General features: G+C 46.7%; 3 protein-coding genes across 15 annotated transcripts in view; 1 reads left to right on the top strand and 2 right to left on the bottom strand.

Moving 5' to 3' along the window:
* Positions 1-7050, top strand: part of SEMA4D (semaphorin 4D) — a 74485-nt gene extending 67435 nt beyond the window's left edge. For both annotated transcript variants that reach the window (XM_024731944.1, XM_024731945.1), the window contains exons 14-16: positions 3539-3711; positions 3800-3843; positions 4713-7050. In XM_024731944.1, coding sequence (XP_024587712.1) covers positions 3539-3711; positions 3800-3843; positions 4713-5641 — 1146 coding nt within the window. In that variant the 3' untranslated portion in view covers positions 5642-7050. The remainder of the gene's footprint in view (positions 1-3538; positions 3712-3799; positions 3844-4712) is intronic.
* A 14672-nt stretch (positions 7051-21722) lies between these two features.
* SECISBP2 (SECIS binding protein 2) lies at positions 21723-61623 on the bottom strand. 12 transcript variants are annotated; one of them, XM_024731917.1, is made up of 17 exons: positions 61490-61623; positions 60337-60485; positions 54727-54976; positions 54372-54495; positions 52915-53144; positions 49507-49588; positions 47488-47693; positions 45836-45958; positions 44394-44483; positions 42947-43079; positions 35404-35570; positions 34556-34694; positions 32797-32920; positions 31944-32164; positions 23629-23783; positions 23120-23312; positions 21723-22670 (listed from the first exon to the last, which is right to left on the bottom strand). In XM_024731917.1, the coding sequence occupies exons 1-17, from the start codon at positions 61523-61525 to the stop codon at positions 22567-22569; spliced, it is 2526 nt and encodes an 841-aa protein (XP_024587685.1). In that variant the 5' UTR covers positions 61526-61623; the 3' UTR covers positions 21723-22566. The 12 variants fall into 12 exon arrangements, with proteins under 12 accessions (XP_024587685.1, XP_024587687.1, XP_024587688.1 ...); XM_024731919.1 differs by having other exon boundaries at positions 47488-47579; XM_024731920.1 differs by having other exon boundaries at positions 47488-47576.
* Positions 61624-63605: 1982 nt separating this feature from the next.
* Positions 63606-68964, bottom strand: CKS2 (CDC28 protein kinase regulatory subunit 2). The gene is made up of 3 exons (XM_024731948.1): positions 68800-68964; positions 65178-65305; positions 63606-63931 (listed from the first exon to the last, which is right to left on the bottom strand). Exons 1-3 carry the CDS (start codon positions 68856-68858, stop codon positions 63879-63881), a joined length of 240 nt encoding a protein of 79 aa, XP_024587716.1. The 5' UTR covers positions 68859-68964; the 3' UTR covers positions 63606-63878.
* Between the last annotated feature and the right edge of the window lie 1796 nt (positions 68965-70760).

Genomic DNA, 70760 nt, shown 5'->3' with positions numbered 1-70760 from the left:
AGCCCTTCTGGCCGCTGCCATGTTGCTCAGGTGCTTCAGCCCGGCTGGGGCAAGCACCCTCAAAGCCTCCAGATGGCCTAGTACTCATCAGAACCAAGGCCAGGCCCCCAGTGCAGACAGGGCTCGGCTCTGCTCCACGACATCATTCACAGACCCAGCTGGCCCTGCCATCCTGAACCCAAGTCTTCCAGGGCATGTGGGTGCTGATCCCATGGCAGGGATGGGGGAGGGAGAAGGGAGGGAGGGGGCAGTACCACCTGTGGGAAGTCTGACAGGTGAGTCCTGTGCTCACCTGCCTGAGGTCAGGATTGGTCATGTGGCCGGGGGCTAGCCATGCAGGGAGTGAGTTGCGTGTTCCCACAGGAGCCTCCACTGTGCTGGGATGTGGTTCAGGTGCCCATGGGGTCCCACACCTTCTCCTGGGCTAGTGGGCTCAGGGTGGCTTCAGAATGCTGTCCGTGGTGCCGTGGCAGCAGGAAGCGGCTGTTCGGGGTAAAAAGACACCTGCTCCCCGCTCCCCATTCCCCACCAGCAGCCTCTTCTGGGTCGATCATGCCTGGCTCTCAATGCAGAAAACTGATGAGCAGCTGCCACAGGGCTGGGGGAGCACAGGAAGTGCTACCAGGGAGGGGGGTCCCTGGTCACTACCTGCTCTCCCCTGACAAGTGCATTTGTTTTTTGTTTTTATTGTGGTAAGTGTACATCATATAGATTGTACCACGTTAATTATTTTTGAGTGTACACTTTAGCACCATTAAGTACATTCACATAGCGCAACCCTCATCCTCACCCAACTCCAGCACTTCATCTTACAAAACTGAAACCCCAAACCCATTAAACACTGACTCCCCGCTTCCTCCCATTCCCCAGCCCCTGGCACCCACCATTCCCCTTCCCGTCTGTGTGTGTTTGACTACTCTAAGAACCTCATGTTGATATAAGTGGAATCCTACAACATTTGTCCTTTTGTGAGTAGCTTATTTCACTCAGCATAATGTCTTAAAGATTCATCCATGTCTGTCCTTCCTTTTCAGGGCTGAATAGTATTCCATCCCACGCATCCACCACGTCTGGTTTATTCACCCACTGGTGGACACTTGGGTTGCCTCTCCCCCTGCTGCACGAACAGCCATGTTCTCCAGTCTCTTGTGCGTACATGGCAGGCATGCTCTGGGCCCATGGAGCAGGCTGAGTGTGGTTTTCCCGGGGACGCTCTTTGATGGTCAGGTGCCACCTGTACAGCAAAGGTGGGAGCTCCTCCAGCTCTGGCCATGTCCACCCACAATCACCCACCTGTGTGCACAGAGACCCAGATGTGGCTGAGAGAGCCTGGTGCTGCAGCTGAGGGCACAGTCACCCAGAGGGTGGGGACCCGCAAGGGGCCAGCAGGAGGGCACCTGGGCACGTGCGCGCTCAGCAGATCTCACAGGTGCCGGATGGTAGCCGGCCGGCTTGTTTTCTCTCACGGAAGAGCTGGGGTGAATAGTACAGGGGTCCTGTGGCCCTTCCCCAGCGCGCCTGCCTAACCGAGGAGGCCCGCTGGCACAGCGCCTGCACTCACCTCCACACGCCCAATCCCCGCGTTCCCACGACCTGCTTTTTGACTCCAGGGCCCCCCGTGGCCTCCCTCGGTGTCTGTCTGATGGCTCCCGTCTGCCCTCATCTTGGTGACCTTCACACATCTGGAGAGAACTGATCGGCGTTTTGTGGGACGCCCCTCGGTTTGGGCATATCTGATGTTTTCTCACGTTGAAATTGGGGTTGAGCATTTGGGGAGATGACCACTGTCTCGGGGACACGGATTCAATGACTTCTCAGAGTTACTCGGTTTCTCCTTCCACGTTGTCCCCACACCCTGTGGTCAGTGGATCCAGTCCACCTGGTGGGGGGGGTCGGCGGGGAGCTAAGCCCCAGCTCCTGGAAGGAGGAGTTGAAGAGTTTGGGGGCCGTGTTCAGCCCCCACGGCGGCTGACACTTACTTGTGGGTGACCTTGAGGCTACTCAGACACCCGGCTGCCTCTCGCCCACTGACTTGCATGTCCACCATGGGCCTTGCCTGCAGTGCTTGCTGCTGTGGGATATCAAGCCACTTTTCTGTTCCCTTCCTGTCCACATTCGTTGGAATTGGGGAGGCCCTGCCCTGTTGGGGAGCGAGGGCTGGAGGCTGAGCAGGCTGTGGTGTGAGGAGGGTGCATGAGTGTCTGAGCCCTCTCCAGGGCCCCTCCGTAGGACCCCACTGAAGTTGCCCACTTGGCCGGTCTCCCCAGGAAATTTTTCCTCACCTCTGAGCCACATGATCCCAACTGTGATACAGGGTGTCGTCCTGATTCCTTCTTACGAATATGGGCTCACCTGACCTCGTCTGCCCGGGTCTCTGCCGACATGGACAGGCCGGCACTGGGCTTGACTCTCTCTGCCACCTGCCATCACAGTTGGACTCTTTTGCACAGGGGACTGCCCCCTCTTGGCTGTGCTCACACACGGTGGCTTTGTGACCCCTGGGCCTTCAAGGCATCACAGGCCAGGAGATCTGATGTAACGCCAGGGCCTTTGCACTCCAGCCAGACTCTGAAATTAATTCAGAACATGTCCTCAGAGGATAGAGGCTGTGTTTTAAATACTAAGCTCTGTGGAAACTTGGGAATCTTTTGACATTAACCAACGGTTTTTCTAGAGCGTCAGGGTGAGACAGAGGCTTATCAGCAAAGGAGAGAGAAAATGCCGTATGTGAATTGCCAGCCCTGGGTCTGCTTCTGGGCTTCAGGTGGACTCCTTGGGGGAGCCCTCGTTCTAGCTGAGTCCCGTGAGAAAATCAGCCTGCCCCAACTGCCCGTGCGCCAGGCTCCCTACCAGTGCTGCGGGCGCCGGCGGCATCAGCCTGAGGGTGGAGACGTCCCAGGCCCAGCATTCCAGAACACGGAGGAGCCTGCTTTGCTCTCTGCTTCTGAGCGTGGCTGTCCATTTCCCCAGCCGCGTTCATTTCTCGTAAACGTAGATGCGTGAGAAATGAATGCCTCCTCACTCATTTACTAGAGCTCTGTTCACTCTCCACCTGTGTTCACTGCAGCCCCGCTGGATTCACACACTGACACGGGCCGTCTGTGTGCTGGTGCTCACGTGTTGCACGAGATGGGCTTTGGAGGCTGTGCCCTTTGGCCTCTGGTCTAGTGAGGCTGGGAGGGCAGTCGGGAGTGTCAGGCTAGTGGGTCGTCTTGCACACAGAGGAGGCAGAGGAGGTGCAGAGATGCACTGCTGGTGGGTAGGATGAAGGTGGGTGCTCAGATGGGGGAGGGGAGGGATTTGGACCAAGGCCCAGCACACTCTGAGTTAGCCCGTGGATTCCGTCCGAAATCCACCCGTCTGTCACGATGCTGCAGTGCAGATTTGTCTTGGATCTAATCTGGCCTCGTTCCTCTTCCTCCTCCAGAAGCTCGGGATGAAGCTTTGTCATCACTCCCCATGAACTAGAGAAGCACCTGGCGCGTTGAGGGCTGCCCCCACCCAGTGCCCACCGTTCTCATCTGTTTCACACCCACAGGGCGGAAGGTTTGTCTATGCCGGTTCCAACTCGGGCGTGGTGCAGGCCCCCGTGGCCTTCTGCGGAAAACATGGCACCTGCGAGGACTGCGTGCTGGCCCGGGATCCCTACTGCGCCTGGAGCCCGGCCGCGGCCGCCTGCGTCGCCCTGTACCAGACCGATGGCCCCAGCAGGTACCAGCCCCACTCCATGCAGGCGCTCCACCCAGCCCCATGGCGTCAAGCGCATGCACTGTGTAACCTGTGCCCGGTTGTCTTGCAGGAGTTTGATTCAAGAAATGAGTGGGGATGCGTCCGCTTGCCCCGGTAAGTTGCTCGTCCTCGCTGCCTTCTCTTCAGGGACGGCCAGGTCACGTAACCATTTCATGATGCTTTGCTGGTGTGGCATTTCGTACATTTTGTTTTTCTTTCTCTACTCGGAACAGAGGTCAAGTAATCTTGTGGCAGACCCCGTGATGTTTCTCTGTCCCTTTTATCACAGAACAGGATGTTGAAGCCACGCAGAGTGTATTTGTTTACTGGAAGGCACTCTCCATCCCAAACTGTGACGTCTGCTCTTGGGATGCATCCTCTCTCTTCTGCTTAGCTTGGGGCGCGTTAAACAAAACCTACACCTCTTGTGAACAGGAGGGAGGAACTCATGAGAGATTAGTCCCCGTTCCCCTCGGGGGATCCCACCCCTGCCAGGAGGTCAGGCATGTCCCAGCTGAAGGCAGGCGTGCCCTGGGCCCCTGCCCTCCCATCCCTAACCCGCTCGCTAGCTGTCATCAGTTAAGACAAGTTTAGGAGGAGGGCGCCAAGGCCCACCGATCGGCTAGCACACCCGGCAGCCGTTAGCAGAAGCCCGTTGTTTGATTCAGCACCGCCACCAGAAGGCACAGCTGACCGCTGCCCAGCCTCCCCGGCCTGGGGAGTTTTCTCCTGGGAAATCAGGGTGCAAAACAGGATTTCTTCTGCTCAGAGTTGGCTTCAATTTCTTTGTCCCCAAGGGCTGCCATTGGGGTCTTAATCTTTGCTTTTCCGTCACGCATGTCTTTATCTCCTTGCTGTTCTGGAAGATTCCATGTTGCTCCACAGGGTGAAACTCTTGTGTCCTCTTGTGCGTGTTAACCTAGTTTTGAAAGAAGTATCGAGCAGGGTTGTTGATGCTGTGCACGTTTATTTTGATGTTCCAGATAAAATTAAAGAAAGTTACCTGCAGCATTTTTTCAAGCATGGTGGCACAGCAGAACTCAAATGCTCCCAAAAGTCCAACCTGGCCCGGGTGGTGTGGAAGTTCCAGAATGGCGTGCTCAAGGCTGAAAGCCCCAAGTACAGCCTGGTGGGCAGGAAGAACTTGCTCATCTTCAACCTGTCAGAAGGAGACAGTGGGGTGTACCAGTGCCTGTCTGAGGAGAGGGTCAAGAACAAGACAGTCCTGCAGGTGGTGGCCAAGCACGTTCTGGAGGTCAAGGTGGTCCCTCGAACTCCGGTGGCCTCCACCTCGCCGGTCACACGGACAGAAGGTAGTAGGATCACCTCCAAAGTGTCAGCGGGGCCCACCCAAGGCTCCTTTCCCCAGACCCCAGCCTTGCAGGTCACCACTCCCAGTGCCATCGCCCTGCCCTCCAGCCCTGAGGGGCCCACCAGCATGTCCTGTGAACCAAAGATTGTCATCAACACGGTCCCCCAGGTCCACTCGGAGAAGACAATGTATCTCAAGTCCAGTGACAACCGTCTCCTCATGTTTCTCTTCCTCTTCTTCTTCGTCCTCTTCCTCTGCCTCTTCACCTACAACTGCTATAAGGGCTACTTGCCCGGACAGTGTTTGAAGTTCCGCTCGGCCATGCTCCTCGGGAAGAAGCAGCCCACATCGGACTTCTCGGATTGCGAGCAGAGTGTGAAGGAGACGCTGGTGGAGCAGGGCAGCTTCTCCCAGCAGAACGGGGGGCAGCCCAAGCCAGCCCTGGACACTGGCTATGAGACAGAGCAGGACACCATGGCCAGCAGGCTGCCCACTGACCGAGAGGACTCGCAGAAGATCGACGAGCTCCCAGTCAGAGACCGGCCATTCGACGTCAAGTGCGAGCTGAAGTTCGCCGACTCGGACGCGGACGGGGACTGAGGCGCCCGCTGCTCCCCGGGAGGTCTTTGTGTTGCCAGTTCAGTCCCCCGTCCAGTGCTGCGTAGGTAGCCGTTGTCAGCAAACCTCAGTCTTCTGTGTCTTTTCTCTTGGGTCGCGCTTGTGACTTGGTTTCTCTTTGTCCTTTCGGAAAACGGCGAGCATCGCGGCCGGCCTGCTGGTCGGTGGGGCCCTTGGAGTCATGCCTGCAAGCTTGCCCGAGGGCACTCTGCGGCGGGAAGACGGCCGGGCTGCCACTGGCCCGGGAAGAGTTGGGCCGTGAGCGTCCCCTCCTTGTAGCAGCCACTGAAAGAGAATTTAATTCCAGATTGGAAATGACGTTTTAGTTTATCAGATTGGTAACTTATCGCTTGTTGTCCAGGTTGGCACGAACCTTTTCTTCCACATAATTACTTTTTGGAGTTTTGCTTTAATTATGTTGGCGTGTTGGGTTGTTTATGTTTTAAATTACTAAAGCAGGTGTTTTAATATTTGGAAGATGTACATCTTCTGAATTTTGTTGTATATTAGGGTAAAGGTATGGCTTATGTTGCTTAAGATTCTCAGGGATAATCTTACTTTTGCTAAATGCATTCTTTTCTGCTTTTAGAAATGTAGACAAAACCATGTCTTGAGCACATGTCCTTTTTTTTTTTTTTTTTTTTTAATTTTGTTCCTTAAGGGAAGCATTGTTTTCAGAGAGACTTTTTTTCTGTACCTTTTTTTTTAACTCTAGTTTTAACTCTTTTGAGGAGAAGGCTGTGGAGGACTGTCCCAAAACACCGGGCAGGGTTTGGACGGAGGGATGTGGCCCCCAGCGTGCTCTGGGTGGAGCCGGGCCGGCTCAGAGTTGAGGGGACGAGTGAGTTACAATCCAGTGCCCACGGCCACTGGTCAAAACCTCCTGCCCAGACAGAACGTTCAACCGGGACGTCTTGGTCATCTGAACATCTCCTTTTTCTTTTTGCTTCCATCTCATGCCCTCTGCCCGCCCAGACTCTCCACTTGGCCTAACCGGGCTGTCCACAACTGGAAGAGAGCAGGGCGGCCAGGGACAGCCAGGCTGGTGAGCACAGCACCCCTCCCACAGATGCCGCCGCCACGGACCTGCCAGGCCTGGCGCCCTCTTTCAAGGTGCAAGTGGGCGGCACAGTCTAACCATCACCGACGTCACGCTCCATTTCCTGCTTTCCAGACACCCACATAGAGGAGCCTTTCTTTCCGTGGCAAAGAGCAATAAACTCTGGGTGTGTGTGTGGCCTGTGTGGACAGTGTCATCTTCCAGCATGATAGGATTCGACCGTTTTGGTGTAAACATTTGTGTTTTATAAGATTTACTTTGTTTTTATTTTTCTACTTTGAATTGTATACGTTCGGAAAGTAACCGAATAAACAGAAGCTTATATCCTTGACGCGGGCGCGTGGTTCCCTGTGGCTCTCCCGCCGCCTCCCCGCGCAGCCTGGGCCCCTGTCTTTCTTGCACTTTGTTCCCCTTCTCTGGCATGCGGTGTGTTCCTGATGACTTCTGCCTCAGAGCCCTCTCTCTTTTCTGTCCTCTGTCTCGCAGCCTCATCTCCTCTGCCCTTTCCTCCTCCGGGGTCCTCTTCCCTGTCCTGTCTGGTCCCTGACTCATCTTCCTCTCCCCGAAGCCCCTGGCCGGCCTCGGGCCCGGGGCCTGACAGCCGCCTGCAGGTCACCTTGCTGCCGCCCTTCCTCAGCGACCAGGCCCAGCACGTGCATGCCCTGGGGACCTTCCACCTCTTCTGCCATGCCACAGGTGAGCGGGGCACCTGTCCAGGTGGGGGGCGGGCAGTGGGGGCCTCCTCCACGAGCACGGCCTTCCTGGCTGCACCTCTCCGGTGGTCCCCAGCAACGCTAAACTGTTACCCCGAGGCTGTTCCTGTGGACAGCAGGGCCCGACCAGTGTTTTCCTCAAAGGGCCAAACTCTTCGACTTCTCCAGCTATGGTTTCTGTTGCAGCTACTCAGCTGTTGCCTTGTAGCTTGAAAGCTGCCACTGCGCGGGCACCAAAGTTCATTTACAAACGGCAGCTTGCCAATTGCTGGTATATAGGGTTACTTCTTTGTCGGCTAACAATTTGGGTTTGATGTATGTGGCATTTGGAGATTTAAAACATTAACCGTAGAGCCTCCAGAATGGGAATTGTTTTAACAACTTGCTTCAAGATGTTTAAACGCAGAAAAGATTGGGAGTCTAGCATGCCGCCTCGGATGTAGGAGGTGTTGGCACTGTGTTGGATGGTATTGGGATGGGGCGTCAGCCAAACCCACGTTCCAAGTGCGTCCTGGGCTTTGGGCAGCGCCCGGGGGCCCGGTCTCCCCAGGGTGCCGTCTTCTAACTCATCAGTAGCCGTGGAAGGAAAGCACGTGGCACGTTCCGGGCCTGGCGGCTTGTTCTGTTTGCTCAGAGCGAGGAATGAAGTTAGTGAGGAGGACAAGCAAATCTCATTGTTTTCCTTTTTCTGAGAATTTAAGCAAGCTGTGAGAAGCTGCTGGGTGTTACGCTGCTGCCTGATCCCTGTGGAGTTAGCTCACAGGCCTTTGAGTGGCTCTGTCCACTTGTGACCCCGCATGTGTGGCCACTGGTGACTCCTGCCTGGGCCTCGGGCAGTGGGCAGGGAAGTTGCCAGTGAAGGGGACTTTTGCAGACAGACCTGCAAGGGGTGGGTCCGTGTGGCCCCGGGTCACCTGGGTGCTGCTCTCAGCCACTTGACTCCCTTGGGACAGGGGCCCGGGAACTGCTTCAGGCCCCCAGGCCCGTCCCACAGTGGCAGGGTCCTCCACAGTCACACTGGGGAACCTCCTTGGTGGTGGGAAGGCGGAGAGGCTCAGTGCTGGGGACACCAGGGTCCCTTGCTGGCAGACACAGGCCCTCAGGGACCCCATAGCTGGGCCTGCGGGGACCCGCCCCTCAACAGAGCGGTTTCATGTCTGCACTCGGGGGACCTACTCTTCCCGAGGGCAGCCTGCTGTTGAGGGGCAGAGTGGACGACAGCATGTCCCTTCTGTCTGAGGCCCCACGCAGGCCTTGTCCCCAGGCTCATCCTGCCGCATGTCACCGGGTTGGGTGTCCCCAGTGACACGTCCAGATCTAGGCAGGCGCTGCCCTCTTCCTCTAAACCTAGCCCAATAGCCAAAGCCGGTTCCCTGTGCAATGTGGGTGTTCAAGTGCACAGTTTAAAAAGGCAGTGTCTCTGGCAATCCCCTCCCCTGAGTCCCAGAAGGCACCAGAACTAAAGACCACGTTTCTTGTCAGGCTGCGGCTCTGCAGAAATGTTGGCTCCTGCCTCTGCCTGCAGGCACCTCCCTGTCCAGGTTGCTCCCACGTGGCCTCGGGCTGTCACTGCAGAGCTGGGCTTAGGGAACCATCTCACAGTGGCTCAAGCTCTGGTCCAGCTAAGGCCAGGTCGGCTTCTCACGGTGGGCATGGCCTCGCAGCTGGGTGACTCGGAGGGGCTTCTCAGCTTACCGTCTTCTCTGCATCTCCAGATCATGCTGGTGGAGTGTGTGTGTGCACCTGTGTGTCTGTATGTTGATGTGTGTATGTGTGCATGGGTATGTGTGTGTGCTTTGCTGACATATCTGTACACACGTGTGTGCATGTATGTCTGTTCTTGTGTGGACACGTATGCACACATCCGTGTGTGTGTGTGTGTGTGTTTCTTTTTGGTCCAAGGCACCCTGCATGATGTGCCTTGTGGCCATGCTTCCATTCACAGGCCCTGAGTCTTGAGTGTAAGGAGGACAAATTCCAGGTTCTGGGGGCGGGTCTCCTAACTGCTGGCTGTCTTCCGTTTGAAAGCGATGTATGTGCACAGTGGGGAGTTAGGAAAATACTGACAAATACAGAAAAGGGGTTCTGAGCTGGAGAAATTACGAAGGCATGTAGTCATGTTTCACTTTTCTGAAGTAATCCATGCTCCTTGTGGGAAAATTAGAATAGTACAGATAAGCAAAGAAATCTCCCACTACGTGCACATGAGCACATTTACCTTTATTTTGGCTGAAAATACAGATAAAACATACAGGCACATCTCAGAGATGTTGTGAGTTCAGTTTCAGACCCCGCAATAAAGTGACTATTGCAATAAAGCGAGTTGCACAATTTTTTTGATTTCCCAATGCCTCTAGAAGTTACGTTTACACTATACTGTAGTCTATTAAGTATGCAATGACATTATGTAACCTAATTTAGAAGGACTTTATTGCTAAAAAATGCTAATCATCAAGCAAGCCTTCAGCAAGCTGAAATAGTAACATCAAAGTTCACCAACCACAGTCACCATAAAATTATAATAATAATGAAAAAGTTTAAAATGTTGTGAGAATTACCAAAATGTGACACAGAGACACTGAGCAAATGCTGTTGGAGAAATGGCGCCGATAGACTTGCCCGATGCAGGGTTGCCACACACCTTCAATTTGTAAAACACATAGTGTCTGCAAAGTGCAGTAAAGCAAGGCACAGTAAAACAAGGCAGGCCTGTACGTGTACCAGCGATTGATAATGCGTCCATGTGCACGTCTGTGCAAAGCATGTGTCTGCACATGCACCTTGCGCATATATACAGACAGAAATAGATCTGTATAATTTTTTAACAAACGTAGAACTTCTCTATACCCTAACGGCCCTGCCCTCATTCCTGATACAACTATTTTTCTATGTCAGAGTTAGACCTGTTTTGTTTTTAAAGCTAAGAATGGATCCTCTCTACTCTGGGTGACATTTGCATATTCAGGTTTCAGATGGCCTTTCATGTTTTAACTACAATGTTAGAAATCAGAGCCCTTTAAGCCACCGGGGTCAGAGGGGCAGAAGCGGCCTGGGCCTCGGAGCTCCTGCAGCGAACCCGTGAAGCTGGCAGCCGTGCAGCCATCTCCCTCTCCTTCCGACATGGCCCACAATATTGTCTGTAAAGCGCCTTTTGCCACATGCGGTCCCAGGGTTTAGGATCTGGATATTTTGGGGGTCACTCTTCAGCTGACCACAGGGCCCCAGCACCTGTGTGATGGGCTTGAGACGCTTTGAGGAGGAAAGCTGATGACCTTGGGGTGGTGGAGACCTGGGAGAGCCCCTTTCCTCTCCCGGGCAGGTTCTCTTGGTTTCTGTACAGATGTGAACTCTGGGCCACGCCGGGGAATCTGGAGTGAGTGTCCTTGGTGTGTGCAGCCTCTGGGTGCTCGGAGAAGAGGCCCCCTGCCCCCCACAGGGGTGCACCCGGCGCCCAGTAGCTGGCAGGACCCAGGGCGTGAGTATGGGCTGTGGGTTGGCCCCAGGGCAACGGGCCTGGGGGTCAGAGTTGACCACACGGAGGATGCCTGGAGGAAGGTTTGGCTGCCTGGAGCTGCACCGAAGGCAGTGGGGCAGCTGTCAGGACGTGGCCTGAGGACTTAGGGTGGATCCCATCAAAACCCCCTCCAGCTGGGGACTCTCAGGCCCTCCGCCTCTAGGATGGGCTGGCTTCCCTTGGAGAGAGGCCATTTCTCGGAGGGATGCTAGTTTTGTCACACAGTAGAGTCAACTCTACACCAGTGGGTTTCCTTAGACGGTGTGGGTCGAGGTGCGGGCAGGATGGAGCCAACAGTCCCGCAATCCTGAGGTGGGCTGGGACCCAAGACTCCTGGTGGCCCCGAATTTCCGAGGAGCAGGTCCCTGTGGGACAGGTGGGTTTGGCCTGCTGCCCCGGGTCTCCACTGATGTCATGTGGTGGCCCTGCTGACCGGTTTTAACTGTTGCTTTCCCTCTCTCTTTAATCTCCTCTGCATTCAGAATGAGTTGGATAGTTTTAAAAAAGAATAAATGGAACGTAAGTACTTTAACATATGTAATGTTTTACTACCGTTAAATACACATTTAGAGAACGTTTACCGGTGCTTGACGCTGTCCTCACCATGGAGATACATGTGGTTTCTGTCCTTGTTTGTGCCCTGGCCACTGTGGGTGGAAGGAGAATTTGGCTCCTGAGAGGTCCTGGCCCAAGTGGTTTGGGGTGATGAATCATCCCCAGCTCAGGCCACCCGGGTTCTTTGTCCCAGTGTCAGTCATGAGAACCTTCCAGAGGCTCCTGTGACCCATGTTCGTGGCCCCCATCCTGGGGGGCTCGGTGCAGCATGGCACCACTGAGCTGGGCAAGGGGATGAGAACCGACTTCAGTATCTGAAATTCAGAGACATGCGGCCATGGCTCACGGGCCCAGCCACTCCGCGGCATGTGGGATCTTCCCGGACTGGGGCACGAACCCGCGTCCCCTGCGTCGGCAGGCGGACTCTCAACCGCTGCGCCACCAGGGAAGCCCTCGCATTCTTAATCAATAATGCCTCGGGCATATCAACTTTTAACGTTAGACTCCACCAAGGTGCCTGCTGGCCAGGGAATGACTAAATGGAACATGGTGTCACCAAGTGCATTCAGTTAAAGGGAGGAAGTACCTCTGCCCGACTGACAGGTACCCAGGCAGATGCACACAGACGTGGGGCTGTGTACATGTGCGTGTGCCTATATGTACAAGTATGTACATCAGAATGTATACGGAGAGTATGTATAGAGTTGTCTATGGGTAGAGTACAAAACGCTTTGTTTTGTACATTATACAAGTTTATATTATGCAAAATTATAGTGATAGAACAAAACATCAGAAATCCTGCCCAGAAAACAACTAAACAGACCCCTGAGGACTCGTCCACTGGGCCAGGAAGGCTGGGGGCTGCTGTGTAAAACGCTTCTAAACGCTTTCAGGATTCCCTCCAGAGCCTGTGTAACATGTCTTTCTTCCAAATAGCATTTTATTTTTATCATAAAATCAGTATTTGTTTGTTGTGGTGAATTTGGAAACTTCAGGAAAGTATGAAGAACAAAAACCTAGTCACCCCCAAATGTAACCAGCTGCAGCCCCACTGGCACAATGGCCGCTTTTAGGCCTTTTCTCACGTGCATGTGTCCACACACATGTACATACATACACAATGTACTTACATATTGTCTTGATTTAATATAATGTTATTACATTTTCGTGTTATTAAATCTTAAACGTGATTCCTGATCAGTGACAACACGGGTGGTTGCCACAGCATTCAGGGGACCCCCCTGTGGGACATTTCCTAATTTCCAATAGAAACGGCTTCAGTGGGTTCTGATCATTGTCTCGGATTCATTCCTAGGATTGTCTGGTTCAAGGGTCTCACCTTCCCTTGGGAGGAAGTTTCTTTGAGGATCCTGAACGTGGTGGGTCACTGATGCAGGGACTGCACAAAGGTGAATAGGTCCCAAGTTGGTCACACGGGGACCTTACTGGCGACGAATCCATCAAAAGTAATCATATCTAAACTAGAAGTCTCTCCCCCTTCTAAAAAGCCCAGCACGTGACAGAAATGTCTGCCCACCACCGTTCCCACCTGGCCGTTCCCACAGGCGCATGCAGGCACACCCCGATGCCAGTTGTTCTCGTGCTGGTTTTTAATCCTTTGGCTCTATCGTTTGTTTTTCCTGCTCAGTGAACTCCAGCCACAGGCAGATGTATTCCTTGTACTGCTGACCATCCTGCATAAAATCACGTTTTATGTGATTTCCCAGGTTGGCGGGCATCTGAGATGGAATCTAGCTTTTAAAAGCTGATTCTCAGGCAGGATTGTGATCAGGTCTGGGTCAGGGTCAGCCTCACGGCATGCCTGTCCAGGGCGGTGCTGTCCACGCGGAACAGCACGCACTTGTCAGGGAGCTGGGTCCCTGGGCAAGGAGGCCAGAGGGCCCCCTCGTCCACATTGTTGGGGTGCCTGCCTGGCAGAGGCAGTTAGGGTAGCAGCAGGGCCTGGCCCAGCACCGCACCATCCACCCCCCCGCCCCACCCCGTTACTGGGAACAGCGGGAACGGAGGGCCTGTGCGTCCCCTGGAGCCCACAGGGAGTAGGGCCTGCACCCCACTCCTGCCCAGCTCTGAGCCACCTGGGTGCTCAGGGCAGGCGGCGGCTGCTTTGGTCTAGGGCCTGGCCTGGCCTTTGCTCTGTCCCAGCTCAGCTCAGCTGAGGGTCTGCACATACCCCAGAAAGGAGCCTAGTTGTGCCAGCTGGGTGTTTTAATCTGACCTTGTCCTGTCTTCAGCCACTTCTTTGAGTGGAAGCCAGCGTGTGAGCAGATCACGGTGAAGGCGGCCTGGCTTGTTGGTTCTGAAGCAGGGACAGGAGTCGGGCCCGTCTCAGCACAGCCCTTGGGGCCCAGGGTGAAGCCTGAAGCCCCAGGCTCATCCAGCTGCACTTTATGGGAGGGGAAGGTGGCCCCATCAAGGAGGTCATTTGCTGAGGCTGTTTCCAGTGTTGGGACCAGAGCCCAGTCTTGCCCCAGGTTTTCCACAGAGTGGTCTCCACAGCCCACCACCCCAGCCACTGTGGAATGAGTACGGGATCTGCGGGTGGCTCGTGTACAGGACCCTGCCATGCTTTGGGAAGGGGGCTTCTGCCTGGGCCCTTCCCCTCCTCCGGTCCACTCTCCTCCAAGCCTTTATTTTGTAAGACAGGCCCTCAGCCCTTCTCAGCACCCTGACACGCCTGGCCAGGCCCCACTGGGATAAGAGGGAGTGGCCCAGCAGAGGCAGAGCTTCAGGCTGAAGGTGGTGGCAGCAGGGCCAGGTGGGCAGATGAAGTTCCCAGGCCCAGACCCTCTGTGCCAAACAGACATCCGCCCCAGAGCTCGGCCACCAGGCACTCCAACGGGGGTGCACAGCCCGGCGAGAAAGGGAGAGGGGGTGCCCCCCAATGGCCTAGAGTGTGTCATGGGGACGTGGCTACGCAGGTGTGCTTTGAAAAAGGCACCTGAGCAAGGTCAGGGAGCCACAGGGCATAAGGCACTAAGGAGTCTGTACCCCTTTGCTCCCAAGGGTCACTGGGGACCACAGTGGGGAACCAACTCCAGGCCTCCTCCAGGGGAAGGACAGGGACTTACGGGAAAACTGCACTGTCACTTTGAGTCCAGCTGGGACGAGGCCCCTAATCTGGGAAGCCCCCATCTCCCGTGCCAGGATAGTTCCCATGGTTCCCATGACCCCTAGTGGGAGTCCTGGTGGTGAAGATGGTCTGTGTGCCCCCAGGTCCTGCGGACGTTCACTTTCTCTGGGAGAAGAACGGGCGAGAGCTGGAGGTGTGTGTCCCTGCGCAAACCCACGTACTGCCTGATGGCAGGGCCCATGTGCTCAGCTGGCTGCGAGATGCCCTCCGGGAAAGCGCCGAGTATCGCTGCTCCGCGCTCGCCACGGCGGGGAACAAGACCTCCAAGGTGCGGGTCATCGTGACCAGACTCGGTAAGTGCGCTCTCCTAGCCTCGACTCTTCACTATTTACCCTTGTCCCTCGAGCAGCAGACTTGCATGGGAACATTTCAGTCTGGGGATTACCTGTAGGGTTTCACGAACATGGATGAGTTAGCTTTTCACTGTCTGCCTCATTGGTGCATGCGTGTGTGTATGCACACACACCTGTACCCGTGTGCACACATGAATGCATGCTGGCTGCCAATCCCCCATCCTCCCAATAGAAGACTCAATCTTTTTTTTTTGGCTGCATGGCTTGTGGAATCTTAGTTCCCCGACCAGGGATTGAACCCAGGCCCTGGGCAGTGAGAGTGCGGAGTCCTAACCACTGGACCGCCAGGGAATTCCCTGTGTTGACATTATTAGGTTGGCCGACCCCCTCCTGTACTTTTGTTTCCCACGTAGGTAACCACTGTGCCGATTCCTACTTGCTTGGTTCATACTTGTCATTAATTCCACATCAGACCCTGCAGTTCAGTCCCCAGTCAGTACAGACATACTGGTGTCCTGTTGTCAGCATCCCCAGAACCTCTGCACCAGGAGCCAAGTGCCTCCCTGGGACTGGCTCTCCTGCTGAGGCTAGAGATTCCATTCCTCTGATGTTGGATCTCGTGATGTGTTTCCCGGCGTGCCTTCCTTTCTTTGATTTCATTCTTCTGTGAAGTGTCTCTTCTGGCACACCCAGGGTGTATGGGGGGAGTCAGTGTTTTGAGAGCCTATGTCTTTTCTCCATCTTCACACTTAGAGAGTCCAGCAGGGTAGAGAGTTCTGGCCTGAAAATCATTCCCTAGTGTGTGAGGCTGGCCCCGTCTTCTGGCTCCTGAGAGCCTGCCACTGACCCTGTGTGACCACTGTCTTTCTGAGCGCTGTGCAAGTGCGTGCCTGGCTGGGTCCCATCACACGTGGAAGCCCCCGCCTTCAACTCTCGGAAGCGTTCAACACTTATTCACTTTTCTCCACTTCATTTCCTGTTCTTTCTGGAACTATTTTCCAAGATGTTGGGCTACTTGGGGTGGTCCATCTTCTCTTTCCTGTCACCTCTGCTTCTGTTAGCTTTTCTCAACTTTATCTTGCACACCTGTTTGTTTTCATCCCACTCTCACACTTTATTACTCGGAGGTTTTCATTTTGTTCTGTCATGAGTGCATTCTCTTCTTGTCTTGTGGATGCGGTGTCTTCTCCCCTCTCTGAGGGTTATTGAGAGGATTTTCCAGTTTTCTTTTCCCTCCCAGTTGCCCTTTTTTGGTGGTTTTGTCTGTTTCCCTCAGAAGTCTTGGGACCCTTGATTGTTGGTTACATTTGAGAGGGGCACAAAAATCCCTCCTACGAGGCCCTTTCTCCCCAAGGTGCAGTCTTTGGACAGGCAGCATTCCTACCACTTGGGAGTTCGTTAGAAATGCACAGCGACTCAGAAGTCCCGGGAGCACCTTGTGTTAACTTCTCCAGGAGATTCCTACGTGCGCTAGTGAGGAGGCTGGTCTGCCCCGCACCCGTCCACTGTCGTGCGGAGGGCCTCCGGCTACAGCCCACACTTGGAGCAGCAGGCCATCCAGGGCTTAGGTTGGGCCATCAGTGAGGACTTAGGTTGGCAAGAGGCTGGGGCCTCATCATTCAGTACATAAAGCCCACCATCCTGTCTGCCTTCAGTGCGGGTGCTGCCCAGGTCACCCGTCCTGTGCTCTCCAAGAACACAGTCTCTTGAGGAGCAGAGGCAGGGCAGCTCCCCGGCTGTGCAGAGAGGCTAGGGTCCTTGGGACCACGTGCTTCTGCTTCTGCACAGCCTTTGAAGCAGCCTGCGCGCCAACTCCCTGTTGCCCAAGCTCCTGAGTGTCTCCCCGCTGCTGGCCTAGGACCCTGTGTGCTTGGGTCTGCTGATTCTGCCGGGGGCCGTTTGCACTGGTCCCTCTGCTTCTCAACTTCAGGTTTTCACTGTTTCCTCTCCTATTCTTTGTCCTTTTTCAAGAGTTTATATGTAAATGTACATATTTTAAAAGGTCCTTTGTCCTTTAAGTGGGGGTTACAGAGAAAAGGAAGTTACAAATATTCGCTCCCACCTAGAACCTCCGTTCCTGTCGTTTCTGTAGAATGCCCTTGCCTGTTGCTGTCAAGGTAAAATGAATGATCTCGTCATAAGTGTGCCTTACAAATTGTGACCTCTTATCCAGAAGTCAAGTGAATGGTACTATCAGCAAGTAGCTAAGTAGGAGTAGCCAGAGAAGCAACTAGGCAGTTGGGGCCATTACTGCTTGACCTCATCTAACTCAGCTGCCTTATAAGGAAGGTGCAGCTCACAGATGATGAAGGTTAAGTGACTCATCCAAGGTCACACAGCTCACTAGCCAGTAAGGAGCAGGGCTTGACTCTGATGGCAAGAAAATTTATACCTGGGTCACTCTGTGGACAGTAGACCCAAAATCCAGGAGAGGGCATGAGCACAGTTAAGACAGCTCAGTATTTTCTATCTCCCCACAGACCCCACCATGTTTACTGAAGGTACGGGCGGTGGTGGGTGAGGATGTGTTAGAAGATGAAATGTTTCTTTTGGGATTTGGATTCGCACGTGTTGAGTCAGGAGCCCCTGCAGGGCCCCTGTAGTGAAGGGCCACTAAGGGCCCTCCTCCAGAACTCTGGGTGCCTCCCACTGTCGTCCTGGGATGGGGCAGCTCCAGCCGAGGGCTGGTTGTGTGGGTACCGTCACCACTGGGCCTGCTCAGCTCTGCTCAGGGTATGAGTTCGACTTACTGTCTGAAGGACTCAGGTCGTTGGAACCCATTTCTTTCTTGCTTTTTTTTTTTTTTTTTTTGCGGTACGCGGGCCTCTCGCTGCTGTGGCCTCTCCCGTTGCGGAGCACAGGCTCCGGACGCGCAGGCTCAGTGGCCATGGCTCACGGGCTCAGCCGCTCCGCGGCATGTGGGATCTTCCCGGACCGGGGCACGAACCCGTGTCCCCTGCATCGGCAGGCGGACTCTCAACCACTGCGCCACCAGGGAAGCCCTTTCTTGCTTTTTTAAAAAAAATTTATTTTGGCTGCGGCAGGTCTTAGTTGTAGCACGCAGCATCTTTAGTTGCGGCATGCATGCAGGATCTAGTTCCCCAACTAGGGATCGAACCCGGGCCGCCTGCAATGGGAGCCCGGAGTCTTCCCACTGGACCACCAGGGAAGTCCCTGGAACCCATTTCTGAAATTAGTCACGTGAGCTATAGTTGAAAGCAATGACGGGGTGCATTTTTATGTTTACAAAGAAAAGCTATGGCTCTCAGACTCATGCCACCCTGACAACCCCTACAAGTAACTCATTTTCAAAATTCAGGATCAAACACAAAAGGAGGGCAGTGTGGGGCAAGTAGCACATGACGTAAGGGGACGCCAGACCTCATTACCGAGCAGGTTTCTGAACCTCAGCTCCCGCCTCACTCGAGGGAGGCAGCAGCAGCCCCTGCCCCACCCCCCGAGCCCCAGAGTATCTGCATTGCTCGTGAGGTGTGGGGAGTTAGCCCCTCTCCTGGCTACACAGAAAGGGCCAGTGAGATGTGCAGTTGGGGCCACTGTGACCTTGGGGAGCAGCTGCTGTGGGAGTTGGTGGCCCGGGGAAGGGCAGGCAGGGGGCACTGACTATGGAAGCCCCTGCAGCCAGGAAGGCGAGGCCCGAGGGGTAAACGCCTCACCCCTGCCCACTTGGCTGCCTCGGCCTGGCTCGGCCCTACAGAGGGGCATCACCTAGCTCACAGCACAGCCTCGGTGCGTGGAGGGCCCCCGGGGGACCGTGAAGGCCAGCAAGCTGAGACCTGGAGCCCCCCCTCTGTCTTGCAGAGGCAACCCAGCAGGAGAGGTGGACCAGAGAGCTCGCCACCTGGAGGGCCGTGGTCGGGGAACACGACCGCATGATGCACAGCTGGAGGAAGGAGTGGGTATGTGGCCGGGCCTGAGGGAGGGCAGGGGTCTGGGGGGCCCGTGCTGCCAGTGGGCCCCACGTGCTTCCTGCTGGCCCACTGAGCAGTTCTGCTTTCTGAAACCTGCACCCCTGCCACCCGCAGCCATCCAGCCTGGAGCCAATCCCCGGAAGGGAGTCAGCACAGGGTGGGGCCCTTACAGGAAACCGAAATCAGGCAGGGCCAGTTGGTTCTGGCGAGAAGCCCCCATGGCCACCGCGACCCCCAGACACAGCTTAGCACACCAGGCTTCCCTCCCGCAGGACCCTAGACCCCACAGGGAGCACACGGGAAGGGGACTCGAGGCCCTCCTGTTCTGCCAGGAACTCGAAGTCCACGTTGTTCTTTCAGGAACGCTGTAACCAGGACACGTAGCCACCAGGAGGCAGTGCTGACTCCAACCCCAAGCCGACCTTGCCGTCACCTGCCATGCAGCCCTGGATGCCCCAGGGCAGTGAGCTGCCTCCCCGCTGCTGGACGAGGCCATCAGGGCTGCTCAGTGGAGAACACGGAGCCCTGAGTGAACCTGCGACAGTAGCCGAAACCTCTTTTAATTAGGTGCTTAGATGGGACAGAATGGCCTGACAGAAACAGGAAACCAAAAAGGTGTTAACAGACAAAAACCCTGGTTAAGACGGCAGTGTGCATGACGGTTCCTCCCCCAGAAGCACTGTTGTTACGCTCCACAGGTCACTCCTCACCATCTGACTGATTTCATGGCATGCAAAGGGGCCGCCCCCTGCCCCCTAAACAGCCCAGTGTTAGCTCAGTCCCCTCTTAACTGCTGGTTTTACTGCTGTGGAGCCACCTTCATACTTAGCCACTCGACTCTAAAGGACAGGGAAGGGCAAGGCTTCAAATGACAAGAATTTGCCTTAAACCTTGAGTGCTGAGGTCCCAACTCAGGAGCTAACAAACATGGATTGAAGAGACTCTGTTATTCCTCACTAATATCAGAGCTTCAGCCTGTTTTCTAAAGCTCCCAGTGTGCACCTGTGCACTGGCAGCCACGGCCTGGGCACCGAGCTTGTATGAGGCGGAAAAGCCAGCAGGTCAGCTGTGTGCCTCTCCCGGGTCACAGTCACTCTTCTCACAGCGGTGCGGGTCTGATGAGGCTACTCTGTACATGTGCTTCTGGGTCCCTAGTTGTTCACGCTGCACCTGGAGACTCTGCTGTGTGTGTGTGTATAAATGTGAAGGCCGAGGCTGCTCAGCCTGTAACCTTACAGATACTGTTTGTTTGTGGAATGACGTTTTTTTAATGGAATGCCAGTCTATCATAAAACCAAAACCTCTGTTAAGTTATACTTCTCCTGTGACCCTAGCAAATGGATGTCTCCTCAGCCTCATGACCACAGCTGTTGTTTCCAGACCCCCTTGTCCTGAAGCTGGGTACCTTCGTACAAGAGCAGCACACATTTCCAGCCAGTCACCTAGAGGATCCGTTCTGAACAAGGCTTCTGAGGACGGCTGGCTTTGGGGTTAAAGTTGTCCCGTTTGCCCACCCAGCTGCTGGCCCACCTTGCCAGCAGACGCCGAGCTGGCTCACGGACCGCCACGCACTGTGACAGGGTTTTTGGTGAAACACCCATCGGCCCTCGCTGTGGTTCTAGTGCGGGTAGGCTCCAGCCACCACAGCTGCGGAGTGGACAGCTCCAAGACTGGGGCCCTTTCCTTGGTGCTATGATTCTTCCTCAAGTTTGGATACAGTCAGAGCACTTTCATGCCCAACAAAACAAAACAGACACTTGCAGTTATCACAACATCAACACGCAGGGTCCTGGTGGGAAATGGGATTATGAGGATGAGTTTTCCCTGAACTGTTGGAAGAAAATAAAGAGTTCTTTCTACATTTGCTCCGTGAAGCGTGTTTGTATTTGGGGAGCCTGCCTGCTTTCTGTGGTACCATCAGTACAGAGTAGGTCACTGTGTCACCTGCAGCAGTGGCCTCTGTCAGCAAAGTGACACCATGACCAGGGCAACTCAGCATTAAGTCACACAAGTGAACTCTCTCAGGAGCTGAATGAATGTGATGTTAAAAACCCAACATACTTTGTTCAGCTAATCTGAACAAATACTACAGACCCAGAGGCCTTGGGGGCTCTGGACAAACAACGTGCATCTCTAGCAGAGATTTCTTAATGATTTTTTGATTTGTCAGTTTTATAATTCTAGACTGCTGAATGCAGCTGACAAGCTATTTAACTTTCTCCCTATAAGTTCATTTGGAACCTTTACTTTTCAAACCTACTATAGTTGACACGGGGTGGGGTCCTCCCTGCTATTCCTCCTGGTGGCCCTGAGGGAGAAACCTGTGACAGGATGGAGGGCTTGGTGGACCAGATTGCATGTCCCTCATTTAAACAGCTCAGAAAGTGTATGGAAAAGCAGGGCACACACCGGGAAGAACAGATGAGAAGATAGACTGGTGCTTCCCACAGACGACCTCCACCTCGCCGCCAGCCCTGGCCACGCAGCGGGCCATTTCCAACTCCTTATTCCACTTTTATTTGCTTGTCACAGGCCACTCACTCTCAGAGGTACATTTGGCATGACTGAATTCAACTAACAGTATTTTCAAGCCCACATGATACCTTGCTTGCTTGACAAGTGCAAAGCAGTGAAACTCGTTCCTGCCACTTCCCATGACCAGCACGCCAGCAGGCTGGACCAAGGCGGGTCCAGCAACAGTCTCTAAGGGTTAGTCTCTACTTCGAGACCCAAGAGGCCTGAGCGCAGCAAACCTCTCCCTGCTCAGTCCCCTTCAGTTCAAAGAAGAGTGCCCAAAAGACACGTATCAGGACGCAGGACCACTGATTAGACCAAGATGACTGGAGTCTCCAGTGAAATTAAATAATCACTCTTTATTCAAAATAAATAAGCCCTCTTACTTACAGGAAAATATGAAAGTAAACTTCTATCCTTCTGGCCTCTAAGATAGAAACCACATTCAAAATATGTTCACTTACAAAAGAAAGAAAATATTTGCAGATTATTTGCAGAAAACTGAAATTTAGGAACTTCAATATACATTTGTTTCTTTGCGAAATAAAGAATAAAAGGAATAATTCATGTCAAAAGGTCACAGGTTAGAGAACCGGTTTTCCTCCTGAGGCTCATTTTAGCAAACCCTCCAAGTACCCCCAAATCTTCTGGCCAAAAAGCCACAACCTGAGAAAGGAACCCCTCCCCACCCCACCGCTCCTGCACTAACACTGGCTACCACAGCGCCCGTCCAGCGGCTTCTGCAGGGCTGTGCTGGGTCACCAGGACCGGGAACATCAGGCTGGCACCCCGCTGCCTCCCAGCCACATCACCTCAGCCCCCCGCTGCTTTTCACAAACTAACTTGGCTCAGCTGCTCTGCAATGGAGAGACGTTCCCTTAGCAGCAGAGTACTCCAAGTACCACCTTTTCCAGCATTTTCCAGACTCATATTGCACTCAGAGGGCCAAGGCTGCATCCCGAGGCTTTGTGAAAAGGTTCCCACCACCATACCAAGTGCCCGTCCATGGGACTCGCAGCTTTTTGGATGCCTACAAACACCACTGGTTAACTTCCCAATTAAACAGTCATACAAAACACACACTAGGTCAACGAAGAACTGAGAAGAAGAAAAAGACCCCAAAGTCTTTCAGCCCCCGCCCCCTTACCCCAAATACACAAACACACAGGAAAGAACTTTTATAAATTCAAGTTCATCATCTGAGAAGTCGAAGCCTCCAGCGATTCCTCCAGTTCCAGGGCACGTTGAGTGTATGCTTCCAGATGGTTTCTCCAGATTTCAACTGGAAACAAGAAAGGGAACAGCTGATGAACGGCAGGGACAGTCAGGGAAGTCTCTTGGAAAGCAAGCAGCATGTGGCCTGCCCAGCGAACCAGCTCCCTAGATGGGGCCCAGCAAGGACTCAAGCCCAAGTCCCCAACTGCAACCCCCTCGTGAGCAGCACCAAACACCTTGGCGCACGCCGGCCTCGACAACCGCCCACCAGGGATACAGCTGTCCTCAAGGATGCCCTCTGTTTGGGTGCCATCTGACCCGAGGTCTGTCTGAGACATCCACTGACCAGCCCTCCCAAGTCTGAGACCACTTCTTAAACAAGGGCCGGGTCTTAACGGGGCCTTCTGCAGCCGGTCCTGCCACAGTGGCCATGCTGCTCTCCTGGGCACCCTTTTTAATCAGTGTCGATGAAGACTAGAGGAGGCTCAACCCCAAATCCATTCCCCCAGCACTCACTGTAGTGTGGCTCCTCTTTTCCGGCAGGGGCCAGGGGTCTGTTCTCTGCAGAGCAGCTGGGGCCCTGCGTGGGCGGGCTAGCGGGTGCAAGGGGCCCAGGCTCTCCCGGCAGCTCCCAGTGCGCATTCTCCAGCATGGTCCTGTACGCCTGCCGGGCCGCCATCGTCAGCTCGACCATCTTGTGGAACTGGTCCTTGGGCAGAAATGAGAGCACAGGTGACATCCCCTGCAAACTGGGGATGGCGCCCTCCACAGGGAAGCAGGGTGATGCCCGCCTGCGGTGCTGACCTCAGGCCTGCTTAAGGCTCCTCTGCGGCAGCAGTGAGCCCAGACCTAAATTCGGAATCACACTTCCATGCTTTTAAGGAAAGAAGGCCACCAACGCTGCTGCCTTCAACACTGGGGCCCCTGAGGCTCAGGGCTGCTGTGCTGTGGAAGTGCAGACAACCACCATCCCTCCCGACTCCCTCTCACAAGCAAGATAGGCCGGCGCCCCCTCACCATCTCACCTGGGCCCCGTCGTAGCTAAAGATCCCCACCACGCTGACAGGAACAGCCTTGTTCAGACTGCGCCCCAGAGCTTTGCGGTTGAGAGCAAACACAAAGGGGATGTTCTGCTCACAGGCGTAGTCAATGATGGTGTGCAGGGTGTCGTCCAGCCCACCTGGTCAAAGGACAATGAAAATGACAAGGAAGTGCATGACACGAGCATGCTGGTGACACTGGCCGCCAAGGGCTTTTCCTGACAGTGACACTCCTGGCTATTTCCTTACTCAAGCCAGTGTGCCAGGCCAGGTTTCACCAGGAGAGAGCCAGTCACTGTGGTGCAAGTACACTATTACTCTAGGCCACATGGAAGAAATCAACTCTCCAAGAGAGACACTTCTAAAAGCAATAAAACATGATAAAACATGTCCACGTCAAGTCAACCTCTGGTGCTGGTGCTGTGCGTAATGGAAAAATGAAGGCTTGGTTAAGTATCTGCTGAATACCGCGTGCCACTCTCGGTCTAATGGCCTCGTGTGGACTGGCTCCTATATCCTCACAAAACCCTGAGGGGGAGGCTGCACCCCACTTAAGAGATGGAAATCCAGAGCCCAGAGAGGTCACTGAGTACCAGCGAAGCAGCAGCCAGGCAGGAGTGGGGCAGGGGTGGCACTGAGAGCAGAGACGGTGAAGGGAGCCCTGCATGCGGGTGACATGCCTGTGAAGCCAGAAACCCAGCAGCACTGATGAGTTACCACCAACAGGAGGATCACATCTGGACGTCTGTGCACAAGTAGTGCAGAAACCAGTATGCACACACGCATCAGCCAGCTAGAACATAAAACGGAAGAAATGACTTTATACATGACAGCAACCAAACACTACAACAGGTAGGGATAAATGTGGCAAGAAACGTGAGAGATTTATAGAGCAACTTCAACATGCTAGTGAAACACAATAGAAAATCTAAACAAAAGGCACCTATGCTCTTGGATGGAATGATCCAATATGATCACATGTCAATTTTATGTTAACGTAAAACTTTTTATACTGTAACTTACTCTAAGTGGGATTTTTTTGAGAAATAAAAAAATATTGGGTTGGCCAAAAGGTTCATTCTTTTTTTCCGTAAGATGTCTCTAGTAGCACTTAGATGTCTTTAACGTCATTCGAAACAATTTTGTTAGATTGTATTGTGACAGCTGTCATATCAGCATGCATTTAAAAAAACATCAAAATTGGTGAATTTTTGTGTAGCCATTTTAATATTGAAGATGGAAGAAAAAAAGCAACATTTTCGGCATATTATGCTTTATTATTTCAAGAAAGGTGGAAACGCAAAAGAAAGATTTGTGCAGTGTACGGAGGAGGTGCTGTGACTGATCAAATGTGTCAAAAGTGATTTGCAAAGTTTCGTGCTGGAGATTTCTCGCTGGCTGATGCTCCACGGTCGGGCAGACCAGTTGAAGTTGATAGCGACCAAATCAAGACATTAACTGAGAACAATCAACGTTATACCACACTCAGGAGACAGCCGACATACTCAAAATATCCAAATCAAGCACTGAAAATCATTTGCACCAGCTTGGTTACGTTAATCGCTTTGATGTTTGTGTTCCACATAAGCAAAAAAACCTTCTTGACTGTATTTCATTATGCGATTCTCTACTGAAACGTAACGAAAATGTTCCGTTTTTAAAACAAATTGTGATGGGTGATGAAAAGTGGATACTGTACAATAATGTGAAATGGAAGAGATCCTGGGGCAAGCAAAACGAACCACCACCAACCACACCAAAGGCTGGTCTTCATCCAAAGAAGGTGATGGTGTATATACAGTGGGATTGGAAGGGAGTTCTCTATCATGAGCTCCTTCTGGAAAACCAAACGATTAATTCCAACAAGTACTGCTCCCAGTTAGACGAAATGAAAGCAGCACTTGAGAAACATCCAGAATTAGTCAAAAGAAAATGCATAATCTTCCATCAGGATGACGCAAGACTGCATGTTTCTTTGATAACCAGGCAAAAACTGCTACAGCTTGGCTGGGCTGGGAAGTTCTGATTCATCCGTCGTATTCACCAGACATTGCACCTTCAGATTTCCATTTATTTCAGTCTTTACAAAAATCTCTTGACTGAAAAAATTTCCATTTCCGGGAAGACTGTAAAAGGCACCCGGGACAGTTCTTTGCTCAAAAAGTTTTGGGAAGATGGAATTATGAAGCTGCCTGAAAAATGGCAGAAGGTAGTGGAACAAAAGGGTGAATACGTTGTTCAATAAAGTTCTTGGTGAAAATGAAAAATGTGTCTTTTATTTTTACTTAAAAATCAAAGAAACTTTTTGGCCAACCCAATACATAATATGAGAACAGCCTTTTGAAAAAGGAAATGTCAGGCTAGCATCGCCAGGTATTAAAGCTTGCTATAAAACTACAAGAACGTAAACGAGGGGATGAAGAGCAACAGAATGGAAGGTCCAGAAACGACCCAAATGCGTGGCGCTTGAGCAGGTCTGCAAAAGCACTCTGAAGCACCGGAGAAGGTGCAGAAGGGACAGCGAGCAGGTCAGCCTCTGCAAAGATCCATCTTAGACTAAAATGCATTCAACCTAAACAAAAATGAAAACATGGAAGAACCAGGAAAAAAACAGAATTAAGAAAAAAAATCTTTAATAATCCTGGAGTAGGAAGGTTGATGAATGACAAAACCTAGATGCAATAAAAACAAGAATAAAAAATACCAATATGTACACACCTGAAGTCTCTGAATGGCCAAAAAAGGTTTAAAGAAAAACAGACACATGACAAAACAAAAATATTTACAACTCTTACCCAAAGGGGCTCTTATTTATTAAAAAAAGGTACACATAAATATAAAAAAGACTGACATCCTAAAAGACAAATGGGTAAAGAATCAACAATTTACAGAAAATGCCAAGCCCTTAAACAAGTGGAAAGGTGCTCAACCTCCCTTCACAAGAAAATGCTAACAGAATCTTCCCAAGAGGGTGGGGAGGCCAGGAGGAAGCAGCAGCCCGGCTTCAGGGGCTGCAGTGTCCCCGGGGGGTAGCGTGGCATGTGCGTTAACCTGGTAAGTGCACAGGCCGTTTCACTCTAGGAATGTACCTACGGAGATGTTCAGTAAGAAATGAGTGTGTGGACTTCCCTGGTGGTTCAGTGGTTAAGACTGCACTTCCACTGCAGGGGGTGTGGGCTCGATCCCTGGTTGGGGAACTAAGATACTGCCTGCCGCACAGCGTGGCCGGAAAAAAAAAGAAAAAAGAAAAGAACTACAGTATGAAAGGTGCATCCTTGTTTACGGCTACAGAAATCTGAATGCAACTGAAGTGACCATCAGCCCGGGACTGCGCAGCCAGAAGAATGGGAGTGTCCCGAGCCAGACTGTGATACTAAAAAGAGCAAGGCACAAATGGGATCCAGGACACCAGATCTCTCTCTCTCTCTCTCTCTCTCTCTCTCTCTCGCACACACACACACACCCACACACACACACACACACACACACACACATGGACTAACAAGGACACATCAAAATATGGCAATGGTGGTTGCCTCTAGGTGGTGGGAAGTATCTGGGGGGACTTACTCCCAAAGGAAAGTAACAAGCACTGAATCCTGCCCTCTTGCATGGTGAGCTGTTTGAACCTACCATCTGAAAGGAGGTTACAGCATGGCATTGCCCCGGTTCCTCTGGAAACTGACCAATTCCTGAGCGAACACACAACGTCTGCATGGAAGGAAAAATGTCCCAAGATCTCCTGTCACCTGGTATCTAATTACATATGATTACCTAATCTTCTTTCAAGAAGAACTTCTCAAATGCACATCCTACTGCTCTGAGGGAACTGGGAACTCATTCTGCAGCTGGTTTGACTGGGGATTAATGGTTAAGCCCCATATCCCTGAAATCTGCCCAGCCCCCTGCCCCAGATCTACCTGAAGAGTATCAAAGATGATGAGGATGAAATCTCTGGGGATATAAACTTTAAAGAAAAAACATTTCTGGGCAGGTGGTGAAAAGGGGGAGACAGGACCAGAGGTGAGGCGATGGCTGTGTTCCTTACAGTGAGATATTTTCAGCTTACCATGGGAGGCTGACGGAGTCTCTTCAACATCAGCCCCATGGCCTCTCACTCAAGGGTCTGTCTCTGCCTTGTGTCCACCCCAACCCAGGAGCTGGTCACAAAGGCTGTTACAGCAGTGTGCAGAAAAGAGCTATAACGTGACCGGCCCAACAGCTGCCATCCATAAAAAGGCCAACTTACTTGGCTGACCCTTCCAGTCCCTGAATCTCGGCTTTGGGAGGACCCCTGTCACCCCAACTAGGAAGAGTGGCTACTGTACCCAAAATGCATATGAGGATTACACTGAACACCAGCTTTCCTTCTGTGAGTCTGGAATGTGGGGACATGCCAGGCAGAGGGTGCCCATGTGACCAGCCCCAAGGAGCCTCCCTGGTAGATGACATCACACTTCACACGTGTTGTCACATCTCATTTTGAGGGAATTCAGCGCGTCCTCTCTGACTCCCCTGGGAGAGGACACTGGAAGCATGCCCTGCTTTCCCCGACACAGCAGCCAAGTCAAGATGGTTTTGCTCAGCCCAGCTCCCAGGCGACGTTACTAGTGAGAGCTGAAAGCATCTCCAAGTGCCGACTTCTCAAAGTTCCACAGGAAGACAACTTAAAACAAGCAAATGCTCAATCAGGTAAACAATTTCCATTTAAAATTTAAGTTCAGAATTATCAGGAAAATGCCACTCGGAGCAAATACAGTATTTTAACATAATCCCAAGCTGTAATACTAAATTTTACATGTAAAATGACGACAGTCTATTGGCTATCTTTTCCAAGGAATAAACATTCCTAAAACACATAATCGAGTTCTTTATGCTTCAAAGCAAAAAAAAAAAAAACAATGTAGGGACGGATGATTAAACAACGTATTTTAAATGCGTAACAAATCCTTGAGATGCCCATCAGTACATTCTTAGCTCCATTCTCTGCCACAGTCAGAGGAGTGGAGGCTTAAAGAAAGAGCAAGGTGGACTGCCAACTGAATACACACATTCCCATTTTTTGGGTTGTCTTTTTAAATTTATTATTATTATAATTTAAAAATTTATTTTTGGCTGCTTTGGGTCTTTGTTGCTGCATGTGGGCTTTCTCTAGTTGCGGCGAGCGGGGGGCTGCTCTTCGTTGAGGTGCGCGGGCTTCTCACTGGGATGGCTTCTCTTGTTGTGGAACACGGGCTCTAGGCACGTGGGCTTCAGTAGCTGCAGCACACGGGCTCAGCAGTTGTGGTTCTCGGGCTCTAGAGCGCAGGCTCAGTAGTTGTGGCACATGGGCTTAGTTGCTCTGTGGCATGTGGGATCTTCCTGGACCAGGGCTCAAACCCGCATCCCCTGCATTGGCAGGCAGATTCTTAACCACTGTGCCACCAGGGAAGTCCCTGGTTTGTCTTTTAAAGGTGAAAATCCACAGGAGAATGCAAGATAAGAGCAAAAAAGTTTTGGAAGCTGAAACGCAAACAGTTGACTCAGCTGACCTAAGCCAACAATGGGAAAACCCCCTAGACCCAGCCATTTACACCCTAGAATTCAATCCCCAGAGCTTGGCAGCTAACAGGCAGCACCGGGCACTTCAGAGACAGGGTGAAGTTCAGATGAGGTGACAGCAAGTTGGTGTCCAGATCCACTTCACCCAGCCGACATGCCAGTGCCAGACCTCTGGTGAGGCAGATGGGCAGGTCTGTGGGACACTGGGACCCACACTTCTAACCGTGGGCGTAAGGACAAGGTCACAGACTCCCAGCAGGAGGTAAGAGAGTTCTTCCCCAGGGAATATGGAGTCAGAGAGACAGAGCGGCAGCCCAGCTGTCATCCTACAGCAGAGGTTCTAGCTTGGCATCCACAGCAGCAACTAAGAACTTACTAGAAATGCAAATTTTGGGGCCTGCTGGACCTGCTCAGGAAGAAACTCTGGAATCTGTGTCTTCACCAGCCTCCTGGGTGACTCTGATGCTCACTACAGTTTGAGAACCACTGCCCTCAAATGCAGCTCAAAGCCTTTAAATGCCAGCCCCACCCCCAGATTTCTAGTCAGCTATAAAAGATGTTAAGGACAAACAGAGGACTTCCCTGGCGGTCCAGTGGTTAAGACTCCATGCTCCCAATGCAGGGGGCACGGGTTTGATCCCTGGTTGGGGAACTAAGATCCCACATGCTGCACGGTGTGGCCAAAAAAATTTAATAATTAAAAAAAAAAAGACAAAGAGCAGACACCGGTATCTGCAGAAACCTCCACCATGAGATCAAAACAGCAAACCACCTGGGAAGGGAGGCTATGCAGGGAGAAGGAAACCTCACATCACTATTATTCTCAGGGAGGAAACACATCCACAGAGGAACGGCAGCTGCAACACACAAAGAAACTTCAGAAAACAATAAAAGTAGCTCCCAGAAATTAAAAATAATAGCAGAAATAAAAACCTCTACAGAAAGATTGAGACATAGCTGAAGAATCCTTATGGAAAACAGAACCAAACGAAAGAGGTGAAAGGAAGAGGAAAAGTCACAGGAGGACAGCAGTGCAGGAGGCCCAGCATCTGAGCAACATGGTTCCAGGAAGAGCCTAGAGAGAACCGACTGTAGGGAGATTCAGAGCACAAACCCAACAGCACATCCGAGAACTGAGGGCACTGCCTGCAAACCGCCCCACCTCCCGGAACCCTGCGCACAAGGAATTTCCCACAAGCTTCCAGAGATAAGGGAGAACAAAGGGGAAAAGGTCAGAAACCAGAAAGCCTGGATTTCAAGCACCATCTTCTAAATGTGCTGCCATGTACCCTTTCTCTCATAAGCCACTGGGGGATGTGCACACCCCGAGACAAAAGAGTGCACGAGAGCCACTAAACACCACACCCCAACAGGAGATGGGGGAGGCCGTCCCCAGGACGACAGCTGCACAGGAAGCACAGAGCCTGGAACGATTCCAGGAGAGAAGCTGCAGAATGCCCGATGCACCCATTGCCTTAAGAGGTTCAGGCAGCCAGGTAAGAGCTTGAGGAGTGATTCATTTCAAGTTCAGCGCCTGCCATGGGACTGTGGTGGGGACACTGCCAGCACACAACCGAACAGGCAGGTCCCGAGACCCCTTTCTGATGGCTGGGACTGGACCTGCCCTGAACTAGGACGGGGACAAGCCCACTGGGCTGGCAATGAGCAGGTCCAGCTGCTGCCCTAGTGACCCTGGGTGCTGCAAGCAAGTCAGGAAACCTCAAGTCTTCAGACTGGGACAGCAACCAGAAAAGCTCAGGGCTAGGATCTGGACTGGATCCCTCAAAGTCCAGTTCCAGCCGAGTGGAAGTTTACACTGAAGGAGAGAGGAACAGGACCAGAGAAGGACTCCGAACACTTACACGAAGATGGAGGACCAGTGTCTAAGTGACGGCATTCTGCTCTTAACTGACAACCCCTCTACTGCGCAGCCTGAGGAGGACACAAAATGGACCACCCAAGGGCCAATGGGAGGTGTCACAGACGTCCATCTGTCGGTCACCTCGCCCAGCATATCACATCACAAAAAACGGAACCAACCTTCCAGCATCAGTAAGATGGCCAAGTGCTTGGACAAACCCATCTTTTTTTTTTGTTGTTCTTTTTATTTATTTATTTATTTATTTTTGGCTGTGTTGGGTCTTCGTTTCTGTGCAAGAGCTTTCTCTAGTTGTGGCAAGCAGGGGCCACTCTTCATTGCGGTGCGCGGGCCTCTCACTGTCGTGGCCTCTCTTGTTGTGGAGCACAGGCTCCAGACACGCAGGCTCAGTAGCTGTGGCTCACGGGCCCAGTTGCTCCGTGGCATGTGGGATCTCCCCAGACCAGGGCTCGAACCCGTGTCCCCTGCACTGGCAGGCAGATTCTCAACCACTGTGCCACCAGGGAAGCCCAACAAACCCATCTTTAATCAGTGGATAGATGAGTTAGTCACAGACTGAGCAAGCACATTTAAAACGGACAAAAGCCCAATGCAGGGACCGCCTAGCTGCCAGTCACAAAGCCTCTGTGGTGTGAGTGACCAGTAACCACGAGAGGCCTGCGCAGGCCAGCTGAGCCACACTCTGAAGACCACAGCCTGCCTCACAGAGGAATGCACTGGCTGATCCCATAAACTCTGGAAACAAATTACTCAATTAAGAGAAAATGAAACAAACTGAGGTGCCGAGGCCTCAGTGCCCCTTAGCTGCTGACGGGTGTGTGGTAGCCAGAGGGTGTGTACTGCAGGGGGCCACACACCAGGGATGCCACAGCACCCTTACCTTTCGACTGTATCTTCTCACAGTTGGGGGAGATGATGACGCATTTCAACTTTTTGAGCTTCAGATGTTTGAGAACTTCCCTCAGCCCCAACACAAGTCGGCGTTTGGTCTTAGCCTTGACTGGATCTTTCTGGTACATACGATCTTGGAAACGAACCAGCTCTTTCAGCAGGTCCGTAACACAAGCGTCAACTTCTTTACTGAGCATCTGGCTGCAGTAGCTGAAAGAAACATTAGACACGGTCACGTTCCCAGTGGCTGCGACACTCCAGCGCACTGCTCCTGGCATACCTCAGATGAGGGGGACAGCATGCCACTTTCAAGAAATCATGCTTTGATGAGCAATACTAGTCAAAAAGGTGGAACTCCTGATAGGATTTTATGAAAGGTATGGATGGAGGCATCCTCTCCAGCCCTAACCACAAGGGACAAAAGACCTCTGGGCCCCATGTCCCCAGGGCAGCCACTCCCGGGCACCTCTCCTCATGAAAAAAAATGTTTGGAGAGTCTATCCTGAAGAAAAGTGGGAGGGAAGGAGGCGGAGTGCCCTAAGAAATTACATACAGAAATTACACAACAAGATGGAACCCAGATGCAATGGGCTGTCACCTCACTACCCGTTCCCCCAACCACAGCTTGGATTCAAGGGCACCTCTGGCATCACGGCACTAGGACCTCTCGGGAGATTAGGCAGCCCTGGCATGTGTTACAACCAGGTCCTAGCTACCTTCCACCGGGAGGATGCAAACACCGGGGCCCAGACGAGCCAGTGGGCGAAGAACTCAACGCCCAGTGTCAGAGTGAGCACAGTGCCCCAGGCCCCACTGCAGGCACAGCTGCCAGGCTCACTCACTCCCTGAACCGCCGGCTGTGGATCTTGGGGCAGGCCTCCACCTCCTTCTGGGGCTCAGCTCCCAGCTGGTCTTCCGACTTGCTCTCTGCCACAGAAGCACAGGACACCAACTCTTCTGTTCCCCCTGGAGTTTTAGAGAAAGAAGTCACAGCATGGCTCCTCCAGGGCTCCACACACAGACTGCGGGAACTGAGGCAGGGAATGCTCAACAGCGGCAGTGTCGCCAGAGCAGCCAGATTCGGCGGCACACACCCGCCACATCCAGACACGGCCACCGAGTGTCACAGCAGGCAGAGGAGTTATGGGAATGGCTTGGGAAATCAGAAGAACCGGGCGACTCTCTGCACTGCCTAGTGGTGCCTCCCCGCCCCTTATTTAGTTATTTCTTATTTTTATTGTGGCAAATATTTGCAAAATTTACCATTTTAACTGTTTTTGGCTTTTTTGGCCACACCGCGCAGCATGAAGGATATTAGTTCCCCAACCAGGGATGGAACCTGAGCCCCTGGCAGTGAGAGCGTGGAGTCCTAAACACTGGACCACCAGGGAATTCCCTAACCATTTTTAAATGTGCGGTTTCAGTGGCCAAATTTATTTTTTAATTTTGAAATTTAACCTGAAGTTCTTATCAATAAGTTTTAAAAGCAGGTTTACTAGTTCTTAATTTTTTTGCAAATGCTTGAAACCATTCCTTTATCAAATAACCCTTAAAAGAGAAGCTGAACATCTAAACTGGGAAAGCCACAATAGGTGTGTTTAAATCCATCAGACAGGACTCAATAACAGCTTACAACACTCAAATGGTTACTTCTAGACACTTCCAAAGTGCAAGTGCAGTAACATCACCAGAGGAAGGAGTTCACCCACCAGGAAAGACAATGTCCCGTGGCTGGCCTCTCCACCACCCATAGGCGTAGCTTGTAAAACCCCTGGCAGCCTGTATGGCAGGAGCCTCTAGGCTGGGTGGCAGTGGACCCAACCCCAAGATCCACCCCGGGGAAATGCCAGCAGGAGGGGTGCTCACATCCCCTATATACATCCCACGCTGCCACAGCACCTCTGCTTCTAATAGCCCCAAAGTGGAAACGCCCACAACACTCACATGCCACCTAGCACATTTGTACACCTGGATGCTATGCAGCAATGACAATCTGGTACTACCTCTACAGGCCACAGATATACTGCTGGCCAGAGGGGCACACACTACAAGATTCCACTGGAACAAAGCCTGAAAGCTCACAGGTAGGGCTGCAGACAGGGCTGAGGCCTTGAGCGGGAATCATGGGGACTGTGGGGCTGATACATTTCTGAACTTGGTAAAAAGTCCTCAAGCTATATGCTTCTGATTTGTGTACTGTTCTGAATGTATAATTCACTAAAATGCTTACTTAACCCATTTTTTGTATGACACCATGTCTCACACACTTGTGGGCAAGCAGCTCTGCAGTTAATGGTGTTAATTCTCATGGCACTTCAAATTGCGAGGACCATCCAATGTCACACAGATCGAACTCAGGGGCCTCACCCCTCTGTCCCTCTCACCCCTGAGAAGCAGAGGCACCAGAAGCTCCACCTGCCCATAGGGACGTCCTCTTACTGTCAAGTTAGGAGACTGAAAACGTCTGCATTCCCGAGGCCCAACGCCCACGTGCTTTTACCACACAGGGACAAGGGCTGGGCAAAGCCCAGACAGTTGGCTGTGCATACGGCCGCCCCTGCTGAAGGATTCTTTAAGAAGCAAACCAACAGAACTCGGTACCTGAGGGGTCAGCCTGCCCGAGGGCCTGGTCGTCACCACCGCTCTCTCCATCTTGCACATCATCACTGGCAAAAGCTGGGCTCACAGCACTTTCTTGGAGACGCTGTTGCTTTCTCTCCTGCCGCTCTTTCAAAATAATCTTTAAAATTAAATAAATGATCAAAACACCTAAATACTTGTACTTAAAAATAAGCTCTTCTGCAAAATAAGCCACCCAAGTTAAGCTGGTTGGCACTGTGCCTGTTTGTGCCCTTACTCCCCACCCACCCCCATGGGTGGGCCCAACCCTCTCACCCACAGCCCAGGAGCAGCATGTTCCCCCTGGGTGCACAGAGCAGGGCATGTGAGAACTGGGCTCTGATGCAACTGTGCAGCTCAACTGTTACCTGGCCCCAGGCAAGACATGCCTTCCTCCATCTGAGACCCACCACACTCCACAGGCTGCTTTGAAAATTAAATCAAAGAACGTGTGCCAGGAAGTGTCCAATATTTACCAAATCTGAGCACTAGACAGATTGCCTTGGGTAGAATGAGGGTAAAAAATGTGAATGAGAACATACTCCCCCATTTCTGGTTTTCTGTCCATGTCATTCCAAAACATTAAAATAAATAAATAAATAAGGCCTCCCCCTCCAGCAGCTAAGGCACCCTGCTTCACTTGCTCTAGCACACCATGTGGGAAGAGCAAGGGATCATCTTTCAGAGAATCGTGTACCCATCTTGACAAGAGCAGTTTCAAATGAGAGTGAAGGTTAAAATCTAAAAATGTAAGAGTCAAAAGGAGTAACACAGATACAGGAGAGTCTGTAGGTTTTCTCGCGCCCAATTTCAAACAAAATACCACACACCTTCTTCAACGAGGTTGGCTTCTTGGCCTTGGGGACCTCCCTCTGCTTCCCCTTCTTCATCAGGGGGGCGCTGGAGTCTAAGGGGTTGTGCGGGGTCTTCACCTGGCCAAAGCGGTGGCCCTTCTTCCCTGACATGGAGTCTTTGGAGAGGACGGGCACTGCCCCGACTACAACACAGTAGGGACACATGGCTCAGGCTGCTGCACGCCACCTGCCTGGCTCCAGAGGGCAGGCTCGCTGCAGATCTGTCTCAGGGGCTCCTTATGCTGCCCGCCCATCCCCACAACCTTCCTCATCCTCATCAAATTGTCCCTTAGAGAACCAGCTTCCTATCCCTGTAATCAAATCTCCTATGTTGTAATCAAATCTCCTATGTTTTAATCAAATCTCCTATGTTGTAATCAAATCTGTAATCAAATCTCCTATGTTGCTCAGTAAAATCTGATGATGTGTGGGTCTCATTTTTTGATTAAGAATTTTTCCGGGTAGCTTGTACTTAAGATTTAAGATGCCTTTTACTCCACCATTTTCAGTTGACACTGCCTTTGCAGGAGTTGGCCACTGGCTTCCCTATGCATACCTTCTACCTCACTACCTTATAAGATCCTAGTAATATTTCAAGTTGATTCTCTTGAGTTTTCTAGACATAAACATACTTTCCTAAATTCCCTGCACAGTGTAAATACATGACCACAATCACTACTCAGTACACTTCAACTGCATACTATGGTTCTGTTCTACTTCCCACCTTGTTCCTGTTCCCAAGGAAATAGTTAACTTGTTCATACTTTCCCCCTACTTTTTAATTAGGAAAATTTCTAAACACATACCAAAGAAAAAGAGAATGTATAACAACAAACTCACGTACTCACTGTCCAGCTTCAACAACCATCAGTATTTTTCCAAATATATTTTACCCACCCTCCTTAATTTTGGAATATGTTTTAAAAGTGCTGTGTAGACACAGGGGCGACTCCTGGAAAGGCAAGCCAAAAACAAAATAAAAACAAACAAAAAAAATAACTGAGCAGAGACATCAACAACCACACACTGTGAGGAAGACAGCCACCAAATTCAGACCAAGGCAGTTCCTTACACAAAACAAAAAAACCCCAGCACAATCACTACTCTCAGAAGGAAAAAATCAAATCCAGAGTTGCTACAATATATTAACTGAAATATTCAGTATTCAACAAAAAATTTTTCAAACTTCCAAAGAAACAAGGAAGTGTGACCCATACTAAAGAAAAAAGGAAGTTAACAGAAACTGTCTTTGAGTGCTCCCAGCTGTGGGACACAGATGACCAAGACTTCAAGGCAACTATGAGAATAGATGAAAACACAGGATTTCATTAAATACAAATAACAAAGGAAAAAGACTCAGCAGATTTGAGATGGTAGAAAAATCAGTGAACATGAAGATAAATCAATAGAAACTATTCAATTTAAAGAAAAATTTTAAAGATTTTACAAGATTGAAAAAATGAAGACAGCCTCAAGAGACCTGTGGAGCAACAACAAACATACCACTATACATATAATGGGAGTGCCAGGAGAGGAAAGAGAAAAGACAAAAAATATTCTGAAGAAATAATGGCCCTAAATTTCCCAAATTTGATGAACACTTTAATCTACAAAGCCAAAATAGGATAAACATTACCCAACCAAAGGTAGGATAAATATAGAGATTCCCACCTAGACATATCATAGTCAAACTGTTGAAGGTGGAAACAAAGAAAAACTATGCAAAGTAGCAAGGGAAAAACAACTCACCACAGAAAGTGGAACAACAAGACAAGTAATATCTGACGTCTCACTGGCAACAATGGAGGCAAGAGGGCAATGGAATGCCATTCAAAGTATTGGGAGAAACAAAAAGTCAACCAAAAATTCTATACCCGGCAAAACTATCCTTCAAAAACTGAATGTAAAATATAGATGTTCCTAGATAAACAATGACAGAATTCATTGCTTAATTTACTTATTTATAAGCAACCACTTTATTTTTAAGAAAATAGTATTTTTAAAGTAAAGGGAAAAATCAACAAAGGAATCAAAATGGTACTCTATATTTGTTTAACATAAAATAAAGCAGTTAAGGATGAACAGAAGAATAAATAAGAATCAGAAAAAAATAGCAACAGCAGTAAATCCAACCAAAGTAACAATTACATTAAACATGAATGAGTAAAACACCCCACTCAACAGGCAGAGATTGTTGGCCTGGATAAAAAAGAAAGCTCTGACTATATGCTGTCTACAAGAAACATATCTTAAACACACTGTCTGCTAGGTGGCCAGGGCTACTCTTCCCTATGCTGCTGGTAGAAGCATTCACCTCCTCTTTAATCTGACCAGCCAGTTGGGAAGGCCTGACTTGGGCTCCAGAATAGACATAAGCCTCCAAAGGCCTTTGACTTAAGTTGTGTTCTGGCAAGAAAGCCCCACATAGGGGTACTTGGTACTGGCTCATCTAAAATAAAGAGGAACCCTGAATTCCTCTTACCTAATTTTTACTTTTTCTGCAAAGAATGGTTCCATTACTGATGTCAAAAAGGAAGGTGATGGACATGTCAGTATTTGGGTATTCCTGGGATCTCTGACCAAAATGTCCTTTCAATACTACCAAAATCCCAACCTTACAATCTGACAACCTCAAATACTTAAAAATATCATCTGATTGAAGGCCCCCATTCCTTGCAAAACTGTTTATGTACTTCATACACAACTGCATCTAAAAGGTCCAACTTGAACCTAGTTGCAAAATAGCCACCTCATGTAGCCTCAGAGGTAGTTCCCTCACTTTTCCTGCTTTTACCTTTGACTGGAGATCTAGAATGCTCAGTCAGTAGTTTACACACTTCCCTGCAGGCTCCCCAAGAAGCTACATTCTTCAGAATCAGCAGCTGGCCAAGCACTTTGCAGATTTCTCTGGAAAGGCCAACACTGCAGGCCTTTACCAAACAGAAGATGAGCTGAGAAAAGCAACTTTGAGGAATATCTAAGAAGGCAATGGTCCCAAGTTTTGATATATGTAAGAATTACTCACACATGTGATGTATAAAACTGTGGATCCTGAAATGAATAAAATTACCAAAATCATTGAGACAAAAATTTAAATTCAGACTGGATACAAGATGCTAGCAAGAAATAATCATCAATATTATTAGACGGGAGGATGGCAGAGTGGTTCAATTAAAAATAAAATCACCATCAATTAGAGATACTGATGTATTTACAGGTTAAATGACCTGATGTCTACAAGTACTTCAGAAAAAAAAAGTAGAGTTCCAGATGCAACAAGACTGGCAAAATGTTGTTAACTGATGGAGCTGGGTAATGGGCACATGGTGGCAGTATTCATCATATTCGCTCTACTTTTGATTATGTTTCAAATTTTCCACCACAAAAAAGTGAAAAACAAAGACAAAACAAAACAAAAAATCCCACTGTGTGCTTGTTAAAAACACCTACTGCCCTTCCCATACCAAGTGGTTCTAGTGTACCACCTCTGAGGTGTTCCTGGAACCTGCACTTTCAGCTCGCTCCCAGGCAGTGCCATTGTTGGCAATCCTGGGGATACTGTGTGAAAAAGAAACACTGGGTTCAGGGACACACTGTCGACTGGTGCCTCAGCCACACTGTACATGGGCTAAATTAACTGTATTCAGACATTTTAAATTTATACTCTGGGCTTTTAATAAAGGTCACTATGAAACTCACTAAAACTTACTTCTGCTGTAGCCATGAGAACGCTGTTTAGGAAACTGCTGACTATATCATTCAGCAGCCCATATAAAATCATCTGCCAGAGAGTGTTCAGAATTTTCAGCTTCAAAATAATCCCACCTCCACCCCCATCAGAATGGCTAAAATTAAGACCAACAACATCAAATGTTGATGAGGATGTGGAACCAGGAGAACATTCATACATTACTGGTGAGTGTAATATGGTACACAGGCAGTTTGGAAAACAGTCTGGCAATTTATAAACTAAATACCACGTGGCCCAGCAATTCCACTCTCCCAAGAGAATTAAAAACAGACACTCAAATACTTGTACATGAATAGTCACAGCAGTATTATCCACAACAGACAAAAGGTGGAAAGAACCTAAATGTCCATCAATAGATAAAGAAATTGTGGTCAACAGAGTATGATTCGATCACAAACACTGGTGAAATAAGATACATGAATATGGATGAACATCAAAGACATTAAGCTAAGTGAAAGCAGACTGACAGAAAAGGTCACAAACTATATGTTTCCATTTATATAAAATGTCAGAATAGGCAGATCCATAGGTAGTTGCCAGGGGCTGGGGAAAGGAGGAAAATGGGGAGCTTAATGGGTAGGGGTTTCCTTTTGGGGTGATAAAAATATTAGGAACTAGACAGAGGTGATGGTTACACAACACTGTGGATGTACTAAACGCCACTAAATTGTACAGTGTAAAATGGTTAATTTTATGCTACATGAATTTCATCTCAATAAAAAACAAAAAGAACTACTGACATACATCTACAGTGTAAGTAAGTCACAAAAATATTGTGTCGAGTGAAAGAAACCTTACACAAAGAAGCATATACTAAGATTCCACTTACATGAAGTTCTAGAACAAGGACAAACTAGTCTATGGCAGAAAAAAAATCAGAACCATGGTTGCCTGCGGGTAGCAGCAGGGAATGACTGGAATGGGAAGGGGCTGAGGAAAATTTCAAGGGTGCTGACGATGTTCTACATAGCCACGAGTCTACGTTACACAGTTATACATTTGCCAAAAGGCTTCAAATGGTGCACTTAAGATCTGTGCATGTCACTAAATGCATATTTTACCTCCAAAGGAAAAGAAGAGCCATAAATAAATACTGAACTCTAGTAAATGATATGCATGCTGTAACACTTGGGGGTAAAATACAGTGGTGTCTGCAACCTACCTTAAATGCAGCAAAAATAAAAAACAACATATTGATGAATGGATAAATCGGGGTCAGCAAACTTTTCCTTAAAGGGCCAGAGAGCAAATATTTTAGGCTAATGAGCATACGCGTACTGCAATGCTCAACTGCCATTATAACTCAAAAGCAGCCACAGATAATACTTAAATGAACAAGTGTTGGCTGTGTTCTAATAAAACTTTACAGCCAGCAGCCAGCAGGTCATAGTTCGCTGACCTCTGGAAAAATTACGAGATTGAAAAAAATTAGAATCTAGATGGTGAGTACATAGGTGGTCACTGCATGATTTTATTCGGCTTTTCCAGATGTTTGAAAATTTTCAAAAGAAAAAAAATGCTACCTCCCTCCACTGAAGAGACAAATCATGTTTATCCTTTCTGGGATTAATGCCATGATAAAATCACCATCAGTTAGAGATGCAGATTGAGGTATTTATAAGTAAAATGACATGATGTCCACAAATTGCTTTAAACTGCTTCAGAAACCAAAAAAAGTAAGCTTCTTTACCATTTCCTTGGATACCTATTCTTCACTTTTAAAATAAATAAACTGCCTCAGAGGGAAACATATTTAAAAGACTATGGTGGCAAATGTGCATTATTTCTCTGTATAACATATTGCCAATTTTAACTATCTTGGCTCTAAGAGGTGTTTCAGAGGAGAGAATGACTGCATCACTACCAAGCCAACACTGCCACCCGCTGTGTTCCCATGAACAGGCAGGTAATTCATTTCAATCTGGTGAAGCTTTATAACCTGTACAGGGCACTTACGTAAGACTTTTAGGTACACCAAGTCGTCACATCAAGTGGAAAACCCACAAACCCATGTTGTTGTTGTTTTTAATGTTTATCTATCTATCTATTTTTTGCTGCATCGGGTCTTAGTTGCGGCATGTGGGATCTTTTGCTGCAGTGTGCAGGGTTCTCTATAGTTGTGGTGCGCGGGTTTTCTCTTCTCTAGTTGTGGCGCGCAGACTCCAGGGTGCGTGGGCTCTGTAGTTTGTGACACATGGGCTTTCTAGCTGAGATGCTTGAGCTCAGGAGTTTTGGCATACGGGCTTGGCTGCCCTGTGGCCTGTGGGAACCTAGTTCCCTGACCAGGGATTGAACCTGCATCCCCTGCATTGGAAGGTGGATTCTTTACCACTGCACCACCAGAGAAGTCCCCAAAACCCACCTTTTAATAAGACCTATTTCTTAAAATCATCGTACTTAAATAACTTTAAAAATTTTGTGATAAAATACATATAACATAGAAACTACTATTTTAACCGTTCTTCACTTCACAATTCAGTGGCATCAATTACGTTCACAACGATGTTGGAAACATCACCACTACCCATATCCAAAACTTTTTCATGCCCCGAAATAAAAATCTATCCCCATTAAACAATAACTCCTCATTCCCCACTCCCCTCAACCCCTGGTAACCGCTAATCTACTTTCTATGACAGAATTTCCTTCCTTTTTAAGGCTGAATATTCCATTGTGTGTATATACCACCTTTTGTTTACCCATTCATCTGTTGATATACATTTGGGGTGTTTCCATCTTTGGGCTACTACGAATAATGCTGCTATGAACACTGGTGTACAAGTGTCTGAGTCTCTGTTTTCAATTCTTTTGGATACATTCAGAGGAGTGGAATTGCCAAGTCACATGACAACTCTCTATTTGGCATTCTGAAGAACCATGGGACTGTTTTCCAAAGTAAGTGCACCATTTAACATTTCCATCAGCAACGGTTCCAATTTCTCCAAATCCCCACAAACACTTGTTATTTTCCATGTTTCTGATTAGAGCTATCATAGTAGGTTTCAAGAACTGCCTCAGTGTGGTTTTAAGTTGCATTTCTCTAATGACTACCAATGTTGAGCATCTTTTCACATGTTATTGACAGTACATATACCTTCTCATGGAGAAATGTCTTTTCAAGAGCTCTGCCCATTTTTTAAATGAGTGTTACTGAATTGTAAGAGTTCTTATATATTTGGATATTAAATCCTTATACGATTTTCAAATATTTTCTCCCATTCTATAAGCTGTCTTCTCATTTTCTTGATAATGTCATTTGGTACACAAAAGTTTTTAATTTTGATGAAATCCAATTTATCTATTTTTGCTTTTGTTGCTTGTGCTTTTGGTGTCCTTTCTAAAAATTCATCACCTAATCCAAGGTCATGAAGATTTACCTCTGTTTTCTTCTAAGAGTTTCAAGTTTTAGCTCTTATTATTTAAGTTGTTGATCCATTTTGAGTTAATTTTTGTATATGGTGTGAGGTTGGGGGTCCAACTTCATTGTTAAGCATGTGGAAATCCAGTTGCCCCAGGACCATTTTTTAAATGATTGTTCTTGGTCCTTTTAATGAACTCAACAACCCTGTTAAAAATTCACTGGCCATAGATATGTGTGTTTATTTCTGGATTCTCAATTCTATTCTACTGGTCTATAACTATCCTTATTCCAGAACCACATTATTTTGATCGTATATAAACAACTTTTGATTACAAGAAAAAACAGTCACAAAATAGTCTACTGAAAAAGGCTTCAATCATTTGTCTGAAATGAAAAGACTCTTTTACCTGAGAACACCACTGGTTTGGAGGACTGCTTTGCATTCTGGGAGTGCTGCTTCTTTTCCAATGCGGTTAGCATTCCTCCCAAATCCAACTGTACTGGAATTTGGCTCTTCTTTCCACTACTTTTAAAATTATTCTAAAAAGTTCAAAAATCAGAAGTTTATTTATAATACTATATTTTACAAATTGTGCTTTTCATTTTATGATTAAAAAATCATATAATTAATAAGATAAAACAGATAAAGGGACTATAAAAATCTTAAAATTAAAAAAAAATTAAAGTAATTAAAAACCCAGTCAATTCCAAATTATCTGCCAATATTACCACCAAGGTTGTTTATTTCCTCCTCCTCCTTTCATAACACTGGTTTAATTAAACCACTTACACGTCTGCATCTCCATTGTGAATAACAGCATACATCTACAGATAAGGAACCGAGACTTGTATAAAGTCCTTGGCTACAAAAGTTTATGTGTGGGGCTAGTTGGTTGGTACTACTGCCTCATTAACACCATTCGTTCTCCAATTGCCTAAGTGAGCCAACCAAGTGCCATGAAACCATGGAGGCATGACCAAAAATTTATACAAGTCCAAAACACACCCAGCAGGTGAGTATTATATTTAGGCGCAAAGTCAGATACACTCTAAACAAATGTTATTTCTGAAATCATTCTGATTTGGGTTTTGAGACTGTATAAGGCTGTACGGACGTGTTGTCTCTTGTGCTTTAACACCTCCACTCCTGCCCCACGCCACTGTTCTCTTCCCTGATGCCAAATTCACGCTGGGTGAGGGCTCATGGCAATGGGTGAGTGCTAAGCACAGCACAGGCAGCCACAGAGACCTCTGCAGGGATGGAAGATAACCAAATTACAACATAGGAATGCAAAGATACATGGGTTTAGAATTTTACTTTTCACAAATGTGAAAACTATCACCCCACTTTGAAAGGCAAAATGACAATGAACATGCCCAAAGTATGCAAGTTCTCCATCTAGATTATGGACTACAAGTTCATTCCTGAATCCACAGTGGGGCTGAGGCAAGAGAAGAATCATTTCTTCCTCTGATCCTGACTACCTGAGTGAAATGCTGGTGGCTCTCTTTTTTCCTTCTGTCAGACATTACTGCCTCACAAAGAGATTCTTCTGTTTCCTGAATAAACTAAGTCAAAGTTTTTTCTTTAAATCCAAGTTAGGCAGTTTGTGTTCCCCCTTTCTGATACAGCAATGGCAGTTACCAATAGCCTAATTTCAAAAGTGATAAAGCAGTTTTAGCTTAAGAGCAACTTTGTTTCCACATACTGGATGTGGTTCCCCAATGAAGGAATGAATCAAAACAAAACCACCTGTCCCCATACACAAAGAAGCCTGGAAAGCAGTTTTTCTCAGTTTAGTTTAGCAAGAAAAGTTAAGCCAAAAGCAATTGTGGTTTCAATCTAAAAATTACCTGTGGCTGCTGTTTAGACTGAAATTTCGGTGACTCTACTCTGTCTCTTCTTTCAGATGCAACTGCCAGATTGGGAAACTCCTCGGCATCCTAAGTAAACCACACACCCTTTAGCTCTTCGCAAATCACAATTATCAAATAAGCCCAACTACAACCTTTTCCTTGCTCTTATTTTCTTTCCATAAAAATATCCTTATAAAAGTGCTCAAAGGTGTTATAAAACAGTCAAAACAAAAACAAAAAACTAATGTAAGTGCTTCGGCTTTATTTCACTCTTAGAACAAAGTTAAGGACCGCAGTTTGAATCTCCCTGCTCCAGAGAGAGAGAGCAGGGGCCTCAAGGATGTGGGTTCACCAAGCAGTCTACGAACTGCCCCAAGCACCCTGGCACAAGAGTGTTCAAGCACCCATCCTTCAACTATGCTTTTCTTTAGGAAAACCATCAATCTGGACTTCAGGGGATGTAAGCATCTTGTCACATGTGCTGATCCTAGACTAGAAAAAAGAAACAAAGGAACAGGTCTCTAAACAATGTTTAAATCATTTTAAAATGTCTTATGTGCTTCTGTCAACATTTTAGGGACCCTGGAGAAATTATGTGAAAAATGTGGGCAGAAATAATGAGTTATTTGTTGGCCCAAACGATAATGCTCTACCGCAGTCATAGGTTTTCAAACATGCAACCCCATTACTCTCAAGGGAATGTCAAAAAGCCCCGGGAGTCCCTCGAGTTTGTGGGAACACCTCGGGCTTGACCCTAAGCTGGCTGCCTGGGAGTACTGCTGAGAGACCCTTCTGCCAGCACCAGGAGCCAGGCTGCTGAGTCTGGTACTGCAGACCCATGAGAAACATAATCAGGATCCAGGATGGCTCCTTGGGGAACAGAGACATTCTTGGAGTATCACTGGACAACAATTTAAAGAGCACTTTCGGAAGTTCATGATATTCTCTTCTTGACCAGGGTCCACGACAGATCTACAGTATTCTAAGTTTCTCTCAATAGTGGAGCATATTATACCAAAACATCTAGATAGAAAAGGAGGCCCTGCAGAAGCCAGCATGCCAAAGCAAAGAAAAAAACAGACCAGAAGATACTGAGGGGTATATATTAGTAGTAGGGCATACACACCATTAAATTTCAATACAAGTAGTTTTTTCTCTAGGCCATTCATTTGTTTACTGAGAACCTGCTATGAGATGGGCACTGCACTGGGGACACCAAAATGAAGAACTGAAGAAAATGGGTGACAACTACTTTCTTTCCCGCGTCCCCTGCATTGGCAGGCGGACTCTCAACCACTGCACCACCAGGGAAGCCCAGCACTACAATTATTAAAGAAAATGTTGGAGAATTTTTACTTCAGCAACCAGTATGAACCCATTTCTATTAAGGAAGACCCATTTATTATATCAAACAAGGTGAGTAATAAATGTAAATATACTTCAATCCTTGGTGGCTCTTGAACTGTCAGGACTTCATACTTTGATTTAGACTTTTCTTTCTTTTTCTTATTCTTCCTTGAGGCTTCATTTTGCTCAGTATCGTCACCTTGTGATGCTCTGGACTAGAACAACAACAACAAAAAAAGCAAAAATCATGGGTTTTTAGGACCATTTTTAAAGTCTTTATTGAATTTGTTAAAATATTGCTTCTGTTTTATGGGTTTTTTTGGTTTTTTGGCCACAAGACATGTGGAATCTTAACTATCCAACCAGGGATCGAATCTGCACCCCCTACACTGGAAGGCAAAGTCTTAATCATTGGACCTCCAGAGAAGTCCCCCCATTTCTGTTTTAAAAAAAAAAACTTAAAACAAAATAAACATACTTATTTATTTATGTTTTCAGGAGCCCTGAGGTAAAACAGACAGCAAGTTCTTAATGGAGGCTCCTAGAGGGGTGGGGACCAAAGGGCTATGGGAAAAGGACCTTTTCCATAATTAGATCCTTGTAATATTACAGGTGCTATTTCAGTAATAAAAATTCACAATACAGAAAGTTTTAGAGGGGGAAAAAAAAAAAACATTATGACCACAATGCAAAGCCATCTGGGTCATAGGATTACAGGAGATCCTCATTCTCTCATCTTTATTTTGGGACTTCTCAAAAATAAACTTTTCTTACACCTCTAATTAAAAAATAATTTTTAAAAAGATGCTGGGAAAATAAAATAAAATCTGTTAACTCTTAAGAGTGTCAAAAACTCATTTAGATGGTGACTTGGTGGCCTACTGTGCAGCCTGCGCCCCGACACCAGCGGGGCCTTGGAGCTGGCCAGTCTCCATGTGTACTTGGAGGGGCCTCACAGCCGCCTCCTGTGTTTCACAAGTATGTGCATAAAGCTGTAGGGAACAGGCACACAGGTCTGACTTCACCATTAATTGTCACCAGCAGAGATTTCTCAATCAACCAAGCATAAACACACAGCTCCTGTTTGTGTGGGATGGTCTAAGACACTTTCGATATCAAAAAGTATTCTAACACTCAAAAAGATAGGAAACCAGCACTAAACAAATATGACCATATTTCAACTTAAAATAATGTTATCAGTACACAATGAAAATCAAACCCAAACTCTAGCCCAGTAAAAAAGGCTCTTTCAAGAAAGAAATCTAGGGATTGAAAAATGACAACTTAAAATTATTTGAATTGAAAGGAAAAAATGGATTCTGAAATGCTATTTTATAGTAAGTAGCTGCAATTAACCAAGAATCAATTAACATACATGATGATCGCAAAATGTGGCACACAATTATCTTGCTACCAGTACCTGGTAGGTAAAAGCAATGTAAAATCAACAGACAAAAGACTGCAGTATTTTATATACCAGAGCATAAGCTACTGCCAGCATCTCTCTTGTAAAGAATTCAAAATGGTCCACAGATATTTTAAGACCATAGGTCTAACATGCACATCCTTACTTGTGTATAAAAGCTACCACTTGTGTCCCTAGACTGTATTCAATTCAAGTACTGAATACAACCAACTCAGATTAGTGCCTACAGTACCGAATGAAACACTTTCAGTTAGGATTTGAGAAAAAAAGACAATCCAGTGGTACAGAAGAGCAACATAATCAAACTGTGACACGTACCTTTTTAGTAGGATGGACAACATGTTTCTCTTTGTACGAAGGCTCCGAAGATAAAACTTCAGAAGATGACATACTACCATTTCTAGGATCTGCTGATGAAGCAACCATCTTTAGGTTTATCATGGAAGTAACATTTTTAGGGGCTGGTGACAGTTCTGTAGATAATGTCTGCCGAACAACATAACCCATTGGTGTCCAAGATAATTCTGCTCAAAGATAACCAAAATTGTTGAACAATCCCAACAGTAAAAAGAAATTCCAAGCATGCATTACATGAAGTACTCAAGAGCATAGTTAAATTAAGGTGTTGTCAAGAACATTCTCTTGGAAACTACAGTATCCACTAAATTTGTTTTTCTTCTTGGAACATGCATGCTGAATTAACTCGTAAGGGGAACTGACTTTCCTAGGAACTGTTCTTTTAACTTAGAGGTGCAGGTGGTAAACAAAAAAGTTTCCATTAAAAAACAATAATCCAGGGCTTCCCTGGTGGCGCAGTGGTTGAGAGTCTGCCTGCCAATGCAGGGGACACGGGTTCGTGCCCTGGTCCGGGAAGATCCCACATGCCGCAGAGCGGCTGGACCCTTGAGCCATGGCCGCTGAGCCTGCGCGTCTGGAGCCTGTGCTCTGCAACGGGAGAGGCCACAGCAGTGAGAGGCCCACGTACCGCAAAAAAAAACAAACAAACAAAAAAAAAAAATCCACAAATACATCCACGTGGCAAACACACAGAAATAATGAGCTAAAGAGCAAACTGTAGCCCTACTAACCACAGCAAACTGTGGCCCTGATGTGTACCTTTAACATCAGAAATCAAAGATCACTAAACTTCAGCTATCGCAATAACTGGTAATTTATTTCTTTCTAGAACATAGGCATAAGTATGGCAACACTACTCCGTAGGTGCCCATGAAACTCTATATACAGACAAAACAAAAGGACATCCTTCAGGACACGGGCAGGTCATGTCAGCAGCCTGTGACTACCCCACAGTGGGGAGACAGGCTGTTCTTGTCACCACAGAGCTATGCATCTTCACAGCAGTTGCTAAAGTGAAGGTCTTTTATTGAACCACGTACATACCAAACATGCTAACGCAATAGAAAACACACCTGTGAATAAATCTAGAATAATTTTGTAAAAAGGGCTTCTGTTAGGACAAGCTACTCACAAAAACTGCAAAAGCAGAATCTACTGAACTCTCTCTGAATATCTCACTTCTGGGCCAGGTCAGGACAGACCAGCAGTTCTCAAAGTTCTGAGACTCCTAGGACCCTTTCAGGGGTCCACAGTCAAAATTGTTTTCCTGGTAACAGGAATGTGCCATCTGCCTTCCCCACTTTCACTCTCCCATGAGCGTAGTACAGTGGGGTTTTCCAGAGGCTGTACGACAGAGAACAGTGAAACAGGTGAATGCCGAAGCAGATCTCCTGAGCCAGACGTTAAAGAGCTGCTAAAACGTAAAGGCTGCTCTCCTCTCCTGACTAGTTTTTTAACTTTGGAAAATAGTTATTTTTTTAAATTAAAATGTGCTGTGTTAACCTGTAATGGGTTTATTGTTACTTTTAAAGTGAATTAATAAGTATTTTGTATTTCTCAGTTTTAATTTCAGATATTACAAATATTGACAGTTATCCAAATAAACAGAAATTCTTTGGGGTTCTTTTAAAGGGTATTAAGGAGGTCCTGAGACCAAAAACTATGAGAACCACTGATATAGGTAATGCTTAAGAAAGTAATCATTTCTGAGTTCATAAAATGTCTCACTTAACCGAACAAACATTTCATTTAGAATGCTTTACTTGTATGTAGTTTACACTCCTTGTGCATGGATGTGGGATCTCGTTTGCTTACTTCAGTCTTCTAACAATGATGCCAGTTTATCAACCCATCAGCTGCCTTAAAGAAGGCTTTAAAACAAAAACATTTCAGTTGCACTAGACTGAAAATGAACTAAGAAAACAGACAACAATAGACAATTTTTATATTTTAAAATAATATTTGGTAGCCCACTCTTACCTCTTGTACATGAAGAGGGACTGGTAGCAGCATTATCAGTTACAGATTCGGTCCGATTATTATTCTTCACCACTATTTCACCCTAAAAAACAAACCAGTTCTTTTCTTACTATTTCAAAATAAAAGTAATCATTATTTTTGAAATATATAGTTTCCTTCGCCATTCTTAAAACCTGCAAAACATACGCTAATTAAAAATTCCAAACACATAAGTACATAATGTGAAAAATTAAATTACTTTCTTCTGCCAGATCTCATTCCCTAAAGGAAAAACCATCCACCGTCTACAGCTTAGCTAGCATCCTTCCATTTCTTTGCTTAGGACATAAACATTTGTATATCATTTTAAATGGATCTCCATAATGGGATCACACCACACACAGTAGCATGTAACTTAGGAAAAAAAAACCAACATACAACCAACAATTTCCAAATCAGCACAGATGTACCTACGCGATTCTTAGAGCCGAAGTGCCCACTGTGAATGCAAAAGCTGTCGTTCACCACACCCCCACACCAAGGCTCAAAAAATCCCTGAACATACCCACAAAAACAAATGCAGGCCTTCTAATACGTACTCCCTTTCACAGACAGAAAGCTGCCACATGCATGGAACAAGAGGCACCAAACGACACTTGGGGACAAGTGAGTACGTTAAGAGAGACCTCAAAATGACCAGCAGCCAAAGTGAAAGGAAAATGATAAATTCACACTGAATGGATTTAAAATAAATTCTGGAGTTCATATGTTTCATAAACTTATCCATTTTACCATTCCATTACATCTAAGCCTAGTTAAAAAAAAAAAAAAAGACTTGTTCAGTGGCCAAAATAGCTGATTGCTGAATATGCCTTGTGCCACTTCTCTGCCTGGATAGTAGAAGCCTGTTAACCTCCAAGAGCTGTTTCAGAACAATGGAAAGAACATGTTCCTTAACTAGGACAGAAAGCCCCCATTTTCATTACAAATAGAAATGAAGCAAAATCCTCCATGTGGCATCCGCTGACTCCTGGCCCCGTGGTAGAGCTCACTAAGGGCCTGGAAATACCTACTTCACCCTGGGCCTTCCTGCCCCAGGGCCTCCCCAGAGGACCCACCACTTCCCTACAGACATCAGGCAGGGCTCTCTGGGCAGGCAGGTGTCACTTGCTAACCTGCAAATTCCAAATTACTGCCTGACAGATGCACACCATACAAATCTTGCAGGAGGTGCTGCCTAGAGCACCCACCCCATCCCAGGAGTGCGGAGCTGTCTGCTTCAATCCACTGCAGGACTGAGGCCCAACCTCTGAACAGAATCTCGATAATTTCATTTCGCTATTACCAAATGGATGCAAAACAAGAGTGACTGGGGAAGTGAATTTTTATTTTTAATGAAACATTTCTGGAAACTCCAAAGGCATGGGGAGGTTGGGAGTCTGGCAAAGAGAAAGATGCCATTCTCCCTTCTATTAGCACCTTTCTCAGCTTCCAAAACACTGGGCTAGTCCTGGAGGAGGTGATGTGGCATCAGCATGGCTCTGTGGAAGTGACTGCACACTGAGAAACAAATTCTCTTCCGGCCCCATCCTATAGGCTGCTGTGTTCTCTATGGGGCTCCAGATAGACACAGTATGTAAAGGCAATTATGTTAACTAAAAAAAAATAAATTCATCAAAGGAGAAAATAAAATAACATAAATGATTAAAACATAGCCTGTTCTTTGAGTAAACGTAACTTTTATGCTCACCAAAGCCAATGAAACACTAGAAATGGCTTACCTATTCTAGAATGGTTAAATTATATATATCAATACCAAAGATTCAATGCAACAGTTATATTTTCAAAAAATATTTTATGACATGGAAAAACTACCACAAGTTTTGAAAAATTCAAACACAAGCTTGTATCATACATGTGTATCCTAAATTGAAAGGAATGCCCCTCAATTCCCACAATGTACCATTAAAAAAAGAGTAAGTGTCAAACATTGTTTTCTCTTGGTTGTACAGCTTCAGACAATTTTTTTTTTCCTGAATATTTTTCTCATGTTGAAAGATGTTACTAATACCATCAGGAAAAAAAAGGTTTCTTTTAGAGGGAAAATGGGAAAAAAACAAAAAAATACTCCACACATAATTCAAGAGTGTGAATATATAAAGCAATGAGTATGTACATCTCCCCACATAGCATGATATGCCTTACTTCTTGTCCACATATGCAGTACTCATATGTAACAAGTGACCATGACATAAAGTGTCAGTCATGCTTCCACTCACCCTGGACCCGCTGTACTCTGTCCTACTTTTGTACAGTGCTCACAGATTTGGAATTATCCACTGACCACCCATGATGAAAGCATGGAGCCCCTCGACTACTCAGCTATTCCATACACCCAGCCAGGGCCCAGAAAGCAATCACAAAGCTGCCTAATGAAACTGTGGTTCTTCTATATCAGTCAATTGGCCTTACTTATCACCACTGTGTAAAAGGAAAACACCAAGGTATAATAGTCTAAGGGCCAACATGTGGGGAATGATTTATTTTCTGCACATTATAACACCAAGGTATAATAGTCTAAGGGTCAACATGGGGGGAATGATTTATTTTCTGCACATTATAAGCCACTACCATCAAGTCTTCAGAGGGTTTAGTATCCAGGCACCCAAGAGAAGTGCTAGGACAGGAAATGGAAATCCTTTCTCCATTCAAGAGCTAAATGAACTGGTAAGCTCTGTTTTCTTCATTGTTTCTTCTTTCTCCTTACCTCCATACTGGGATGGGCCCCAATTTGTCACAAGCCATTTTAGGGACTACTAACCCAATAAGGTTTTTTCCTGGAAGTCTCAAAATCAATCTGTTTGAGAGGAAAAATGCATCAATTTGATGGAGTAAAACTTTGAGATCAAATGGTGAATACAGTGCAATTTAAGATTATTAGGCACTGAGTGCACTTATTGCAATGACATTTTCCGTATCATTGACAAGACTGAGGTGCAGATAAAAACCTGGAAAAATCAGCAGTTACACTACACAGTTTTAACATTACTATTTGATTTTAAAAAATCTCTTTCCCTGTATTGGAAAAAGTGCTACCAGAATGCAATGGTAGAAACAACATTTTCACAATGTGCTGTGGAAGCAGGAACCCGTGCTACAATCTTCTCCTCCTGAGACACTGCAATGCTTTCTAGCCACCAGATATGAAGACACTTGCTAAGTGATTCTCTGGAAAGAATAGCCACACCAGGTGTTACAGCTGACTATAAACAGTTCAAACAACAGAGAAAGTCACCTAAGCGAACTGAGAGGCCCCTCCCACACCAAGATGTGAAGTGTAGTATTTGAAGTGATGTCCTTGCATCACTACCCATCACTGAGGAGAAAGGAAGAAAGAAGGGAACAAAAAGAGCAGGAGGCTGCACTCACCTCTGCTAACACTGCAGCAGGTTTCCCCACTTCTCTTAGAAGAGAAACATCAGTAGAGGCAGAGCGTAAAGGCCCCCACTTGAGCTGCTTTTGTATCTCTGGTATCTCACTGTTCTCTCGACCCTGCAGTTCAGGAAAATCCAACCTGGTAAATTCAAACTCAGGTTTGGAGGCAGATCCACTTTTTTCAATGATTCTGGATTTCCTGTCTGTTCGTTTATAATAACCATCTGTATTTACAGAATTAAAAGTAGGGGTAAAAATTTAGATGTTGTCTAATGACCTGTACTCACACTTAAATTGCAGAGTAGAAAGTCTATTGCTATTGATGCAACACGTTATTGTCCAAACAGCCTAATTTTTTGTAGTGTTGTTAACCTTCTCTGTAACAGTGGAAAACATAAATGACCATGGGGGCCACCAAGCAGAAAAACGAAAACACACTGCAAATTTTAGGAGTAATTCTAAAGTGGATGAAATGGCTACCTTAACCTGACTGTGCAGCTGGGCATTTCAATTATTCTTAATACACACTTTAGAGATTTGTGAGATTAAGGGGACTCTTACAAATTTTCTTTAAATAATAAAATTTCCATGTTTTAGTTTGCTGGAAGAAACTGGAGAGAAGTAAAATGAAACTTATAAGCTCTTTCCCATCTTTCTCCTTCAAATGCAAATGAATAATGCTACAGGTTACAATGCCATAAAGCCCCAGCATTTTTTAAATTATTTAATTGTAAGGCTAGAGTTATTACAGTTAACTGTTCAAATTTTCTTTCACATTACCACGTACCAGATGGTTTATGAGTGAAGTCAACACCAAGAGAAAAAGTTACATATCAAGTAACAATAAATTACACATGTAAATAAAATGACAGACCATTCCCAGTAAGTACGCTATTACAAAGGTTTTAAGTTATTATATAAACAGATGATGGCTGTGATCAACGTGCAATAGTAAGTAATTTACACGAAAAAAACAAGACATCATGTATAATCACTAACTTTCAGCCAGAGACTGGAACAGCAGTTTTCAAGACCAGAGCAGACATGTCCTCTGAATGACTGTCCTGCCCCAGGTTTGGTATTGTTTAGGATGGGATTTAAACCAGTCAACTCTCCCACGTATTAAAAAGTGTCCCAACAGAATACCAGAGAAGCTATTTCAGGGATGAACATGATCAAATATAGTACAAGGGATGTGACTGTAATTCACTTTTATTTAACAACTGTTTTGAGGCGGGTGATTATCACCTACTTGCTATGTGACTTAACAGAAGTTCTTGCACAAAACAAGGTAATAACATGTTAAGGACACGTCATAGAGCCCACACAAACAAGTTCCCTCCCCGGGAGGAAAGGCCCCCAGGATCCCACAGGAAACCTGATGGCCTCAGTTTTTCATGATGAGTAAGTCAAGGTAGGAAGACATAACATACAGAGCATGTTATTTTTACCTGATTTCAAACTATTCTCAGCATGAATGGACATACGAGGTGAACTTTTAACTGATTTTAAATCAGATGATATAGGTCCATCAGTCTTCTTAGTGTCAAACTTCTGCTCATCACAGGTTTTCTTCTGCGGGGAACATTAAAAAGTAAACATAATTGAAAAGTAACATATTAAAAATTAACATAAATTCACTATAAAAAAGGCTCAAATTTGCAAATTCATAAGTACAACTCAACCATTTTTTAGAAAGGTTAGACCATATCAAATTTTAAATATCTCAAAATTTAAATACCTTAAATAACAGTTCTTTACGTTTTAAATGCTAAAGTGATCAACAAAACCAAAACATTTACAGACCTTAAACAGAGCTTTTGTGTCTTGCGGGAGAGGGCACACGTGCTCGTTTCGTGGCTTCACGGTTTGAAAACCTCCGAAACAACCGGGTTGGTTGTAATCATACTGGGAGCCAGGCACTGGGCAAACATTTTGTGACGACTCCAGGGTGTAAGGAGAATAGGCATATGGATGAAGAGGGATCTCAGGAGATAAATATTGAGGTGGAAAAGTTGAAGCTCCAAAAGCCATATCTTCGGCATAGAGTTTCTGTCTAAATAAAACATGTAAATTTTAGTTGCAGATTTCATACCACAAACCAAGGAGCTTAATATTTTGTAATAAACAAATTTAAACTTTTTACTATTTTTGAGGTCATTTATTCTAGCAATACCTCAAATTAAAAACCAAATAAAACCTCTGAGCACTTTTTCTTAACCTGCAAAGAAAGATGCTGACCTAGTTCTGTTTTTTTCATTACTTATCTGGAACCTCCATGAAAGGACCCTATTATAAGGAACATTAGAAAAGCCCAAGGATGCTCCAGCAGCTTTCCACTCTCATGCTGTCAAACATTTGGAAAAGCCTCTCTCAGCAACCCTGGCCAAAAGAGCTATCCAGACCATTCTCTCAGTAGAGGGAGTTTTTTTACTGCCCATCCAACCTCTACCCCGACAACCTGCAGGGCCTGCCTCCTGAGGCCCCAGGTGCCCGCAGACAGCCTGCCCAGCCCCTTCCCTGCTCCAAGCCCACTGCCACATCCTGTGCTCTACTGACTCTTGGGGCTGGAGTTGCAATGGGGACACTACGCATGAGGTAGTCCAGGAACTACACACACTGCTAACAAGATGGAACCATCTGTGAACACTGCTACTGCCTCAACTTTCTCAAGCTGCTAGGCTAAACTGAAATATAATTTAACATTGATTTTTATTTTTTTAGCAAATTTGGTATATGGCCAGAGGTTTCAACCATTTTGCAATGAAAGTTGATACAATGACAAAATGCTAAGCAGCTGAGTTAAATACAAATCACTATCTTCTCATTCCCACAAATAAGCACCAGCAGATGTTTCTGTGACTTTCCAGAGCTCCAAATTATCTTGTAGCAAATCAATGAAATCCCAAAGTGTACTGGTCCACTGAAAGGCAAGAAGAGCCAAAGCTAATGATGAGACATCCCATATGATCTTCCAACTGTTCAACTGTCAGGAGATATGGGCGTAGGCACCACTTACTAGAAGTCGTGTTTCTACTCTGCTGCAAGTAAGAGTCTGCACTGAGGAAGGAAAGGAGTCACTATCTACAGGCTAGACCTGTTAACACACTGATAAGAATGTTCACTGCTTTCGCTTCCATGCAGCACTGAACTGCCTGGAATCACCGTCTATTAATTCATGACATTTTATAACAAGTTTAAATCTTATAAGATCTTTTTCTTGTAAGCAATTGATTCTAGTAATGAAATATTCCTGATTAAAACCTCAACGAACCCTTTTACTGACCATTTTCTGCCCCACAGAACACCTGGCCTAGTACTGCTCTTTGCCGAGAAGAGAAAGATTCAAAGTTTCATCCTGCTCCCCAGATGCTAACCCTAGATGTGAATCTCTGTTTTATTTTGTTTGATGCTCAGAAAATCTAAGGGAGGGCAGATGAAGGTGAAGAACCTGTTCTCCACAAAAGAAGATAGGCAAAGAAGATGGGCTGATAGCAAAAAAAAAAAAAAAAGTTAAAATTACTAGCCCAAGTCTGAAAAATGGATAAATGAACAAACCAATGAAATTCAGGTAAAGAAGGAAAGGGAGGTGGGAGGAGGCAGGATCCAGTAGTGGTTTTGAAGGCTGCTGTCACCCAGAACATTTTTCTCCTGTGAATCAGGAGACCTCGGTTTGGGTCACAATCTGGTTTTCCCCTTTGGATAAGTCACTTGGGTTTCTATCCCCTCACTGATCCTTCTTCCTCTGGAAAGTTGATATTTTTTCTTTCCATCCCAGGTAAATATAGTTACATGCAGAGAGCAACATACAACACAAAACTTCAAAGAGATAACCCACAGCATCTGCAGTTGGGGCTTCAAATGGCTTGCCTCTAAAGTTCCAGTTGCCACAAATCACTCAGATGGCCCTTAACCATAGTAACACGCTTCCTCTATGCCCCACCGTCTCATCTGCCCCCCTCCTTTTGCTATTAGCAGCCCCTAACCTCCCCTGCTAATCTCTCAGCCCCACTTCCCCTTACCCCATCACTACCGACGACCACCAAGTCTCCCAGGACCCTCCTTCCTGCCAAGCTCAGTAGCCTCTATTGCATGGTGTCTACTTCTATCACATCACTTGAAAAGCTCCACTAGCCTGCACTTGGCAGCCTCTGCCCTCTCCTTGCTCTCACCCATTTTCCAAAGGTTTCTCCATGGCGTGGCCTCCCCTACACTCTCCCTATCTCATCTGGCGGACTCACTCTGAGTCAGAATTTCTCCTCATTCTGCTCAGGACTTCACTTACATACTTCAATTCCAACACTTTCACCATCTCCAGGCCTCTATCTCCAACTTACAGGTCATTTCCACTTAATAGTTCACTTTAGCACATATAGCTCCAAAACATAACAACTGGTCCCCAAACCAGCCCCACTGCCAACTTATGCTCTCACGAATAATCCCAAATCTTTCCATGTATTCAACTGGAAACTGCTATAGCGTCTTTTCCACCAAAACCCATATGGACAACCACTGAACCCTTTTCTCTTGCAGCAGGTCTCCAGGTATTTTCTTCTCTATTTCCAGTGCCTAGAACCCAATCAAAACCTTCAAGCCCCTTTTCCTTAAGTTGAGCCAGAAACCAGGAGTGATTATCATGACCCCAACCAAAACAGCCCCAAGAGCTCTCTATTTCCTACCCAACAAACCTAACTTTTCAGCTGTACCATGTAGGCCAATTGACTAGTGGCTTCCCCCAACAATGGGGCTGTACTCCTCTACTGTCTCCCAAACATATCTTGCATCTGGTCCCCTCTAACCAGGCCAGAACCTGTCAGGAATCCAGTCACTCCTCCACCCACCCACCTGACGTGAGCCACACTCTGTGGAGAACTGCTAATTCTCACAGATGAGAGGTTTAACTTAAAAGCATCCATTGGCACTGTGATTTTTACAGTATACTACAAGATACTGAAAAAGCTCAACTTTACCGACAGCAATAGCAGCTTTGGGGAATACAATGAACTCAGGTCAGAAGAACTGAATGCTAATTCTGGTCCTGGTGCTACATCTCTGAGGAACTTTGGACAAGCATTTCTAGTCTCAGTTTCTCCTGTGTAAAATAACACTACACCTCCCTGCCAACCTCATGGATTGTGGCAAGCATGAAAGAAATGAACATATTCAGTAATTCCCAAACAAAACACACATGTCCTCATGCATGTGTTACACAGGATTTGTCACAAAGCAGGTACTATGACAATCAACAAAGCCATCGTCCAGGGATGATGACTGGGAACAGTGAACTTACTTTGTTTGCATAACCTCTATTTGTTCATTACACCAGTAAATACTCACTACTTCCCAAACATGGCCAATTCTATATACCAGAATACTTCTATTGATATTTGTCTTGTCTATAACATAAACCTGGAGGAGATTGGTAGTTCGTGTTCTTCCATCTCCACCAGTTCAAATCTATATATAAGACAAAAACAGGAGCATAGCTCATGAGACAGTCTTTCCCCGCTTAGGAACTAGTGCTTTTCCATGTAACAGCCTTTCACTAATGAACTCCAAATGAATAAATGAAGTCCCTTGGCAAGCACTGCTAGAGGTACTAGAGATGGATATTCTGTTAAAGGTCACTCCTTTAAGGACATACAGAATTAGGTTGCTATACTGGAATAAGTAGGAAAGAGGACATATGTTTGTTACAGAAAATTCTACTCCTTTTTTCAAGGCAGCAAGAGATCTCCATTTAAACAAAATCTGACTATAGCAATGCAAGTCTTAACTTACATTAGAACTGACTAGAAAATCACTTCTCTACTGTGTAAAGTCTCACCATTTCATCTCCACTTTAAAGGCACTCATTCTTTCTAAACTTGCCCTTTGGTTTCATGCCTCCTTTGTCTTTAATTGTTTTCTTGCCAGGCAGGAATACTGTCAGTGAACCTTTTCAGTGGTTATAAACAATTAAAAAAAAAAAATCAAAGCTATAAAGGGATAAGGGGTTAAGAAACATAATTTTAAAATTCAGCATTTAGCATCCTTGAGCCTCTGATTAATCTCAATTCATGTTACTACCAGAATGCTGCTTTAGCTATACAAATATTTTCCACCTTTATATTGGGTCACTAGAATGTCACCCAGCAGATGACTTAAGAGTTCTTGTCACTGAGAGCGATACATCTTGTATTTTATTATGTGAGCCACTCAAGGTAGGAAATGACTCAAAAGAGACCCATGCCAACCTCCCTTTTACAAAGGATGAAATTACAATGGAAAACTTGGTATTCCTACCAAAGACCTTCAGCACATTCAGGCAGGACTTCAACTTTTGTCAAAAAATTTAACTTTCCGGGCTTCCCTGGTGGCGCAGTGGTTGAGAGTCCACCTGCCAATGCAGGGGACACGGGTTCGTGCCCCAGTGCGGGAAGATCCCACATGCCGCGGAGCGGCTGGGCCTGTGAGCCATGCCCGCTGAGCCTGCGTGTCCGGAGCCTGTGCTCCGCAGCGGGAGAGGCCACAACAGTGAGAGGCTCGCATACAGCAAAAAAATATATATATATATAACTTTCCTTATTTCCTAAATACACCAGACAACCCAATGATTTTCTTATTCATTCCAACTTTCATTCTCGTGAATACAGTTCTAGAATTTGTATGAAGTATAAACTATTTTCAATTACACCATGTAGGTATGGGGGAAAAAAGGAAACAAGTCTGACCCAACAAAGGAACATAAAAACAAGAATTTTTACATAAGCATAAAGGTGATTCATGTCTTAAAAATAAACCTACAAGTAATCCACACAATTATGTGCAAGGCTTAACATTTATTTTTCTAAATTCAGCTAATAAATGGAAACCATTTTGTAAATACCTAGAGAATAAATCCTGAGAAGGAAAAAGAACATTTAAAGGACAATATAAGCCTTCTTTCAAGTCAAATCTAGAATTTATAACCAAAATTTGTAGAATCCATCTCCATAGGACATGTATAAAGCAAAACAGGTAAAAGCAAAACCCACTCATTCCTCATGTTTATTTATTTGGGCGTGTCTTTGCCCAATTTCCTCTCGCCCACTCATTCCTGCCATTTCGTCTCCCATTAGATACATGATACACTTATAAACTGTATGCACAAATGAACTGCATTTCCCACTAATAAATGCAATGCAGTCTCCACTTTCTGTGCCAAAAATAATCAAATGAATATGGAGAAAGAAAAGGAGAGCTGGAGCTTCAGTTTTTGGTGTGGGACACAGTTAAGTTGTGCTACTGGCTCAGACGCTTCTTGGCTGAGGAGCATCTTCTCCAGTTGCTCTGAAAACGTGAATGTGTTAGCTGCTGCATATTTCAAGTCTAATCACCATTAAAGTCAAGCAAAAAAGTCCCCAGGTAAGGCAAGACATTCAGAAGGATACATACTCAGGCACTGCTAGTTCCTGGACACATGGATAGTATGTCGTGGCTGCACAGCTGGGAAAAACGCGTGCTTCTGAAGACTCTGACCATGTCACACTGAGCCCAGCAAATTTAGGGACAAATGGTTTGACATCTGCTGACAACTTGATGCCCTGAGGAAAAAAAGGGGGTTTTGGCTACCTTCTGAGATCAACCAAGTGGGGGGTAAAAAATAAAGAAAGGGAGAGTCCCTCCCTTCTCGAAGCCCCAGAAATGCTAATGTTGTTGTCCAAATAATTCTACCTAGCAAGGACAAGAATTTGTTTGCTAACAATTTCTCCGCAAACACTTTTTCACTAGGAAAAACAGTCTACCAAATATTAAAAATGAAGAATAAGGACAACCAATTGAAGTGAGAGTAAAAGTCAACCCAGACTGTATAGTTAGAACCACAAGTGACGTTTCCTTAGCTTTAACGTAGAATATGGTAGTTTACCTCTCTCAGCTGAGTTAGGGACAATCGAGACTGTCAAACTTAACTGTAGCGCTCAAAACACACTGCGGAAGTTTATTTCTATTAAATTTCCCAAAGAACTTAAAACTGTTGCTTTTCACTCAGCGAAGCACTAAAAGTTGTTTTGTTGAAACGCAAAAGTAAGCGTTGCTAGAAAATCTTTCTATCGCCATGAGCCCTTGGAATACGAATATAATAAAACTTGTTGGGCTTTTATTCTTTCCGTTTTTACATCTGTATTGAGAGATTTACTTCCACTAACAACTTATAATCATGGTTTTTAATTTGTGTGAAAGCCGATTTATGCGATTGCCAGGGCTCCTTCTAGAGGTACTCTAAGCACGTCGAGCAGACTTCCGCTTCAGAAAACGTTACTAACAAGCTGCTTTAAACACTCGGCTCCCAATCAGCAGTGCGGTGAGCCGGCACGGTAGCGCAACCCCTCCGCAGCCTCAGGACGTAAGGCGGTTTCCCGTCGACAGCGTCCTTTCTCACCGCGTTTAACGGCGGGCCGTGTGGGCGCGCCCGGGGTCTGGGGACCGCGGCCGCCCACCCCGACGCCCCCGGCCCTGTCCCCAACAAGCCTCCGGGCCACGCTAATCCAGCACCCACCCCGTCCGCGCAAGACCATCATTTTGGGGCGCCCAGGGCCGCCATCCTCACCTCTCCCGCGGGCTCCCGTGGTCCCTCCGACGCCATGGCGGGTGGCTAGGAAGAAGCCTGGCCAGCTAGGCCAGTAGCCCGACGGCAGGCGGAACGGAAGCGCGACACTCCTCCTCCCCGCTTTTCCACCTTTGGAGCCTCCAGGAACTGCGTCACAAAAACGCGCCCCGGCCCCGCCCTGCTTCCGGCCGGAAGTGTGCGCGGTGACAGTTTTGGGCTTGCGCTAGGTGCCCGGTGGGGTGACCCTCTGGGCCTCTAAAGCCAAGCGCGTGTGGAGTGTGGAGTTAACAGGAAACTGTCTCCGCAAAGACAGCGGACAACCCCCGGTCGGCCAGGGCTGGACGAGGGGACGGTGCACAGGGTGGCGGGCACCTGGAGCGGGACAGGAGTCTGTGGGGAGGCTGGGGACTTAAGGGAACCGCATACCCTGTACTCCTACGAAGGGAGAAAGACAACAAGATTTGGCGTCTTAAATTTCCAGGAACCTAAAGCAGTTTGGAAGTAACCGCGGAAAAGAATTTCAAAACTACTCAGTTCAACAGACAGCTATTGACCACTAGGGAATGTGCTGGGAAAGGTAGAGATGGAAAAGTAGGGTGGAAGTAAGCAGTCTCCAGGGCAGGAGACTTTAGGTAGGATGGGAAGTGGGAGACAAGGAGTGAGGAAGTGGGGAGGGAGGGACGGTGCAGAGTCAAGAACTCTTGCTTACTTGGTGAAGAGTGCAAGCTGTTTGACAGCGGTTAATTAGGTTGAAAATCTTAAACTGGAGGCTGATTGTAGGTTTCCTCTGTTGAGTGACTACCAGGTATTTCAAGCAGTAAATGCAGGCAGCTCCAGCTCATCTCCTGGTGTCCTGTGCAGATCCCACAGGGCGAGTAAACATACTTAGACACACCCAAACCTCCAGAGTGGGGAGAGGTTGAGCATTATGCAGTATACTGGTCTGTACTAAATACAATAGTTTACTTTAACAATTCTGGCATCCTTCTGTTGTCCTAACCTGGGACCTCTCGCCAATGGGTGGATCCCTGGGGATGAAATAAGTTCTAGGCTCCTGCCCATCACCACCTTCAGTATTTATTTTGCTCATTGTGTAAAGGCACCACCCTTTTCTAAAGAGAGGGGCATAGAGGACCACCACACTGGGGTCTGGGGTCTTACGCTTACTGGCAGCTCACCTAAAAGGTTTCTCCAGCATAAAGCAATGAAGATAAAAAGCCTCTGTTTACATTCACTCTATTTTCCTAGCAGCTAAAAAAGCAATTTAACAGACACGAAATGCACACCGAAAGTAGGGTGCTTTTTACAGTGCTTTCGAAGTTTTTAAAATGCTGATATTTTATAGAAAACTGTATCCCCATTTGGCACATGGAAAAGAGAAATGGGGTTAAATGGTTTCTCCCAAGGTAACTAGGTGTGGCAGTATTTACATAAGTGGAGGTAGCCCAGAGTATTAAGTTGGGTTTCTTTTTGTTCAGTTGGAGATTCTAGACAATTCTTTAGGAATTAAATTAATGACAGAGCTATAAAATCTACCTTGGCTCTATTAAACTTATCCCTAGTTCTTAGTGTCTTCATAAGTGAATTTAAATGGTACCCCCTTAGGATTTCCCTGGTGGCGCAGTGGTTGGGAATCTGCCTGACAATGCAGGGGACACGGGTTCGATACCTGGTCCGGGAAGATTCCACATACCACGGAGCAGCTGAGCCCGTGCGCCACAACTTCTGAGCCTGCGCTCTAGAGCCCGTGTGCCGCAACTACTGAGCCCATGTGCTACAACTACTGAAGCCTGCACACTTAGAGCCCATGCTGCACAACAAGAAGCCACTGCAATGAGAAGCCCGCATAATGCAACGAAGAGTAGCCCCACCTGCCACAACTAGAGAAAGCCCATGCGCAGTAACAAAGACCCAACACAGCCAAAAATTTTAAATAAATTAAAAAATGGTACCCTCAATCACACCAAGCTAATGGGTTTAAACCCACCTAACATTTTATTTCTATAAAGTGAATTTATTTCCTCAGGACTAAAATTATAAAACTGAAATCATCCAACATCCTCAATAGTCACAAATTAACCTTAAGAAAACAAACCTCAGTAACTTCAAACAGTGATAAATGCAACATACAAACTTTATTTAACAAAAGTAACAGGTAAAGTCAAACAGGCACTTACATTAAAAGAAAAACTGACTAGAAATTTTAAACACCTTACAGTAACCTACTTGCAGTTGCACTTAACTGAGCTTTGTTGCTGTGAAGAATACAGCTCATGCACAGGAATGGATGAACACTTTGTACATTTTTCAAGTATTCACTGAATACTACCTTATATACACATATACATTAAATTTGAAAAAGATTTAATTGATGATCCCCAGATATACTTCATTTTTGTTGATCTTTTGGTAGAGGTCGTCTAAAGAGAAGAATGTGTGGTTCTGTAGAAAGAAAATGTTTTATATTATTTTAATATTATATGGTTAATTTTCATTCATTCAACATAAATTCAAAGAATTCTCAGTTGAACCAAAATAAAGTAAAATAAATCTATGGTCAATTAATGTTACTTATTGAGGTATCTGAAATAAATTTTGCTCCATGTCACTGTAAACAGTAAACAGAAGAAAACAACCTAACAATATTCCCCCAGTTTTTACACACCCTGGAGAAAAGGGCTGTTAAGTAAAGATGCAATTTGAGAAGGAGAATGGTTTCTATCTTTAGAATCTCAATTCCAGTGAAAAGAAAAAGGTCTTCTCTTCTTTGGAAAAGACACAACACCTCATTCAAAATATGCAGGTCCTAGGGGCCCATCCCTGTAGATTCTGTTTCTGCAGGTGGAGGACTGACTATGAACCTATAGGTAAGATCCTCAGCTGCATTGTATTATCTGGAGAAACACCTTTTTAATATAATTATATGCTCCAATCCCAAGAAAGTTACAAGTCTTAGAGTTTTTGCTGCTGCTGCTGCTTTTAACAAAAGCAGAAAGCAAGATAGCTTTAGTTTTACCTAATTCAGCTTCTAAGACTTAAAATTTTGTTCAAAGCAGTTTAAGTCCTTTAGTTAGATTTACTGATAACCCAAAAACACAGTTTAACACCACAAAGTTTCTTAGTCTGGTTTACTAATAGTTACTAACAGTAATCTGGAAAACTCTCTGGTAAATACCACATAATAGCATAAGCACTCAAGTATAACACAGGCAGCACATTTGAATTCACTAGCTATGCTATCTCATTTCATCTTAATGTGGTAGATACTAATTGTCTAAAGAAAAAAACAAATCACTTCAAATTGCATCGATTTCTATACACAGGACACTCAGTTGTCTTACATTAAGTTCTTAGTTTTCAAAGAGATACCAGAATTCTAAATATATTTATGGCAAAATACTTCAAGATACTACTAGCAATGACACGCATTTTAAAATAAAACAGAATATCCTTTTCTTTTTTCTTAACTAGTTTATTTTTGCAGTTTAGAAGAATGCATTATTTTCACTCATGGTATTTTATTTACTATAAAATTGGAACCCTCTCTAGGGAGATATCAGTCATTCAAAAATAGTCAAGCTTATCAGAGTTACTTTGGGATACCACTGAAACGTCAATATTACTAAAAAAATTTTAACAACCACTACTGTTTTAATTCAATTAGTGCTTCCCTAATAGCAAAACTTACCTGGCTCATGAATCATGTAATGAACCCAGCCTAGACTCTGTTGGACACCAAGTCTCCTCCACTCCTCTTCAGACATCAGATGGGTTTTGGGTACTTGTTTGGAAAGTTCTCTGGGTAACATGACATGCCTGTTAAAAAATACAGCGAAATATTAGTGCTCTAAGTGAATATGCCTTTCCTACAATTATGGTCACTTTATACATGCATCTTTAGGATACTTAAAATTTGAGTTCTTTGCCCTTAAAGTTCTTTAAAGCAACCCTGTTACATTACCATTAGCATCAATCTTAAAGACTACTCTCTACTACCTTTAATTCTGATCTTGATGGCCTGTGTTCAAATTAGAGATTAGAATATGCAGTCCAAAAGTAGAAGGCATTTTATTTATGATTAACTTTTTTTCCCTAATAGAGACTGCTTGCTAATTGTCTCAATCTTCTTCAGGAATAGAACCTCAAAAACTAAGTGGGACACATGGTTATCCAAGACATCCCAGCCTCCCTTGCAGCTACCTCTGGTCACATGTGACTAAATCCTGCCCAACGGGATATAAGCAGAAATTATGCAACTTATGGAAAGTATCCTCGAAAGAAAAGAACATGCCCAATTCTCTTTTTTCTCCTTCCTGTTAGTTATGAAGCAGATTGATATGATCAGGGAGCTAGAGAAACCATCTAAGACCACAGAAGTGATTATAAATTAAGAATGGTCCCTGATTTTAAGAAGTGTCATACTAGCCCCAGGTAGCAGGGCTGGGGGAATCTAGCTTGTTACAGTTAATTTGGGTTTCCTATTACTCTATAGATCTGTAGTAGACACAAGTCCTTGTACATAACTCCAGAAGTTGCTTTATACTTTGTTCGAAATTAAAAGCAAAAAACACTAAATGCACATATACATGTACCTGCTACCTAAAACAGACATTCAGTTTTCCAATAAGTTACTGGCCTATATCCAAAACTTTAATCAATTTTTAAAGAAGGCACGCAATATTCTTCAATGTCAAACCATCAAGAATAGGTACAATTGGAGATTTGAAAAATTCTTAGAAAACAAATATGCACCCCAACCGACTTCTTATTTAATTACAATTGAAAGGATCTTTATAAAAATCAAAATTCCCAGGCTCATTTTTAATCACTTCCAGGAGCAGTAGTTTTATACCGTCATCCATTACCACCAACCAAATTTTTTGACCAGTATTAGATATATGCCTGCGAATTTGTTGGCTGGGGAAAGAAAGGAGCAGTCAGGTCACAGGAAAACTGAACCTATAACCCATAATAAGCACTAAACTGTCACCAACTTAAGTTCTAGTCTGTGAGTGGTTGATTAAGTACCAATTTCCTATAATTTGCATAACAAAATCAAGCCTTAGAACTGTTGTGTTATGTTGCTTGCTGGCCACAAGGCCACCAAGTCAAATTATGCTTACTATCATAGTTGGTAAAAATTTTACCAATTCCAGTGAACTACATGATGATTCTTAGCAATACTTACCAGCTAGCTCATTGACTCTTGAAATACTGCTTTAACATCTACTTTTAAGGCTCTGCAAATAGCCTGTTACCTTATTTCTATCTTCTACATAATTGTTGATTAGTCTCAAGAGAAATGTAAAACGCAAACTAGCCTTTGTACTCATATTATGTATGCCGTACAAAATGTTCCAAATTATGTCTAGATATAAGTCATATACCCTACCTTCTCCATAAACCATGGAGACAGGCTAACTTCATCAGGATTTGATTACGAGGGAAAAATGTGTAAGTAGCTTCAAACTCAGATGGGAAGTCTACCTGTATTTTTTTCTGCATGGATATAACTCCTCTATGTATTTCTAACTACATGTAAGGAGAACTGTTTCCAAAAACCTAACATTTATTTCAGTACCAAGGGCTTATCATGGAGGGTGAAGAGGGGGTAAAAAAAAAAAAAAAAAAAGGCCATAGCAGTACAAACAACAAAGGAGCTACTAAGATAACACTGCAAGATACAATTAAATTTCCCTTCTCTGGACATTACTGTCCTGTTTGATAAAGGCAAGTGGCTTGGTCAAGAAAGACCAGGTTTCATTAATATTGGATTAGATATTAATTAGATTAATACTGGATTAGATAGTAATTAGATTAAAACTGGATTAGAATATATCATTTCAGATATGACAGGATTTTCTTCTATTCATTACTACACATAAACCACTTAGTCTATTAGGCTAAAATCTTGATAGCATAGACTAGTTTACTTCGTGCTCATCAATGATTATGCTAGTATACTGAAACTAGAAAATGGAACTACTGCCAGGAAAAGTCCTGAAAAGTACTACTCGGAGCCAGACATGTTTCACAATTAATATTTTCCCAGATTTTTAGAAAGATTGTGGTTTTACATTCTGTCCATTATTGGATAACCCCTGCTGGACAATGCAGGTATTACTAACCTGCAAAGCTGCCCAGAGAAATCCTCCGTTTTTCTCCAGAGAAAGATTTACAAGATACTAAGAAAGAATTACAAGATACTAAGGGGAGGGAAAAAAAGAGGCCACCCACTGTTATATCCTTTCTAACTCAAATAGCATTCTTGGAAATCTAACGTAAAAGGATAGGAGGCAGAAAATAAGGTCACTATTTGGCCCCTCCTACAAGTTGGTAGTTTCCCAGAATGCAGCGTCCTAGTCACCACCCAGGAGAACTGGGTGGCGCTGGTCTTTGAAGCCACACCCCAGCTAAATCTCCTGCATACGTTAAAGCTAATGTTAAGTGTTTCTTCCCTCACACAATCCAATTTGCTAATCTTACACATTTAGCAACTATGCTCTAGTGCATCACATAATGATGCAGAAACCAGAAATCCCTCAAAGCCAAAAATTTTGCCGATACACACCAGCAGGAAAAAATGCCCCAAATCCATTCGAGTTCTCAATTTTGTCTCAAAAGGAAGCCCCTTTAATAATAACCCAAGAGAATTAACACGCACCAGCCTCTGCCGAAGTCGCCATACCCAAGACACATTTCGAATCCCAAGGAAGCTCATTTTAGGGGGACTCCCCTACAAGCTACTTTTTAGGGCCATTAACTTCAAATGAGAGAAAAAGAGAAGTGTTTCTCTGGCGACGTTACCTGAGCAAAATTACCCTTCCGACAGCCCTTCGCCCGCTGCGACTGGGAGGGGGACGTTTGCCTAAATGCGAACTAGGCCTAAGTTCTTAGGAACCGCTGCGATTCGGGCTCTCGACGTTGCACTTCAGCTACGCCGGGTCCGCTCAGGCCCTCGGCCCCTTCCCCTTAAGGTAACAATTCTGTACCAGAGGCGGCCCCATCCCCGCCCCAGCCTCGTCCTCTTCACAGACAGGAACAAAGGGCGGAAGCCAGCCGGGCCGGCCCGTCAGGCGAGAAGCGCAAGCTCCCGGCCGGGCGGCCCGACCCCGACACAACCGCGACTCCCGGCAGGCCCTCGGGCTCGACCCTGACCCTACCTCCGGCCCCCGGCCCGAGCTCCGACCCAAACCTCAGCCCGACTCGCTTCGACCCCGATTCCCGGTCCTGGCCCCTGGTACCCGGCCCGAGTTCCAGCTCAGGCTCGGCCGGGGCCGCGGCTGAGTTAGGCCGTCCGGTCCGCTCACCGGTATTCGTAGTGCTCATCGAAGTACTTGTCCGAGTAGTAGATCTGCTTATGGGCCATCCTTCGGGAGGGCGGTGGGCAGCAAGGGACCGGAGCGACGAGGCGCGAAGAACGGGCGCAAGCGAGCGACACGCCCTCGCCAAATGAAGGCAACGACTCGACTGAGACCAACCGACCGTAAGCCAAACGAGTCCGGTTTGAATCCGACAGCCCGCCGCTGATTGGACGACGGTGTTGACCAATCACCTTCCACGCACTCTGCGTATACGCCGGGACCGGCTCCCAGCCTATCGTCGCCGCCCCTCCGCGGCGTTCGCACCCAGATCAGCCAATAAAAGGCCTGTTGCGAGGTGGGCCTAGGAAAGAAGTGGATGATTGGCGTGGCGTGAGGGTGGGGATCTCCCTGACGAAAAGGGGAGCGGCCAGGGAAGGGCGGAGCCGGGACGTTAAGGGCCGTAGAGCGCGTGCGCAGGGGTTTAGAAAGTTCCAGGTCCGCGGAGCCGTTGGGGCAGCGAGCCTGCGGGAGGGGTAAGGTATCTCGGGGTTTGGCGAGGGCGGGGGGTGGGGGCTGCCCGACGAACGGCACTCTGTGCGCAGGCGCACCTTCCCCAGACCCGGCTCCGCGTCTTAAGTCAGTGGGAGGTGAGAAAAGCCAGCCCGTGGTCCTAGACTGTGGGAAACCCAGGCGTGGGAAGCGTAAGGGGAGGAGTATCACCACGGGCGCCCAAGGCCGGTTTGTGGGAGTAAGGACGGGGAGAAGCAGAAGTTGTGCCCAGACATGAGGAAGACGTCCAGATGTCTCACCGCGGCGATGCGCGCCGCCAGGATGAGTGGGACGTTCCGGAACTTCGCCACGGAGTGCTGCGTAGATGGCGGTGGGGCCATGGCCCAGAGACCTATGTTAGGTGAAAACTGCCTTCCCATGCTGTTTGCGCACTCCGACAACTGTGTAGATATGCGTGTGTGCGTGTATGTGGGAAAATAAAAAGATTACTAAAATAATGATGTTTAGTAGAGGACAATGGGATTAAAAGTGGTTAGCAAAAATTCCTTTGGGGGCTTCCCTGGTGGCGCAGTGGTTGAGAGTCCGCCTGCCGATGCAGGGCACAGGGGTTCGTGTCCCGGTCGTGTAGGGAATTACCTGGCGGTTCAGTGGTTAGAACTGGGCACTTTTACTGCCGTGGACGTGGGTTTGATCCCTGGTCAGGGAACTAAGATCCGACATGACTCAGCCAAAAAAAGAAAAGATGTGAATAGCCCGTTAAGGGAGATGGGTAAGGAAGTCACTAACTTTTTGGTGGAACCTGGGAAAGGAAAGCTTACTAAGAGGTATATTTTTACAGAGACCATTGTGGAAAATCTCAAACACAGAAAAGTAGAATAGTAATATAATCACCTTCCATGTACCAGTTGCTCAGCTTCAGCCATTAACGTTTGGCCCATCTTGTTTTACCTATTCCCCCTATTTCCTAGATTTTTTTTTTTTTCCTTTGAGGTACGCGGGCCTCTCACTGCTGTGGCGTCTCCCTTGGTGGAGCACAGGCTCCGGACGCGCAGGCTCAGCGGCCATGGCTCACAGGCCCAGCCGCTCCGCGGCATGTGGGATCTTCCCAGACTGGGGCACGAACCCGTGTGCCCTGCATCGGCAGGCGGACTCTCAACCACTGCGCCACCAGGGAAGCCCTCCTAGAATATTTTTAAAGAGATCCCAAATATAATGTTATTTCACTCTGAGATAATACTTCTGTGTATGTCTCTGTACACGGTATACAATCTCAGGAAAAATTTTAAAAATACTTAGCGCCGTGTCATTACTACACTTAGATTCCTCGTTAGTCTCTGTTAGTTGTTTTCTATTTGGTCTCTCCGTCTTTCCTTCATCTGCTTCCCCTTGCTTGTCTTCCTCTACTGGCTCAAGAAGCCAGAGAAAGAATGAAGAGTCCTATATCAATTAACTTACAG

This window comes from Neophocaena asiaeorientalis, unplaced genomic scaffold, assembly GCF_003031525.2.
Source record: "Neophocaena asiaeorientalis asiaeorientalis breed wild unplaced genomic scaffold, Neophocaena_asiaeorientalis_V1.1 scaffold160, whole genome shotgun sequence".
Lineage (NCBI taxonomy): Eukaryota > Metazoa > Chordata > Mammalia > Artiodactyla > Phocoenidae > Neophocaena > Neophocaena asiaeorientalis.
This window is presented reverse-complemented; position numbering and strand designations above follow the sequence as displayed.

What these genes read in the sequence shown, in the direction of transcription:
- SECISBP2 (XM_024731917.1), bottom strand. Translation starts at nt 61,525, where the DNA reads ATGGCGTCGGAGGGACCACGGGAGCCCGCGGGAGAG. An exon ending in CACGGGAGCCCGCGGGAGAG is followed by an intron (nt 60,486 to 61,489) that starts GTGAGGATGGCG and finishes TTTTTTCCTCAG; the next exon opens with GGCATCAAGTTGTCAGCAGA. An exon ending in TCCCTCTTCATGTACAAGAG is followed by an intron (nt 47,694 to 49,506) that starts GTAAGAGTGGGC and finishes ATCTTTGAGCAG; the next exon opens with AATTATCTTGGACACCAATG.
- CKS2 (XM_024731948.1), bottom strand. Translation starts at nt 68,858, where the DNA reads ATGGCCCATAAGCAGATCTACTACTCGGACAAGTACTTCGATGAGCAC. An exon ending in GATGAGCACTACGAATACCG is followed by an intron (nt 65,306 to 68,799) that starts GTGAGCGGACCG and finishes ATTTTTTAACAG; the next exon opens with GCATGTCATGTTACCCAGAG. An exon ending in TTACATGATTCATGAGCCAG is followed by an intron (nt 63,932 to 65,177) that starts GTAAGTTTTGCT and finishes TTCTTTCTACAG; the next exon opens with AACCACACATTCTTCTCTTT.